Genomic DNA, 70539 nt, shown 5'->3' on the forward strand with positions numbered 1-70539 from the left:
TCCTGGAGGAAAAAAGTTAATTAATTTTGCGGAAGCAAGACTCCGGAGCTGCATGCAGCATATATATGACAGATGAGAACATTCCTTGACGGTCCTCCTACGTTAGCAAGTGGCGGCTTCACGGGGCGGCAAGCCGGAGGGTCCCCAGACAGTGGGATGCCCTCTCCGTGCCGGGCTGCAGCGCGGCTGCCCGCAGTCAGCGTAGGCACCACGTCCGTCGCCTTTGCCTGGTGCGCTCCCCTCCGCGCTGTAGGTCGAGCGTAGGTGGGGGTAGCATTTAGGGTGCCTGCCCCTGCCCTTCATCCCACCTCCTGCGGCACCCCAGTCCCGTGCGGGGATCCCCCTCCTGCAGGATCGTGCCCCCAGGGCTCTGCAGCGCTGACAGGGAAGGGGGGGGCGAGGTCCGCGGAGGGGCGAGGAGCGGGCGCAGGGGTTGCAGCACAACCCGGGTCCTTCATGGCATCCCGATGGGTCTGCCCGGGTCACCGCCATGGGCAAGAGTGTCCTCAGCCGCAGTGACGTACTCAAAAAATGCTAACCGTCTGGTTACGCCCAGAAACGTACTGTATTTGAAGTCTGGAAAACCTAGAACTTCAGCGTTTTCACAGTAGCATTCAAAATCAAAATACTCTATAGTATGCTTTTAACAGACGTTAAAAAAGTGAATGCTACTATTGCAAATGAGGTGTGAGATTTTTTTTCCTGAATTGCAGAAATCATAAACCTTTGTACTGATTAATTAAAAAAAAATACGTTGCTGATTATACCTTCACAAGTGCTAAGGGATCGGCACAATTGCTAAAAGCGTGTCTTTCTCAGCTTCCTATTGATGGTACTTCGATGATATTCCCTTCCCTGCCATTACTGAAGTGTAGGAGCACCTCGTAATCTATTTATATTCCCAACATGCTTGTGAAAGAGAAGATGACTATTAACACCATTTTAATATCGATGATTTATGCTTGAATAATCAGACGGCTCTTAATTACTCAGCAAACCACCTGGCCACTGGATTTTTTCCACTATGTTTATTACCATGTTCTCATGTACCTCAGAAATCACTCTCGGTTGCACAGTTTCTGTTCTCAAACTCTCTTTTTTTTTTTTTTTTTTTTTTTGCTTTATCGAGTGTGATGCCATATCAAGTCAACGTTACTCTCTCACAATGTGCTCTTTAAGACGTGTGGATGTTTATATGGTCAGGGGATGCTAGAAAGTGCGGTAGTAGACATGATCAGTGTAAACAAAAGTATTTAGAAAGTATGCGAGATTGTTTTCGATGGATAAGACTCTGATACAGTGTAGTCTTGATTACCTTTTAAAAGGTCTTCTTTGTTCAGTGTTGTCATTTTTATTAATAACCTGTTGTTTTGACTAGTTTAAAGATGGTTCTAAGAAAAGTGTTTTGGCGGGATTAGGTATGCTGTATGGACAATAAACTCACCTTGACCTAAATTTGCCTGTCTTGGTTTTATTCATTCAGTGTGAAGACAGTGCAAAAGGGGACGTGATTCTGTGATTCTTGGTAGATGGTGTTAGCAGGCATATAAAATGTGAACTATTGAATGTTGCAGTCACAGAGCAAGTTTTCCTCAGAAATGTAGCCCTTTGCCTGCCGGGCAGGCAAATTCTGGCATGTTTCTTCTTTGAAAAGGTCCCGTGAGATTTAAGGAGAGCAAAGCCCTAAAAACGGTAAGTTGCTGGATTAAGACATTTTGTGGAAATTAAATCGAGCTGGTGGAAGAGTCCTCGTAAGTACACGGAGTGCACTCTTCTGCAACTAATTCAAATATTATTTAAACCTCCACTCAATTACTTGTTGCATTTAAAGGCTACTGCAAAAATTCTGTTTTTTTTCTTTCTATAAGCTTTGGGCAAACTGTGAGTAAAAGGAGAGGGCTTTGTGGTGAAGCCAGAGGGAAGGGATGAGCCTCCATGCTCAGCCTGCACCCAGGAGGCGGGATGGGATGCTCGTCCTCTTCCACATCTCCTGCTCGTGGATGCTTGCTGTGGATTGACCAACTTCCCCTGTGACGTGCTTGGCCTGACCTCGGCGTCGCTGCTCCTCCACTGCCATCCAGGAGCAGTCTTCTCCTACCGAATTTCAGGCCTTTGTGCATCCCTGGGGCGAGCAAAGAGGCACCGAAGAGTGAAGAGGTGTTGGGGCAGACACACTGGGGAAAACGTAACGCTGAGATAAAGTGACTAATACACACAAAAACAGAGAAGAGAAATAAAAGGGAAGAAAACACCCAAACCACAAGATGTAATTTCAGGGAGAAGGAAAAACACTCAAAAGGAAAACTACATGTTGTTAAAATGGAGAAGCATGCGAGCAAACATAAACAGATATGAACAAATAGAAAAAAATCAAGGATGGGATAGGAAATACGAACTAAATCATGAGGCTGTGAGTCAGGAGATACAGACCTTTCTAGTCATAATCACACAAAGTTGGGAGCTGTGGCTTTAGGCAAAGTCTCTCAAAACCTGTGAGCTTCGTATTTCACAGGTTATCTGCACACCGAAGGTAGAGACTTCAAAGCATCACGAGTCCTCGCGTTCATCTGGCCACTGTTTAACGTTATGAGCAGCAATCTGTAGCACTCCATAGGCGTAACTTGGAGCCTATGAAGAACTGGAACTTGTGAGGGTTGTTCTTACACCTTCCATTTGTAGTTTAAAGCTCAAAGGGGTGCTCTCCGGCCTAATTTCATGTTTCAGGGGATTAATTCCTTTCCCACTACAGTGTCACCAATAGTCCTCCTGGAACTGCAGGGATGTGCTCTGCAGTTTTGTGTTATAAGAGGTTTTAATAAATCTAGATTTAGCAGAAAAGAGATTTTCTGTTGTCACTTAAATAAATGTATGTTTTCAGAATTGGTGGATATAGGGCGCAGAAGCTAAAATTGAAATTAATTGGACAACAGCCTGTTCCCTTCCTTTCAAGAAAGCTGGCTGAATGCTGAGAAGCCACATACAATAGGGTTAAGTTCCATTATTATGTAGCCTGTGAAACCGTTTTCTATTGTCGTCTTCTTACCATCTGCAAACAATTTCTGCCCATCATGATCCTATACTTTACATAAGGACAGCCTGAGGATTTTAAGGAGGGACAACATAGCAAAATCATGCTTTAAAACAACTGCATGCTGGACTGACTTTTGTGTTTAAGGAAAGCAAAGAGAAGAAAGCTTTAGCATTGAGATTTCAGAAGAGAAAAACACCACACAATTGCTCTGTGTTTCCAGTCTCGGTATATGAGTTAGATGAAGTTTTATTTTATATTTCCCCAAATATTTCTTTAGGGACTAGAAATGCAGTTTATCTTTCTAAGCAGGGAATTTTCCTTCTTGTTTCAAAGAAGGCATCCTTAATGCTTGCTTCAGGAGTCCTTTCAAACACTTCTATTGCAATTGCTATATTTTCTAATTTGTGCATGAACTATGCAGCCACTCTTCATTCTGTGCTGCTCTAAAAAAGCAAAATTCCCTACAAATCTCGTGCAACCAGCACAAACAGAATGAAATTATATCCCTGCTGAAGACAGTGGGAGCTCTGCTGTTGACTTTCAATAGGTTTAATAATTTTCCCACCGACTCCAGTTCATTCTTGCCTCATACTGTAAATTATGATGAGTCACATCAATAAATGTGAAGCTGATGTAAAGGCAGGTAGAACTTCTGCTAAGTCTGGCCAAGTAATTTTCTTTTATTTTTCAGCAGAAAAAGTCAGGACTTAGCTGCCAAGAGGTATGAGAGGTGTGGAGTCCATCTTTCTCAATATGGTGGTCTTCCTTGAGCATCACATCGGTGCTTCGTCCTATTAAAATCAGCACACGGGACACCCTAGGTCACTGAAGCCCACTGCCTGCAGTCACAGCCCATCAATCATCCATACTCTGCCTGGAAGGATGCACAGGAGGAAGCATAAATGACAAGCATTTTCAAACATACTGTAACCCAAACGTCCCATGGATACAGAGCGGGAGAGATGAAGGGCACCTCACATGCACTATCAAGCACATGGACTGCATAACGGCAACGTAGATAATAAGATAGAAAAGGTGTATTTTAATCTTGCATTTCACAGGGAAGAAACAGGCCAGGAAAGAGTATGGCTTTGCTTGTGCGGACGACTCTATTACTGACTTTCGCGCCCTTCTGCAGTCACTTGCAGGCATAAATACAGAGTAGCTGCATTCGGTTTTTAAAGAATTGTATTAGAGCCTTCTCCACACTGTTTGCAAATCCAAGTCAGCCAGCTGGCACAAAAGGGAAACAGGCTATGCTCTACTTCTTTGCCCCTCACAGCACACTGAATCATTTCTCCCAATTAAGGGAAAGTTTATTTTAAAAAGACTTTGGGGATCCCTTTAGATCTTTGGAGAAAGCTGGCTGTACCGCATTTACTTTGTACCTCCTTGAAATATTAAAGAAGACCCACGCTCTTTCGTTTTTCTTAAGATAATATATTTAAAAGGGTTCTCAAAGGTGATGTGCATTTCAAGCTGTGTGCAGCCGCAGGGGCGCAGGTACCACAACATTTTTACACCGAAGAGTGCATGGCAGCTGATGTTACTGCTGACGCTGCCAGGGGACAACAGTGAAAACTGTGGAGGTCTCAGTACAGACAGTTGTCAGGGAGAACATCAGGCCAGCGCTCAGCATGGGCTTCAGGTGTGATGCATGGTGGGGAAGGGCATCCCTTGGTAGCGGATACATTAAATCAAGACCTGTTAGGCTTACAAATTAAGGTGAGTAAAGCTGAGGTATTTACACTTAGGTATACGCCTGGCATGAGGGACTCCTCTGAGCTCTGCTGCAACCTGCTAGACAGAGATAAAGGAGCTGATGCAAAGCACAGTGAGTAAAGGGAAATAATAAGGGGAAAATGTCTGTCTCCTTAAATGTCTGTCCTTCTGTGGAAATGATGCGGTGATAGCTCTGTCTTGCTATTGAGTTTTCTCTAAAAATAAACTGGGATGTTATTTGAGCTCTTCCAAAATGTAACACGCAGAAACTACAAGAAGAATTAGGACAGAGCGGTGAAGGAGAGAGAGAAAGGTCAGCAGACTGGGCGCCTTTGGGGCTGCGGCTCCTCAGATTACTTGGTAATGCTTCTTAGAGCAAAAAAAACCTGGTTCATCTGGCAGGACACTAGCAAGCATCCCTGAAGAGCAATAGATTGACCTTTCTGATGACGAGGGTTTTCAGAACTTTAACAAAACTGTGAGGGGGACATAACCAGCTGGGGGATGAGGAGTGAATTCAGGATTTACCCAGCACATCCGAAAAAAATTTCTCTCAATTTTTTCCAGCTTCCTCAAGTTTAACCTCTTTCCTTCTCCAGGAAGTTTTTTATTTCAATTTCTTTGGACTTGCTTCTTACACAGAACAAAGTATTGATCTTCCCTGAGTGCCCTGATAGTATTGTTTAGTTTCCCAAGTGTGGGTATTAAGGCTTGGCCTAACATTACAGAAATTTGCAACAGAAATGCATAAAATTTGGGTGCGATTCTCCTTGATGGTTAGCAGCACCAGAGCAAAAGATTAACTATATAAACTAAGCGAAATGCAAAGCTTGTTGAATGGGAACCGACTAAAATTGGACGGTGGAACCGGAGGGTGCAGGCTGCGGGAGGACCGCTAGATGACGGTAACGTAACTCCGACAGCTGCAGCTATTCCTGGAGCTCCTCCAGGAGCTGCCTGGGGTTTCCTAACCTTCTGGAAAGTAAAATGTTATACGGAACCCTCTCACTTCTCCAACCTGAATGCCTTCATCAAGCCGAAAGCCTGCAGCTGCCACTTGAACTTCTGCACTTGGGGGTTTGGGCAAATTGGTCTGGAGTGCTGTTGTTGCAGGAGCACAGAAGGTTTTTACGTTCAGCTGGACAGTCGCAAGAGGCTGGCTCTGCTTCCTGTTTGCAGTCAGTATATCACACTGAAAATCGTCTTAAAAAATAATTAAACACTTTCCTAAAGTTACTTTTCCGTGAAAGCAACTGATGTAGTTGCTGCAAAGGTATCACACAGCTGTGTTCTCCAGCCTGTCCAGTTCAAGAAGCAGACGCAGCACAATCTCTGTGCTTGGATTTGATCAAGCTATGAATTTCTTCTTGCCAGCATGTCCTTTAGAGGCCTATTACACAGAGAGAAGAGTGGGGGAGGAAAAAATTGAATAAATTCCTCCTAGGTTTCTGCTGGGCTGGTGTACTTGTAAGAGCAGGACGCAAGATGAGATCCTGGATGACAAGCGGGCTGCAGGGAACGTAGCCTGGCTGATGACTGCAGTTTTGTGTTCCTAATTGCCAACTGTTGTTTCATAGGGAGTAGATAACTCTCCGTGGATTGATGATATTGTCTGATGTTAGTGATATGCGATCCATACGATGATGAATTTACCAGATTCGAGTTTAAAACTTTTAGTAGAATAAAATTTTCTCATTCAAAAATGTTTAATTTCCAGCTCCACAAAAGCTTTTCCTTCCTAAGATGACTTCTGCAAAATACTATTCTTCATGAGGTATAGTGCTCGTGTTAGCAGTTGTGCTTTATAAACACACTATTTCAATGGGTCAGTTAAAAAAAAATAGGCTCATGATCACAGACTGACATGATGCGCTACAGCAGATCAGAGAAATTACTGAGGAGGAAGAAACAGAAAATAAGAATTTTAATGCTCAGGAAGAAACATGCACATGCTATAAAGATGAAGGAGACAGGAGCAAAGATAAGAGGACTAAACAATGGAAAAGGGAAACATGATCCAGTCACCAAATCAGGAGGCTCTAAGTCAGAAGCTGCCAGCCTTTCGAGCTGTTTTCTCGCAAACCCGAACTGTGTGACTTCAGACCAAGTCTCTAAAACTTTGCCTGAAGGGCTATCACTTTTGCAAAGGGACCTGTATCAAACCATGCACTTATAAGAGTATAGACACCAACAGTGTTGGCCCAAATTTGTTTTCACGCAGCTGGGGTCTTATCATCATAGCAAAACACAGTTGTTTTTAATGGTGATACAATAGAAATAGGTCAGAGCTGAGTCATTTGGCACTGGCTCATTTAGAGGCTAGACATGTCACTAGTCTCACCCTTTGAAAATGTCAGTTCTGAAATCTGTGGAGGAGAGGCACTGCAGAAATACAGGCTTGTGCCACACTGCCAAAGGATGATAAAGAGAGAATGAAACAGACCCACCATTGTGTTAAATATTTAATTTATCATCTGTTTTAAATGGCTGTAAAATGAAGGAATTATGGTTTAGTCTTCATTTAGAATTTGTTTGGTGTTAAAGCACAAAGCAGTTTCAAAGTTAGGTCAGATCTCTGGGCAACCCAGAAGAATTTCTCTGATTTTTAGATAGCATTTATTCCATCTGGTTGTGAAATCCTAAAGGAAACACACTCAGCTATCTGACCAACTAGTATTTTGGTTAATCAGATTGTCTGTAATCCATAAAACTTCAGCCTTCTGAGGGGAAAAGGATGATTTGCAGTCACTTCTTCTGTTACTTTGTCCATTTTACCAGCAGTAATTTCATAATACTATTATTTAATACTAGCAATTGGGTCATTGCTCTCATTGTCTATTAGAAATCACCATTGGCAAAATGATTAAAATATTAACTATAAATGCTATTTTCTCAGTTCTTGTGTGCTATCATAGTTCCTTGGATATTTTTGTTCAATCTTAAGTGGTTTTCCCATTTCTTTCCTTGCTTTTCGCAACGATAAAATACGTATTACCGGTTATTGTATTCTACATCAATAACACAGTGATGATTTGACTAAATTTTTATTGTAAATTTCCTAAAATATCAACCATTTTGAACCCTTAGTATTTCTGGCCAGCAGAACCTTTCCTGGGGTGAACATTGTATTTCTATGATGTTGAGGAAAATATCTTCTATGCCATATCCTTGCAGTTTGTTGAGACGTATGTGTACTTTTTCATGAATCTTCAAAAATAGGAAGTGGGGACAGAGCAGTGAAATAAATTTCTACCTTTCTAAGACTTTTTTTTTTCTTTGCTTTTTCACTCTCACTAGGGAGAGTCTGAATGTCAAACCCTAGCAACTGAAGGAAGAATCCCCTTACTCACTGAGCAAGTTATGCATCAGCAACAAGAGTGTGAACTACAAAATGCAGATGCGTCTTCTATCTCCCTGCAAATGCTTTCAGCTGGCCCAGAAAGAATACTGCCAGGAAAAAGAGGTGAGCTAATTTATTGTAGCTAGCTCAGGCGTCAGCTTCACTCCTGAGTTTGAAAACATCACTGTGATCTAGAGAACGTATGGGTTTTTTTCATCGGGGGTAGGTGGTAGGTTTGCTTTTCTCTCTCCCTGCAACTCCCCTAATTCCTCTCTCCATTATTTCCCATGTGGCTGTGGAGCAAAAGCAGCCTCTGTCCAACAAATCGATCTGCAACAGCCTTAGTACAAAGCTCACCCCATCCCAGGACAATGGATCCCAAAATTGCGTTCCACCAATCTCCCATCTGGATCCCAAGAGGTGAAATGATGCGGGTGAACAGGATCTGAAGAAGATGACCATCTGTCCCATTTTTCAGAAAACGTAGGGAGGCTCTGGACTTGTGCCGCACGCGGCTTCGCTGGCCGAGGCTGCCGGCCTTGTGGGTGCCCGCACCACGCACTGCTTCGCCTCGCAAGCTGCTGCTCTGAAACCCTTGCTTCGGAACGGCTCCCATCTCGGCCAGTGGCTACTCGGGGACATGATTTGGCTTCCAAGGTTTTTAATCGGCTTGTAATTAGTGTAATTTATCCAACTATTGATATTACTCTGAGCAAAGTCCTGTTGTCTGTTAGTGTTCTTCCTGAATTTAGTTGACGTAACAAGACCGAACGTCTTCTGCAATGTGGTAAACTTACTCCAGTTTGCAGACCCAGAATCACGAGGAATTATGTGAAAACTAGAGTTTTAAGGTGAAAGCCATCTGATTATGAAGTAAGAACGTGTGCCTTGAGGCCTTAAAAAATGCTTCAGACTGCACGTTCTCTCCCCTTTATTATATATATTTTTTTTTTTAAAAAAAAAAGGAATATTCCGAACGTGCGGGTTTTTAGGGCCGGAACTCCCGCGAGCCCACCCGCGCGAGCGGCAGCTCCGCGAGCAGGCGGCGCGGGGACCCGTTCGTGCGCGCCGGGCCGGGCCGGGGGGGCGGGGCCGTGACGTCACCGCCGGGCGCGCGGGGCGGCCGGGCGCCGCAGTGCGGGCAGGAGGCGGCGGCGGCGGCGGGGTGAGGCGAGGTGAGGCCGGGCCTGTGCGCACCTGTGCGGCCGCGCCATGGTTCGCTTCGGGCTGACCGTCGTCCGGCAGTGAGTACCGCGGCACCCCCCACCTCCCTCCTTCCGTCCCTCCCTCCCGCCGGTGCCGGGCCTTGCCCTTCCCCTCTCTACCCCGCTGCCCCCTCCCCCCTTCCCCGCCGGTGCCGGGACGGGCTGTGACGTCAGCAGAGTTCCGCCCCGCCCCTCCCCGCGGTTCCCTCAGGGTTAATGTCTCCTGTCAGCCAGGCGCGTCGGGCCGTGCGCGGGCCCGGAGGTGTCAGTGCCGGTCAGGGGCGTGTTTGACCCGGAGGGGTTGTCTGGTTGTGTGACTGGGTGCGTGGGCCTGGCTTAACGAGTTAAGTCGTACCGCTATGGCTTGGTATTGGCTGAATGGCAGGGCTATGCACAACGTTAGCAGGTGGTATTTGTGAACTCTTAGGTGACTCTGAGGTCATAAGACCTTTCTCCTGCCAAGACCTCTCTGGAGGGGTGAAGAGCTTGTTTAGGAATGGCAGTCTAACGTTTCTGCTGTGAAATGTTAAAGAATTGGCATTTGTGACTTAGTTAAAATTGGTAAGGTGAGCTTTTCTTTCAAGCCACAGTGGATATTCGCAAGATTTGTGGTTAACTAGACTAAGTAGCTCCAGCTTCCAGCAATTGACAGTAGTTAACTGTTTAATTTTTATGAAAGCTAAACTTTTTTTCTCCTTTAGCATAATACAATTTAATACTTGATCAGTGCAACTGGAACAATGACTTTTCCCCCCCGCCCCGGTCTTCATCCTGTTAAGAGTTACTCTTGACTTCCCTTAAAGACCGAGATCTGCTGACATGGTGCTCTAGTTGCAGCCTTGCTTTTACATCATCTAGAAAACACATGAACCTGAAACAATTTGTTGAACTGGATATCTGCAGGTGGTACTCTTGCAGACACTTCAGAGAGATCCCAGCTCATTCACCAGCAGATGGATGGGAGTTCATCCATTAGACTGTGCTCACGTATGCTGCACTGTCTTAGCGCTACTTGGAAAATGGCACGTTCTGCTCTTTCCCCACCTTCAACTGAATGCCAGCAGGATGGGCTCCATCCAGCCCTGCTGCATTTTCCTCAGGAGCCTGGAAGTAGCTGTCAGGATGTGGGGGGAGCCTGAAGAATTAAATTGCTGCCCCCTGTGCAGGAAAGACTTTAAAGTGTACTGAAATAGCCTGCTTTATCTTAAAAGTAGTGGCCTTCTGTGATCAGTTACCTATTTGGGGCTCCTCTTGAGGACTTCCACCTGGCAGTGTTGATAGCTCTCTGTGTAAAAACCAAGCAGCACACTTGGCTTTAGTACTGCAAAAACTTAAGCCCATGACGTTTCAGTCAGGTGAGGAGCCTCAACAAAGTCAGCATTCTTAACTTTATTCATGTCAAGTTTAGTGGTTAGATTTTTCCCTCCTGAATATATGTCCACATGGTTTTAGTCACTCTTCTCTTGAAACGCTGCCAGTTATGGTTTTTGAGGTAGAATGTTCTAATTCCTAAAGAAGGTGATGTTCATTCTCCTAGTTTTTCTGCAGTTCTGGGTTCTTGTGCTCTGTCTCTTCAAGGTGTGTAGCCTGCTCTGCTGCTTTCTTTGATAATCTCTTGAATTGTCTTCCCTTCAAAGTGCAGAGGTCCACTTGGCTAGCACATGCTTTTCATAAGGGGGCTCCAGAGTCTTCCTCGAATTTCCCTCTCTCCAGCATGGAGATGTAATTGTAACAGATAAATTCTGATGCATTTATGATAAATTTAAGAAATTACTTCCCTTCCTTTCATTCCAGGTAAGTTTGCCTTAGTAAATATTGATAGCATGATTGGGGTTGACTATTTGAAAATGTTGGGTTTGGTTATTTTTTTAATTATAAAGTCTTCAGATATATCTTTTTGAAAAGAGGCTGTGCTGTACTATATCTCATTTTTCATATTCAGACTGTGCTGTCTCCTGTTGGTATCTGATGTAATGATATTTTTGAACATTCAGTAAAATTGAGAGTTAATTTTTTTCATTTATAATCTCTTTCAGTGGAGAAACAAGATACAACAAAGACAAGATCCTGCAAGGTTAGTATCAGTTGTTCTACTAGCTTGTTAGAGATGGAAAATTATTCTTCCCTGTGCAATGAGAGATTGTGTAACCAACTGCTGAAATGTTAAGTGTTATTACAGAATAATATTGCAAACCTTAAGAGACTTTATTTGTAAGCCAGGATGTTAGCTTGATAACTGTGGAGAGCTGTAAAGATTCTAAGTCAGTATCCACAGGATATCAACAAATAGTGATTATTTCCAGTGTCAACAGGAATATTAGAATGGTTCCTTTTTTTTAAACAGGGAAAGAAAAGTTACCAGTAATCAAATAAAGCGATAGCAGCACCTGTTATTAAGGATGCCAGAGTGTCCCATAGCACTGTGTTAAATCTCAATAGTATCAAGCCTGGGAAAGGGCTTCTAGGACTCAGATGAGAAGTGAGAGCTGCAGCTCTGGTGAAGAACCAGCTGGGTGCGCGTTGGTATGATGGACTTAGTGAGGAGCTGCAGAAGGATGGATAAAGGTCATGTTGTAAAGGAGGCTATTGCCTGAAGAGTGTAATCTTTCACTTACAAAAAGAGCCTATGGTAGAGCAAGGAGGAATGAAAAATAAAGATTGTTTAAATGCTTGAATTATTCAATCCCAGCTTTTTCTAGGAAGGCAGTCTTTAGATGAAGGCTTCTCCTTAGTGACTGCTGACTTGTACACCCACCTGAAAATGCTGAGCTGCTTGGATGTCTGTTGTAGGAAAACCAAGTCTCACCACTACAAGGAACCTAGTGGGGTTGTACTCTGAATAAATAAATTTTATACAATGCTACGTGCTGTCAGGAAGGATCGTGCTTCTAGATTTTCCTGCCTCTGTTTTGACATTGCACTTTACAGTTCTTGCAACATGGCTTTGTACTCATAATACAGTGAATAAACAATACTCCCCCACTTTATGTTCTTGGAAGTACCAGTGATGTCTTTTAAATTCCTAGCCTTCTGTGGCAGATGACACGTAGTACGTTCTTCTTTGCCCTCCTGGCCACTGTGTAGAAAGTGAACATTGCCAACTCTTACAGAAGCATGTGCACCTTGTCTTTTGAAAGGCATAAGACCTATACCAGCATGGTGGGGTACAAGCTGTTACATGGCTGAACTACAGATGAGGTGCTCAGAACTCAAGTTCTGGACTTCTGATGTCCCGTCTTTTGCTATTGGAAACATATAAATGATTGTGTACTTGCTTGGTGAAAATTGGTTTTGTCATTGTTGTGGATCTGATGAGAATCACACACTCCCTGCTTTTACTTTTGTAGAAAGTCAAATAGGTGATACACGTGAGGACATCGCAGTTTGTTACAGGATTGTCCCCCTGCCACAGTTCTTAATTCTCCTACAGGCTTTCTGAGCTGTGACAGGAGCACACCTATTTCATTCAAGTTGGAATACCAAAGTGCTGGTTCTCTTAATGCTGTCTTTGGAGCTCTGTGGCCAGTTAGTTTCACAGACTACTCTGGCTGAAAACAATTTTTGGAAGGATTACTGCTTTTCAGCTAGGTTTGTTCCATCAACTATGCAGCTGCATGAGCATTAGTGTCAATGTGCAAGGTGGAGTAGGGGAGAGGAAGAGACCACAACAGATTGTGTTGACATCAGCTGTAAAATTCTTGTGAAACTGCGTCTTTGGCAAAGAGCATGTGCTGCTTTCCGCCTTACACAGAATCCCTTCTTGTTGCCTCATTTCTTCAAGGCATTGTCAACGTTAGGGAATGGGGAGGAGAAGGCATTTCATATTTGTCAGGACTTGACTCTCTCGATGTGCATGTTTTTTCCATATATGTATTTTAGTATCAACAACAGTATCTCAGTGCTATTGTCTTTTTTTCTTATTTGCAATCAACAAATCTGTTTACAGAGTTTCAGTTGTGAGATTCCTCTTGCAGGAAGCCTACCAGTGACCATCTAAAAAGGACAAGTGACTTGAAATGACTACTCAAATTTTAAAAATGTAGGCCTCTGTTTTATGTTTAAATTTGTCATATGTATACATTAGTATCATCAATAATGATCCTTCTGTCTTCCTAGCCTGCACTCCCTTTTCTCATACAATTTGTTTTACTGAGTTTAGGGAAGACAGAGGAACTGTGACTTTTACTAAGGGTTGGCTTTACTGAAGGAGAAGCATTTTATTGTGACTGAGCAGATTCTTTATTGCTGCCATGCTTGCTGAGCTGCTGAATGATCTAAAATTTGCATGTCTTGATGGATTTTTATTTTGTAGGTCAAGGAGTGGATGAGCCACTTTCTGCAACTGGTTTCAGACAAGCAGATGCTGCTGGTTTATTTCTCAGTAGTGTGAAGTTTACTCATGTCTTTTCAAGTGACCTCCTTCGAGCAAAGCAGGCAAGTGTTTCTTGAGGCAACTGAATGTGAATGTTAGCTTCAGAATTTGACTTTTATTTGGTGTTGATGATGCGAAAATAATACAGTGACAGAGATCCAAAAGCTAATTTGATGGACTTAGAACTGAAGTTTGAGTTGTGTAGAGTTCAAGAAGACCTCTGCAAGTAAGGACATTTCAGTGAAAACAGCTCAGTTAGGAAGCAATGAAGGCCAGCTTGCTTTGCAGGATGTCATGCAGTCTTGTTCTTACGGATTTGCCATTATTTTATATGCACGTAAGATCCTGCTAACGCGGTAATCAGGACTTAGAGGTAACACAGACTGAAGTCAGTTTTTCTTTGAAGAACCAAAACAAATTGGCTGTGATATTGTTGTACTGTCTTATGCACTGTGGCTATATGCTGTGCTTTTTCTGTATTGGTCTTATACAGACCAATATAGGCAAGATCAAGGTTTGCTGTAAAGTCAGTACAAGGATCATTAAATGTATAGAAAGGTGATTTTAGCAGGAATGTAATAGCATGCCTCTCGCCCTGATGCACTACTTTAATAGGTTAATTAAATTGGAAAAAAATGTTAATTACTGAGGGGGATTACATGTGGGTTTGTGTGAAAGACTACAAAATGCTTAAAAAATACGGGAAACAGAACTTTTAAAGGTAGAGGCATAGATCAGCTCTTCTAAGAAGGTCACGTCTCCTGTGGAAGCCCTATCCTTAATTCTTTCTTCTCTTATTGATGCTGTGATTTCAGGACACATGTAGATTTCATGTGATTGAAACTACTAGGTGATTCTTGATAGCCCTGGGTGTTGCTTGCTTTTTGCTTTGTTGTGCTACTACAAAAATCTGTGAAGCCTTGCTGTAAACAAGATCAACAAAATCTAGCATAAATCCCCTTTTTATCTTAAAACATAAATCATTAGTATTGCTCATGAGTTTTGCAGCACAGTCGCATACACTGTTGCAGCAGCACCACTTAGGCAGAAAACAAACTAGGGCGGGAGGAGTGCAATAATGAGATATTTTAAAAATACATAATAACTGCGTGACAGGTCACTTCCTTTAAGTGTGTGAATGGAAGTGATTATATTTGAAAACATTAACAGTGCTTTATAACATTCATAAGACTGTCTGTGCTATGTGTCTGCCTTAGGGAAATTGTTTTTGAATGCTCAGCCACTTCAGAGTCAGGTTGGTGATTTTTTTTTCCTGGTATTAGAGACAGCTTTTTCCATGAGAAGCATTTGCATTCGTAATGTAGAAGACAGATCTGAATTTGTCCTTTGCATAAAGGAAATGCGTTTTGCCCTTTGTTTGACAAGCTATCCAGACTTTGCAGAAGCTTTTCCAACGATGTGTAAAGCTGCAGTTTCCATTTGCTTGGAACTCCCTTTTTTGGCAGCCGCAAATCTATGAAGAAATGTCTCTTACTACGCTGTCACTTCATCGCTCAAGTATGAGGGGAATGCACAAATTCCCTTGCAAAAGAGGAAAAAAAATTTTTTTTTTTTTTTTAAAGAAACTGTTAGTGGTAAAGTTTAGTTTCCCTTGCACTGACTCCTCTATCAGTTGTAGTCAGGGTATGTACTGGTTACTGGAACCAAGAGCGGTATGTGGTCCTCTGGCTACTGCCTGTGGCTGACAGCTGAACAATCAAGCCTGAACAGGATAGGAGAAAACAGGGATGTGTGCAAAGAGAGTTGTACTAGCTGGACAGGAATTTTGAGAGCGAAGAGAGATGCAAAGTCAGCATGTACAGGAAATGAAGAAAGAGGCTTTGCAGGAAAGCCTGTTTGAGAGAATAAGGCTAGGAGGGAGGGTCAAAGACTAGCTCCAGAAATTAGCAGTGTAGAAGAGAGCAGGCAGACCTGCAGTGTGAAAATAAAAAGAGACTAGTTGGGCAGACTGGGAGAACAGAGCATAACTCTGTAAGACTTCTCAGCTTAACAGACCGTAACACCAAAGTCTGCAGGGAAATATGGGGCCTACTGTGAGATGCTCATGCTGTTGGGACAAGAACTCTGCAGTAGTGAAGGTAGGTTCAGGACTGAGACAGGCTGAGCCCTGAGAAGAATGAGAAAAAAAAATCTTTGAGTCTTTTCCATATATAAAGCGGTAATGTTTCTGAAGCATGGTGGTATTCTAGTAACGGATGGTATAGAAAAGGTGTGAGGAAGTTAATCTCTTCTTCAGAGCAGATTTTGGTTTCAGCACAGTAAATGAACCTTCACTTTTATTTACAGGACAGAGTATGAATTAGTGCTCTGTAAGTGAATGGTGTCTATTCTGTGTACTGAATGAGTATCAATCCTGGAGAAATTTCAGGATATAATCATACAATTGACTATGCTATTCATATATACAAGGAAATTGATTCAACCCTTTCTGAAATTTGACATTACTCTGTGACAGAGATTTAAAGTTGCAACATAAAGCACCTCCTAAGCAATACATTAAATAGGTCGTAAAATCTTGTTAGTACAACAAGGCTACTTATTATTTGCCATAATCTAAGGAGCCTTTTCAAAATGAGTTCTTTGAATGTCAGTTCAATTGGATGTGGACATTTGCACAAGACTTCAGCTACTATTACCAGTCAAAACTGTATATGAATCCAGTACAGCCTTACACTTTGGTGCATATGAGCACAGGAGCAGGTTAGCTGTCCTTTAGTTCCCATCATTGGCTGTGGCAGCCAGACAGCTGTGTAATGTCCATCACACTAGAGCCTGTATTAGGCAACACTTTTCCCACAGTGGTATCGGAATTTCCTCTTGATCAGTTGTCTTGCCCTCCCTGCACCCCCAAAATCACATGCTTCCTTGGAAGGAAAAAAGATACGTAGCACAAACCTCAAGATATCCAGACTACTGTTATAAGCAAACTAAGCCATTTGGATTTTCACTGTCTCTTGGCCATGCTATCAAAAGGCAAGTGAATACAATAAGCTAGATTTTTTTTTTTTCCAAGTGTATCATCCAGTGCATTTCTCCCTCATAACATTGAGGCTGACGCTTTAGTATTTTGCCAGAGAATGCCCTCCTGCCTCTTAACTGCTTCAAGAGATTTGATTTCTGAGGTGTGTTAAGTAGCCACTTGCCAGAAAGTAATTTCATTTGTTCGATGCTATGTTTTTTGCAGTCGGTTTAACTGATCAGTTTTTAGGAACGTATTACACACATACTACATGTAAAGAATGTGTTGGCATGATTGCTTTGTGAGTAGCAGTATACTCAAGAGAAGATGAGGCTTTTATCCTGGTAAATCCTGCTGCTGCTTTGCATCTTGCTGCCCACCTTTCATGGGTGCTAAGTGTCTTTAACTGTTCTGGACTTGGAATTGTGAAAGAACTTTCAGAAGATTGCAGCTTTTCTGTCTTTTGCGGCCTGACACAGGCCATATATTCAATTCTGACTGAGACTACTAGCTGTCCTTGTTTGTTTGGGTACTACTAATGTGGTTCACATTGGCTGTGGTGTTGTAAGATGGTCTAGCTATTGCATGAGAAAACAGCACGTTGATGCGACTGTGTATTCACTTTTTAGACTGCTGCCACAATTCTAGGAAAAAATAAGTTTTGCAAAGATTTGGAAATCAAGTATGATGCAAGACTTCGAGAGAGAGTAAGTGCCAAAAGAGTTTGTTTTAATATTGAACAATTTAAAAAATGTAACTGCTGAGGGATACCTTGGCATATTAAATGGTAGACTTAACAGTGGAGAGCACTATTTGATGTGTTTTTAATCACTAAAAACTGAACTCTTCACATAAGGTGCTATAAATTGCTTGTAGCATTGTGAAGCAAGGCCAAAATTTAGTGATTAGTGCTGTAACTGTGATGCTGTAATGATTTAAGTAAGGTAAGATTTACATGTAGTAGGAATTATCTTACATGTAAAAAAAAGTTTAGCTCTGTTTTCTAACCCTGTATGTAAATTGCTGAAGATACTTCCCCGGCCTACCTCCTCTAGCCTGGTGATGCAACACAATGTTGTGCTTTTTAGCTGTGCATACCTTTTCATTTGCACAAAGACTTCTGGAAAGCTTTCTGCTGTCCATAGAATAATCTGCTTTCTTGATTAGTGCCTCTGCCTGATAACAGGCATAATTGTACCCCCTGTCTGTTTTTAAGTATGTCTTGATCAGAATAAACTCAGATGGTGGCTGTTTCTACTAATACGAATCATGCTTCACATGCTACGCTCAGAGCGTCAGCTGAATTTTAAATAAGGAAATGCTACAAAACCAAAAGTGGGATGGCATATTGCCAGCAGGCAAATAAGTGTTTAAGGAGCAGAACATGATAGTAGCATTTCCTATTTGGATCTTCTTTTTTTGTCAGAAATTCCAGTTCTTCCACTGAAATCAGCAAGTTAAGTGCCTCCCAATCTTCTTTAGTTGCTTTATCACCAGGTATTTTCCAAAATATTACAGGTCATGATACAGAATTTTAGAAAGAGTAATCTTAAGTCTCTGTTACATTTTATTTCCCCTTTCGTAGTGTTTGTATGGATGTATAGAAATGGCAATACAGTGTCTGCAGGCCACAGGTTGTAAGTCACTGCTCTGGATAACTGGAATTAAGTTTGAATTGCATGAAAAGAAGCAAAGTCCTTTAAAAGAACATATGTCGTTGACCCTATTAAGAAAGTTTCATTTTCCCATGCCTCACTTTCATGAGAGAAGTCTGGAAAAATCTTTAAGATTAGGATTTAATTTTCAGCAGCTTCAGAGCATTTATTTCTTCACGTCTCTAGTGTTCTTAAATTGCCAGTATTTTGCTTTAGAGAAGGGGATTGAGAGGCTGAAGTAAATGTGTTTCAGTACATTTAAACGCAGAAGACTGATGAATTAGTTGTTACGGCAGCTAATTGCATATCCGCAGCAAGTGGATAGTGACATAGTAGTAAAAAAAGCCTCAGTAATGAGCACGTGACTGTATCCGAGTCATCGACATCTGGATTTCTGGAATGTGTGTAACCGAGTGACAGTATAGCATCAGCTGTTACTTTCTCAAAATACTCATGATCACTGCAGCATTTTCACTCTCTTCAGATGTTCCAAGGAAAGACCAAAGCTTTCCACTTGAATACATTTTTCATCTGTTAGTGAAGTATTAATCTTCAGAGGGAGAAGTATTAATCTGTTTTACCATTGTTAGAGGTGTGCCTTGGAAAGATCTTCAAGGTCAAAACTGGTAATGCGCATCCAAGTTTATCTGTCTTGTAAAATACGTTACAGATGATAAATATTATGTTTTATACTGTGGCTAGCTGGTATATATGGGTTCTTACTCCTGTTTCTCATATGGGCCTTGTATTTGGAGGTCTTGGGAATAAGTGTGTCATTGAAGACAGTTAATTACATGTCCTCTGAGTCCATTAGCATATGTTTTTAAGATCTTTTTTGCCTTTCTTGTTTTCTGAAAACACTGTCCACAGCAGTAACGTATGTCCTGAAAAAATGGGGGAAGGCCGTATTGTTTATTTTCAATGGGTAGAGTACTTGTGGTTTTTCATCGTTTTTTTTTTTTCTTTTTCAAAAATTTTCATTTTGAAATGGACTCCTCTGTTGCGGAGATTTCAGAGATCTGTAGAGAAAATATTTGTTTCTTGTGAAAAATAATTCCCCATAGTCTTTCTGCAAATAAAAGGTAAATGGAGTTTACCCTCGCGTGAACAGCTACATACAGAGGTGTTTGCAATGTAACCTCAGTTGCGAAGACACTTGAATTTTGTATGCTAAGAATGAGTGTCAAGAATATAGGAAAAAGTCTCAAGGCAAAGATCAGGCTAAAGGTAGTTTTTTGAATGTTAGTACTTCAAATGAGATGTTGCTCTTAATGTATTTCTCTACCCAGCATATTTATATATACACTTTAACTTAAATAGCAGATATAAAGATACCTCCTCTGCCAATATTGGGATAAAATGTAAAAGGTAGTTACACCTGCATGTTACAGCAAAGCTGTTAAGAGATGTTCACGTTGGAAGCGATACTGGAGACTTGATAATAACTTGCTAAACCCACTCCTTGTTACTTGCCTCTTACAGAAGTATGGTGTTGCAGAAGGAAGGCCTTTGACCGACCTCAAGGCTATGGCAAAGGCTGCTGGGGAGCAGTGTCCTTCATTCACGCCTTCTGGAGGAGAAACACTGGATGAAGTATGGTATTTATTTATTTGTGTCCTACCTTTTAGGCCATTTTATCAGTGCAGATGCAGCTATTTTGTACTTAGGAAGATTTTACTGAGAGCTTAGCCCAACCAAAGGTAGTTATTTTCTAAGCTAAAAACACTACTTGGCCTGATTGCAGTGGCTGCCAAGTAAGGAATGTCTTTAGAACTAAAATACTGATTCTGGGATTGACTCCTCAGGAAGCTCTCATTTGCAGGAGGATGGTGGCAATTACTGTCATCCTTGGTTTTGGAGGCCGGAGGGGTTTATACAGCATTCAGTAACTTACCATTGATTTCTGAGACTTGCCTGTGATATATGTTTGTCTTTTAACTGAGGTAGTTATATCTCAGATTTCTGAAAACCGAAATCTCTTGAGTTCTTCACAATGTACTCTTCTGACCTTCCTCTTTAGGTAAGAGAACGTGCAAGGGATTTTTTTGAATTTCTGTGTCAGCTAGCTGTTGAATTGGAACGGAAAGAACAAGACATGCATGGTGCAGCAAGCAGAAGCTCAGGAACACCTGAAGAACAGTTAGTTTTCCCTTGGACGAACCACTGCAGTGAAGCAGAACTGAGCTCTGATAACAGTGGAGCTTCTAAAATATTAGATGCCAATATATTAGTGGTGAGTCATGGAGCCTACATGAGGAACTGGATTGGTTATTTTGTTTCAGATCTCAACTGTACTTTACCAACAAATTTAACAAAGTCTCAGTTGTCTTCTGTCAGTCCCAATACAGGAGTTAGTCACTTCATTATAAAACTTGAAAATGGAAATTTGTTAAAACCTGAAATCACATGTGTTTGTCTTAATCAAGACTCTCACTTAGTGGATGTGGGAGCTGAATGTGTAGCCTCAAAAGTGTTTTAAGAGTCTTGGTAGGGGTAAGTGGGTTTAGATAACTGTTATACTAAGCTTGGGAAATGTATCTGTACTAATTACTGAGACTGACTGGAGTTATTGACACTAAACTGCAAAACTGAAGATGTGCAACTGCTTACCATCTTAAAATAACATGATTTGCATGGTCCTAGTGCCCAATATAAGTTGGCACTAGAGAAATAACACGAATGTTCTTTATGAACAGATACATAATAATTCCAGTCACTTGCATATCTGCTCCTAGAGCGCATATTTTTAAAAAATTGTTTTCATTAGCCCATAATTATTTTAGTTATCTCCAGGTAAAAGAGTCGGGGAGGGGAGAGGAATGGTACCTCAAAGATGAGCTATACTGTATTCTTGTTTTATTACAAAATGCTATATTGTAATATTAAACATATATGTTGTTTTAAAATAAATTTTTGAATGCAATAGTTTAACCTAAAAAGGAGCCTTGCCTAGTGGAAAAGATTTGGTACAGAGTCAGGGGACACGTTCCTGGCTCTGATACTAAATAGCTGTGAGACTCTGGGCAAATCTCTTTTCCATTTATAGAATGGGGATGATGATACACCTACCTCGCAGGAGTGTTTTGTAAGGAATTGTGAGTGTTGTTGAGACCTCTGTTGAAGAGCACTGTACACAAACATAAGGTATTTGTTTTTAACTGTAAGCAGGATGAGGAACCTGATGTGCACATAGTTGAAATAACAGTCTCTCTTCTGATAAGTAACCTTATCAATAGGGTGAGTTGTACCTGACTAGAATCCTTTTGTCAATTGCAGTCATACACTTGATGGGTGAATATTTTTGCCTACAATTAGGCAAGTTTGATTGCTTGATGAGTGCTTATAGTTGCGGTTAGTACGGCATTCTTTCCCCACTGGGGTGTTTGTAGTGTTACTGTGTAAGCTTATTTGATTTATGTTATTTATAATATCCACATACTTTTTCTTCATTTGCATATCTTAAGCCTGTTTAAAAAAAACCAACCAAACAAACAAACCAAACAAAAACCAGAAACAAATTAAAGGCTCCTGAATAGAACTCCATTTCGTCTGTATTTTTTTTTGAGGTAAAAAACCTTTACTATTACTCTATGAAGCTTTTCTCAGATTGTGTAGCTTCCTTTTTTTTCTGAAAAACCCAAGGCTGTTCTTTTACTGTGAAAAAGAGCCTTTTTAGGGCTGATGGATCAGTGCTATCCTGACTCTTTAACATCACTGATGTTAAAATGTTAAGGACCTACTTAAATTGCTTGCAACAGTACAAAATTAACTGGTAGTCTAAGTTTTAATTTTTTTGTAATTTTTAAAAATATCCTATCCTGTGTACTTAAACTACTTGGCTTCTTTGCCCTGAAGCAGAGACTTGAATTTTGAGGAGAAAAAAGAGGTTGCTATTGTTTCCTTGAACAGGTGGGTACCTGTTCTTCACTGTGGCCCTACTGAAAAACAGGCACAAAATTATTTAAGCTGATTCTGGTAACTGTACTTTGCTGCTTCTATTACTGGACTGTGATTCAGTAGGAAGGTTCTCATGATTCCTCCGTGAACACAGAACGGGGCTCTGCTTCTGTTCTTTTTGCTGTTCATCCAATACTAATACTGCTAAAATGTAGATGATGGTGAAGTGGGAGGTGTTCGGCCCTGTGGTGATCAGAGGTAGGCTTCTAAGGTTGTTGTATTGGGTCTGGCTGAGATGGAGTTAATTCTCCCCACAGCAGCCCTCATAGTGCTGTGCTGTGTATTGGCAGCTAGCAAGGTGTATTGGTGTGCTGTGTATTGGTAGCTAGCACCAGTGTTTTGGCTACTGCTGAGCGGTGCCAGCACACATCAAGGCTGTCTCTCCAACATTTCTCCCCCCGTCCCTCAGCAGCAGGCTGGGGGTGGGCAAGATCTTGGGAGGGGACACAGCCAGGACAGCTGACCCAAACTGACCAAAGGGATATTCCATACCATATGACATCTGCTCAGCAATAAGAAACTGAAAGATAGGGGGAGGAACAGGGCGGGGGCATTCATTTTTTTTTTTTTTTTTTTACAACATTTGTCTTCTGGAGCAAGGAGTACGTGTACTGAAGCCCTGCTTCCCAGGAAGTGGCCGGACATCATCTGCTGATGGGAAGTAGAGAATAATCATTTGCTTTTTGCTTTGCTTCCACGTGCGGCCTTTTGCTTTAGCTACGTTAAACTGCCTTTATCTTGACCCACGAGTTTGGGGTTGTTTTTTCCATCTTATTTTCTCCCCTCCCTGCCTTGCTGAGGCGGGGAGTGATAGAGCAGCTTGGTGGACAGCTGGCATCCAGCCGAGGTTAAACCACCATAGTGGTGTTCTCCAGAACCTGGAAATGAACTGAAGGCTTTTTACTTGCAGCGGGGCTTGTTTATCTGGCAAATACCCATGAAACCATCTGCTGCTGCATCTGAAAACTAGTCCATAGAGAGGAAAGCAGCTTACCTGATGTGTAAAGATGGATACTGGTAACTGATGTCAGCCAAGAGTGGACTTTCAATGTCTAACGCGTTATATAACGTGAAGGGCTGGATGCCCTTAAGTTGGGTTGGCACATTTAAATTGGAGTTTCATGCTGAACTTCTGCATTGGTAGGCTAAACTTGGTACTGACTGATCAGCTGGCTTCCTTGCATTTCTTTACAGGTACAGAGGAAAGCTGCTTCATTGTGGCTCCTCTTTCCCCGTACGAGGCAGTTCATAAATGTACAGATACTCATAAATACTCTGGGCAAAATCTTATGACTAGGGGTTTTCCAGCAAACATGAAATCTTCATAATATAGAATCCTGGGAAGCTTAAGATTCCTCAATAACATAAAAACAAGCTTTGGTCAAAATGACTCTATTTCAAGTTTAATTTTATATAAGCAGCCTTTGTTCAAAACAAAGATATTCTTAAGCGAAGTGTTTCAGTGTTATTCAGAAGTAAAAATTTCTGAATTCAAATAGTGACAATAAAATATTTAGAAAATTAGTTTGGTTTTTTTTTTTTGAGAAAGCCAACCAACTGGAAAAATCCTTGGCTAGTAAACCATTATTGACATTATGAATGATTACCACCCAAACAGTAAGTTTGTGTTTGTGAAATTAAAAAGAGTCTGTTCCAAACTGAAAGTACAGAGATGACAGTGGTAGCTTGAGGAACTGCTCAAGACTTGTGTTTAAAAGTGTCCATAGATCTTTTGCACAAATAAAATAATTCATTCTTAACATACTAGAGGAAATAAGTTGTGTACGTAGGAAGGAAAAACGGAAATGTCGGCTTTTGCACAGACTCCTTGAGCTTCCTCTGAAATACATCTTCCTAGAGGGCTCCTGAATACTAAATTGATGATCACAGCCAAAGAAGGTGGAAAAGTTTTAATTCTGACTACTAACAAAGTTAATGGCAGAGGGTGGGAGGGGAGTTCATTCTTTATTTGCCTGCCCCCAGTAGTGCCTGTTTATTTATTAGGGAGGCTAGTTGCATAGCAGGAGACTGTCCTGTTCTGTTGGTGCTTTAAATAGCTTGAACTTTTCTGTAATTGCCATGTCCTGAATTTGGTCGGTCATTCCATTAATAATACTTCTTGGAGCCAGAATAACCAAGTTGAAAATGTGCATCCTTCATCAGCTAGAAAATGAGTGGAGACCTAATGTTTTCCTCCCTAAGTCAGCAACTTTTGTCAAATGTTTCGAAACACACTAGCGATTTCTGTGCTTCCCTTAGTTTAAAAGGCTTCTTTTTCTTTCTTGCCTATGCTCAAGCAGGTTAATAAACATTTTGTTCTTGCTGATGAGGTAAATATCTTATGGGAACATCTACTTATTTATTAAATGCTTTGCCACTTCTTGGGTAATACTCTTCCCATGGGGATTTTTTACTCTTCCTCTAGAATATGCTTTACCTTCTTTAATGTGTTTGTAGGTGGCTAAAATTTAGACCCATCCTAAGGAACCTGTCTTTATGATTGTTTTTTTTAAGTTATTGTTAATAATTTTTTTCATCTTGTGTTAACCCTTACATAGGGCAAGCAGATGGTACAATAGCATCTACCTGTGAAAAATATCAAAGGGTGAAACCATTCAAGTCTTCTGAATGGCTCCTGTGTTAATGAAGTAACGTTTTCCAATGAAAAACTGGAGAGCCAGAATCTCCTAATTAAGATTTTGTAAAACACACTAAATTGGTGCAAACACATCTGCCAGTGGCTGGGGAAGTATAAGCAGTCAGGCATGTTCTGCAGTTGCCCTATTGTATCTGCACTTGACATTGTTGAAGACAGGATACTGGCCTAGGTGATCTTACATCCTGTCCTTTTTCTTTCAGCTTTATTATATCAGATGTAAGCTTCTCTGTGCATTGAAAAGTAAATCAGTAACTTTGGAAGCTTCTGGAGTTAATTGTAAGCCTTTTTTTCTTTAGATCTGTATATACTACTGGTCTTTTTAAGTCATTGAATTGACACCGAAATGAAATCTTTCTTCTTGCTCTTTTAATAAAGTGACTCTTGCACATTTGTACAGCAATTGCGTACAGTTTATTGGGATCATGGGAAAGGAGAGTTGCAGTTATAGATGGTTCTGTTAGGCATAGTAGCAGAACATAAATATTTGAGGGATTACTCAGTAGTGGGCAATGAATGTTTTGTCCCGGTGAAATGCCAGTCTCTAATTAGCAGCAGGAGACCAGGCCTTAACTACAGGGTGGATTTTCATCAGTAGCTGCCAAGAGAGGCTGTGAAAGCAGATCGAGCTGTTAAACGCATTACCGGGATGATAAGAACTTAAAGTGATGAGAGAAACGTCCATTCCTTTTGAATATCTTTGTAGGAAAACAGTGCTGAAATAAATGATAGAAACACGTCAGCTTGCCCACATAATGGCCTGTAGTCAGATCTGAGAGAACCAATGTGTACTTTTAAAATCTTTTACACTGGTGAGTGTTAAAACAAAAGCTGTCTTGGCAGGCTTTTTCAGCTGAGCAATAGGAGAAGAAAAGTTGACTGTGGCGATCACCAAGATCAAGAGGAAATTCAGTCCTCTCCTCTCTAACCTAATGTTATTATTTTGCTGAAGATTTCAGCGGTGTTCAGCTCCCAAAAAAGTGATGCTTCAAAAGGTAGGGAACTTGTGACCTCCTTTGATAAAGTCATCGTTCATGTTTAAGCAGTGCTTTACCAGGCTGGGCTTGACTTGGAAAAGGTGACAGGAGAGATAAAAAGGAGTTCAAAGTTCCCTGCATGGTAGTACACTTGTTCCTCAGTTTTGGGTCCACCAACATCATCTCCTAGCAGGTCTGCTAAACGTCTCGCAGTCATCAGGCATGCACTTTGGCAGAGTGTGCTGGTAGTATCACAGTTTCCTTCCTCTAAAGTATCAGCCCTTTGTCAAGATATTTGCTGTATTCCCACAGTTCTCTGTTGGGTTTATGTTTTCCAGACATAGCCCTGTCTTTGCAATAGGAGGAATTGTTTGGGTTTTTTTCCTTTCCCCCCCCACCCCCCCAAGTACAGAATTTAGTTCAGATGCGTTCTCTATCCAAGCTTTTGGTATTTCATAAGACTGCGTTAGATCCACAGCCCACATGCCTAGACTTAAAATATGTCATTTTTTCCCCAGATGTGTCCTTCTTATGAGGGCTTTGGCCACAAGCCTGAGGTTTTTGGATATATAGTAATCCCAGGCAAATGGCAGCTGCATGAGCACAAATCAACCGCACAGCATGGGAGCTGTTTCCCTGACATCCACGGCTATGGCAAACCCGCTGTGCCGGTGATGTGTTTGTGCATGCTAAATCCAAGGCTGCTCAGGCAGGTCTTCTGCACCGAGGTAGCTCTAGTGTCACCAGCAAACATCTCTGGGACTTCTCAGCATGCAGGGAGCCCTGCGTGAGTCTACGAATGTCCTACCTGAAAACCAGAAGGCACCTGAGAGCACCATCAGAGAACAATAGCAGAGGTCCTGAGAACGTGGGCGCAGGAAGGTACCAGGATAAGAACACAAATGGTGAATAGGCAATTACTGGTGACTAAAGGAATGCACTTGAGGTCCAGGCAGCACCCCTTTTGGGGCATCATTGGATGTGACACCCAGTTGGTTGACCAAGCCATAGCTAAATTGAAGAGGGGTGATGTGCTGGACTTGACTGTGATAAGTCATTAATATACTTTGGAAGAGCTAGCTATTGACAAGTGAATTTACTTATGTTAAAAGTTGAGGTAAAAAAGGTTTTATTTCAGACAGGCAAGAATGACGAAATTAGTTTAATAAGGTCAGCTATATTTAAGAATGACAAAATTAGTTTAATAAGGTCAGCTATACTTAAGAGTCTTAAATACACTTAATATGGAAGAAAAGGGGGAAGGCTTTGCTTGTTTAAATCAGACATGTAAAAATTATGTAGAAGTTACATCCCAAACAGGCAAAAATTACAGGGAGGGTCTCTAGGCCCACCCAATTAGATCAATAATCATCTCAGAACGGGTTACTGATCCTGGTAAGAGAGCCTATAAGGAGTAGAAAGTTATATCATATGGGTCATTGTATCTTAGATATGAAATGATGAGAATTTGCAAAATAAATTAAAACAAGTAGTAAAACCATCTTGAGATAAGTGTATATCAAAATAGAGAACAAGGAAACAAGTATCAGAAATTTTGCAGTGTGTGGATGGAAGAGAGTTTAGATAGTCTTAAATTACATCCCCAAAATGAATTATTTCATTTACAGCAGTATTGAACACAAGGGTAAAAGAGGATAGATAATGGGAATGAGGATAGGGAAAATACCACATTTAAAGCCAAGAATTAAAGAATTTAACATGCTTCTGTCAGGGGAAATGACTAATCTTTATCCCAGAATTCTGAAAGCACATCTAAAATTACACATCCGTAAGCAAGTATTTTAAATGGATCTGTCAAGTTGGGTGTGGAACCGTATGACTGGAGAATAGGAAATAAAATATTTTTTATTGGAGAAAAGAGGACAAAGTAATCTTGCAGAACTGTTAGTTTGACCTTAATAACATTCAGGGCTTTAGAACAAATTCTGAAGGAGAAATGTAATTACAGGCAAGAGAGGTAAATGAAACCTGGAATATAATTAAATGAGTTTTTACTATAAGTAGTTCACACTAGACTAAACTGATAGTTCTTTGATGAAATAACTGATGTCTAGGCAAGGGAAAAATAATGGAATATGATCTAAGTGAATTTTAATTGAACACTTGACACAATGCCACAATGGAAACCATCACCTCAACTGGAAAAGCTATATGTTACTAGGAAAAAAAAAAAAAAAAAGATGAAGTAGGTATGCAAGCAATTTATGGGCATATGAGTAAGTAGTAATGTCCAAGGTCAAGCACTGAGCTGGAATAAAGTTAATATTTAAGTTCCTCATGAGGCAATTTTTGTTTTTGAATGACTGAATAAAAATACAGGAATGTGGAAATGTTAGTGAGGAAGCATCTTTAATAACTATGTGGATCAGAACATCATGCAGAGGAAGAAATTATGAATTTGAGGAGTGAAATTAAAGACATGGCATGAAACCACCTACTACGGACTGCAAGCTCAGGCACTCTGATACCAATGACAAGAATGGCCTCTACAAGCTGGAAGATTATTGTTGAAAGCCACAAAGGAGGAGAATACCCTGGGGTAATATTAACCTCTGACTTACTATGGGCAGTTGGTGTTGCATTTAGAAAGACAAGCCTGATCCTGAAAGGTCTCTGGTCAGTGTGAGAAGTGATTAATGCCATTGTACAAGCACTGATGAGATCTCACCTGCAATGCTATGTGTAATTCTTGCCACTTTTGAGGAGGAGCTCTACCTTGAAAATGGAAGACAATGACCTGAGTTAAATAAATTGAAAACCTTGAGTTATTCAGATAAAAAGCAACAGCATTTTGTTTGGAAAAAAACCAGAATAGAATAGAACAGAACAGAATAGACTATTTCAGTTGGGAGGGACCTGCAACGATCATCTAGTCCAACTGCCTGACCACTTCGGGCTGACCAACAGCGTGTTATGAAGGGCATTGTCCAAATGCCTCTGAAACACTGACAGGCCTGGGGCATTGAGCACCTCTCTAGGAAGCCTGTTCCAGTGTCTGACCATGGTTTTGGTAAAGAAATGTTTCCTAATGTCAAGTGTGAACCTCCTCTGACACAGCTTTGAGCCATTCCTACGTGTCCTTGCACTGGACCCCAGGGAGAAGAGCTCAGCACCTCCCTCTCTGCTTCCCCTCCTCAGGAAGCTGTAGAGAGCAATGAGGTCGCCCCTCAGCCTCCTTCTCTCCAAACTAGACAAACCCAGAGTCCTCAGCCGCTCCTCAGAGGACATTCCTTCCAGCCCTTCCACCAGCTCTGTTGCCCTCCTCTGGATGCATTCAAGGACCTGAACTTCCTTCTGAAATGGTGGGGCCCAGAACTGCACACAGTGCTCAAGGTGAGGCCAGACCAACACTGAATACAGCGGGATAATCCCCTCTTCTGACCGTCTGGTTACGCTCTGTTTGAAAAAGCTTTCCTCTTACCAGTGTAAGTGTAAGTGCCTCCCAGTACTGCCTGAGACCTGTGACCAGCACTCTACTCTTCATTCATGCTTCTTTTGCAAGCGCACGTGATAAATAAAAATAAAACTTCATTCATCCCTATGAAAACTATGAGTGTTTGGGTGGAAAAGGTGCAGAAATGTTTTTTGTCTTTCAACTTCAGCATAAATCCTCCACATAAGCCCCTTCCTCTTCCAACCATGGATGTTCTCTGAACGTCTGTGATTTTCTAAAAAGCACCAAATCAGATAAGAAATATAAAACCAGGGTTTATCCCTGTTACATCAAGCTAAGGGATGAAGACAAGTGTAGGGGAAGAGAGGATGGTGGGTGATGAAAAGAGGATCGGAACAACCTGCACGGCAGGCAGGAGAGCAGACCGGGTGGGTGTTTGCGTGAGCCTGTGTTATGCTCGGCAGGTGTGGCTCGCGCTGGAAAGTACTTGGTGCTTCCCTTTATGCTTGAAGCGCTACCAGCCTTTGTGCTTGTGCTGACAAGTCCACCAATGGCCGGGCCTGTGCCGCAGGAAAGCTCAGGGGCTGGCCGGTGTTTCGCAAAAGCCTTTTTGTTCTGGGCTTTGGGCACTTACTCGTGCCTGGTACTGTTATCAAACAGGACTACAGGATTATTGCTGAATAGCAGTTTTACAATTACGCAGTTCGCAATGAGATAACATCTAGCAATAGAAAGAATAGCTGGGGGCTCTCGAAATGGCCAGGTCGGTCCCCTCTGCCCCTTGTCCTTGCATCTTCAGCAGCTCTGGAAGGAGAGAGCATGGGCCAAAGGCAATGTAAGGATCTCCGGAGGGGGAAGGTTACATCAAGGCATCAAGCTACTGTATTTCCAAAACCCCACCCAGGTAAAAGAAGCAGGCCACTTTATTTTTTCCTTCAAAGAGAATTCTTTAATGCAAAACCAAAAGTGAGATTCTGCCTGCTTTATTCTGATATATCCATCTATGGGAAGCTAAGCCTGTACTGTAGATGTTAGTTTTGTAACCCAATGTCCACAACATGGATTTTTGTGCATTTCAATTTGGCTGTAAGTGGGTCCATATTAATCCCAAACACTGTGTGAAACAGCTCAAAATACCACATTTCACTCTTTTTTTTACCTCCTAAATTACTTTTCTCTCTAGTGCATCAATTTCATTCTTTCTCTGTATCCAATAGCTTAGAAAAATTTGGCACCACATCATGCATCAGCATCTATACCCTGTGATTTTCTTCTAGATACTAGTTATTTGTCCTAAAAGGAGTCAAAACACAAAAGAACTGTATGGACCTCAGCATGATGCTCATCTCCTGCACTGTTCTCAGCTGTGGCAATCTCAAATTGGAACAGATATTCCCATCCACCAGCTCCTTATACCACGGTCCCTGAGGAGTGCACCCTGCTCGAGCCCCTGCAGCCTGCCAGGCCCGGTGCGACATACTCCCCTCCTCTGCCATCCCTGCTATTTCTCCCCTCTCTGCTTTCCAGTCATCCTTGTATACTTTCTTCTTTCCTCCTTCTCTGCAAACTTTTTTGTGCTCCAAAGGCAAATACAACTTGAAATTCTCATGCTGCAGCAAGCTGCTGAGCTCTGTGTAATACCATGTAATCATATGGTCCCCCGCCATTTCTTAGCCTCTCCACTTTCTTTTTCTTCTCCTCTTCCTCCTTGCCTTTTAGCATCACATCAGCCCCGTGAAGAAGCAAGCAGGAACTTAGCTCCTGGCTGGCACCAGGGCATGTTCTCTGTACACATCTGTGTGACACAGGGGAGAGTCAGAAGAAACATTATTTAGATTTAAGCCGCACTGGGTTAAGTTTCCTTTCATCCTTACATAAGTAAATAGATAGTCCATTAAATTTACAGTGGTATAGGAGGAGATAAAGCTGTAGCTGAACTTGTGTGGGAGCTGCTGTTCTGTGTGGGCTTGTGAGTAAGTAATAATGAACAGTGAGAAAAATGAATTAGATGATAATCGTGCCATGTCGTCTTCCTCTGTCACATCAAGGCTGAATTCTGTTGGAATCTGGAAATAACTGGGAGGGGGAGCAAAAGTTTGGGAACCAGTAGATGTCATGAGCTGCATCCTAGACCAGCAGGAGGCTAAGCCTGAAGTGGGCCAGGTTGACCTTCTCTGTGTCTGGTTTTAGAAAGCAAGAATGGGTGGAGCTGCACAAGGAAGGAAGGAACCATAAGGAGATAGCTGGTGTGAAGGAGGTCTTGGAGAGATGAAACCTTTGGAGGTGGGTGCCTCTGTACCGACATGCCCTATGCTGGGCAGACCCATGCTGCTAAGAGGGCTGCCACTCCTGCACCCCAAAGACGGGGCAGAGGGGGCTCCTCCACTGCCATTGTCACCGCTCTGGCTCTTGGTCTCATTTTTTCTCTCTTTAAAATATATGAAGACAAATACACCCATGCAGAGACATTGCAGTAATGCCACTACAATTCTAGCACTTGTATCGAGACAAAACACAGATGGGTGATATCTACCTGGCACTTTGTTCTCAGCTGTGAGAAATGCATTCTTTGCAGTTGTTTTGCTCCCCTCACTTTGCAGGCACATGTTACCCAGAAAAAAGGACAATGCACCTGATTCTGCTGACTCTTTAATTTGCTTTTACCTGAAAAATGAAAATTGAAAATTTTTTACCAAAAAAAAAAGTGTTTTGGAGGTGTACATATACAGACTGGTTTACATGCAGTCCAGCTTTCTGATGGTCCTTTTTAGCAATGTGGGCTTGAAGAGTTTGATGATAAAGCATTCTATATTTAGTAACTAAATTTAAAAAAGCCCAGTTAAATCTTTTGAGATGTCCTTTGAGGCATTCACAACATTCACACTGTTGCTCAAGTACTATTCTTTAATGTCACCATTTACAAACACTTCTAGTACAGGAGTCACTTCACTTTTAACTTACATTTCCCAGAATCTGTTTGGCCTAGAGATGGGGATTAAGTGCGGTTTTTAGGAGGTGTCATCTTTTAGGAGACCAGGAACAGGAAATCTGGATTTCATTGATTGTCCTTTACCATTGTCATCCATGCTGTTGCCTTCAGTGCTGTGCTAAGGTACCTTGCAGATGCTCGGTGTTTTATGTGGGTTACTCCATGGAGAAAACAGTCTCAGAAATAATTTCTATTCACACCTCGTGATCCATAAAATGGCAGTCTTTGGGTTGTTCCTCTCACTCAGGATTTATTCCTTGCTTTAAGATCCAGTTGCAGTTCACAACAGAGCAAGCTGCCCGGACAAGGATAGGCAACAACTGAACATACCTTAGTGTTTGCCCTGCTTTTGAAAGAGAGAGCGGGGGCAGTGATGGTTTCAGGGGCTATGGTTGCTCTGCAGCATGCTTTCTTCTTTCCCTATGCACTGCTTACTGTGAATGAGTTTGAACAGCCCCAAGGCAGTACTGAGATTTCAAGTGTGTGGGAGACTAGATGATACCAGCTGATTTTTTACAATACTTCGGCATCTATTAAGTTTCTCATATGCTTCAATCCTGTTGCACATTCCTGCTGTGCTTCTTCCCCCTTTGAGGTCCATAGACCTAATCTTTAGCAATGGGAGGAGAAAGGGATCTTGGAGAGGAGAGTTCCCCACCTACCTGACCACCCTCCCACTGAAGCCCTTGTCCTCTTGCCCACAAAGTGCGACACTGCTGTGGTACCTCCTGGTAATAGGATGCTTCCCTTGGTATTGGCACCATAGCAGATGCAAATGGTGCTGCTGACTATGATAAGAGCTCCGTAGAGTATCTGTGGTGAGGGGAAGTGCTGCAAGGAGACAATCTGTCAGACCCAAGGGCACTTGCCATTCTGCAGCTCTCAGGGGACCATTGCAGGAAAGAACTGTGAGGATGATATCTGCGATTTAATCAGTCTGTGACCCTGCGCATGGCCCTAGGATTGGAGATAGAATATTTTGCATGAGCAGCAATAAGTGAGCAGTATTGGTAATTTACCAAATATCTTTTACCCTAATACCTTGGAGCCAGGGTCACAAATATTTCCTAGCGGGACTGAACTGCTAGACCAGTGGTTTTCCGTTGCTTTTAGGTTGCAGAAGAAGTTTCCCAGTAGAGGTCACAGTCTCTTCATGGTCAGTTTAGTCCTACTAAGGCTTTGTTGTTCTCATCATCTTTCGCAGAACTTTCACAGTTGTGGTGCATGAAACACCCAGAAAGCTGCAATCTATGAGGCTGAAAACCACAGGGGATAGTGGAACACACAGATTTTTCAGATACAGCCAGTACCATTTATTTACTCAAGTCCTTCGGGAATGGGGGCTTGAACAGACAGCGCAAAATCCACCATTTGGAGAGAAGGAAAAGTTTATTGGTACTTTTATAAAAGGGAACAGTCTCTATAATACATTGTTATAAATATTTATAAATATTCTGTGGGACTTAGACCCACTCAAATAAATAAATAAATATTGCAATATAAATAAGTAATGCTTTCTTACTAGCTGGTGATGGCCAGCATCTCCTTTGAAGAATTAATTCTTATGACATTTCCATACAGTTCTCTATAGTTACAAATATGGGTTTTTGATGCAAAATCCGTTGTGCATTCACTCTTAGTTTGGGGACTAAATCCCCTGGCTATTGGTGGAGTGAGCAACCCTTCTTACCTTGCTCTTGTGTATGAATATGGAGGTTGGTATAGACATTTAACCAAATTGTTGTAGGTCCGTTGACTCGGAGTCCTAGAGAGCTCTGTGGAGCTTACAACAATTTATGCAAAAAGAAAGCTTTGCTCATGTAATTGCAGTCCAGAGTTCTCAAGGAGCAAAAGCCAAGAAGAATGGTATAGGAGTCAAGTAAAATTATTAAACTAGAACACATATATAAAATCACACCTCTCCACTGTATAGACAGCAGGGTAAGAAGTCTTGCTGTATTTTGAAGACGCAAGAAAATACACAACTATCTGCCCACCCTGTGATCCTCCTAAATCCGTTAGAATCACTCTTTTTCTTTTGAAATTAATCAAAACCATGATGATTTTAGAGGACGAAAATCAATTAATTATGAAACAGAAGTCTTGGTCTAATCCTAATCATTTGGCTTGTCCTGTGCTCGTAAGAACTTATATGAATTAGGAATCACGCCATGTAGGAAAGCAACTCTAACAGCAGAATCAGGACCTATAACTTTTTTAACATAACAACTTGGATTTTGTAGATAAGTGATATCCCACATATATATATATATATAGGAAAAAAGAAGACTATTTTAAATGCTGCCAGTGGGACAGGCCCTGCGCTAAATCCAGAACAATTTTAATGAAAGCAAGGAACACAGGGGGCCTAATTTTGATTTTGTTACACTCCAGTGGCTTCAGTGAATTACTTTATGAGACAGAAAGAACAGGACCAGAATCTAGCCTAAAGTCTTTTGCATTAGTGCTATGAGCACACTTGGGAAAATGTACCATTTTCAGACTGTTGTCAGGCTGTTAAATATACTAAATAAACAAAACAGAAGAATCTGCATCTTGACATGCAGAAAATGCACACACACCAAAATAAAAAAAAACTCTTCTCAACTATCTACCACACTTTTTCTGCAGCTCATTGTTACCTTGCTATTGATTTCTGCGGAGTACATCAAGAATAACTTTTTGAAAATTACACAGATTTAAGATTACAGGAAGATTGAATCAAAATGAAAAGAAATAGGGGAGAAAAATAGCTGAGTATGTACACAATTCTCAGAATCCTTGTGGAAATGAATATAGCTCCATTAAACACATCAAGCTACACTGAATTGTACCAGCTAACAATTTGACACCTAAATTACAATGAAAAGCTCTGCTCTGCAGATATTGCGTCTTAGCTAAAGATTTGTAAACTTCAGGTGTATATATGGAGGTTAGATTCTGATAAGTAAACTTACCCATAACATATACCAATCTAAGGAAAAGATTTTGTCAACATTAGAGATCTCCTGATTAATATTAAAGTAATTTCAATCTTACAAGTATAAAGCATCTGATACCTGTTCAGAACTAAATAGAAACATGGATTCTAAACTTAGGTTCTCCTTTTCTAAACACAAACCTCATTTTCACTCATTTGATGAGAGTCTCCATGAGCTATTAATAGTTTGATACCTATAAGGCATAATTTTTTTGATTCCCCCCCCCCCCGCCCCGTATAGTTCAGCAGTGTGCAAAACAAACCATCCTGTTTAACACACCATTGATTATTAGTAATCCTGATACTTCTCTCTGAGTTGGAAATATGCAAAACTAATGAATGTCTCTACATTATAATTCCATATTGTGATGCTAGGATTTAGTGAATATAGAAATGTGATAGAGAAGGACTTTAAAGAATCATAGAATTAGAATCATAGAATCATCTGAGAATCATAAAATCATCTGAGAGAACAGTGAGACTCTCCTCTTTTTTTTTTTTTTTCCCCAAACCCCACCTTGGATTCAATAAGCCTCAGAAATTACTCTTTCTACGCAAGACCATTTGATCTTGTCCTGTTCTCCTGTCAGCTACTCCAGTTTTCCATGTGTGCTGCTCCTATGAGAGCAAAGCAGTCACTTTTTTACTCCTATGGGCGTGAAAAGAAACTGAAGCTCCAACTTAACAGCTAAAAACATATATAGTAAATTTTATATAATAATATAACACAGCATCGGTGAGTTTGCCTACTGTGCTTGCACAGGCAGGGATGGTGCTAGTAAGAGGATTCCCTGCCTCTGTTGGAATCTCAGATGCTCCAGGTCTCTTCCCGGTTACATCAGTAACATAACATTGGTTTCTCATTTCATTCAGGGGAATTCTTTTTTTCACTGATGCATACTTAAGGTGATTCAGACACTAAAAGGTTTTGTTTGCATTATTCTTTTAAAAAATGTATCTTCTTTCCGGCAAAACAGATCCCCAGCTAGAAAATGTCTAACTTGTTTTTTCAATAAACTGTCATCTATAAGGACAAAATTTGAAATTAAGGATTTTTTTCCCAAAGTCTTTCAGGTTTCTAATAGCCATTTTGACATTCAGGCTGAGTGTGCTAAACAGTTCCTTTTGCCTATTGTATTCACCCATGTCTTCAATTTGCAAGTGGCGGGGCCCCAGTTATCTTGTAATATAAAAGCGAGGACTCGCATACCTCCTGGCATCCATCATGGCGTGTGGGTCATCTGGGTTAACCACGTCATTCTGGTTGATTCTCACGGGTTCTCTGGGCACGTGGGAAAAGTCTGCTTGCTGCTGCAACTGAGATCCAAACACGGAGATCTTTCTCTGCGGGACCAGGATCTGGTGAGGATCCATTGGATCGATATCTGCACTTCTAGTATTTCTGTGGGGCTCAGGTGTGTTGAATCGAAACAAAGGGATTTCATTTCTCCTGGACAAAAACTGGGAGTATGGTGGTGGATTCATGCCAGGGAAGAAAGCTTGTTTAACTCTGCCTAAGCTAACCAGGAAGTTGTGTTTGGGAGATTGGTACACATCATATCCATTTTCCAGCGTCCTGTGGTTGAACACGCAGTCCTCTTGACTGAAGTAGTGCTTAGGGAAAAAAAATACAACACCTGTGAGCAGAGGGATTTGGTGAATGACAAGTGCTGATTAAAGACGGAAAGAAGGATGAGATCTTGCGGCAGGTGTTCTTCTGATCTGCCAGCCCTGTAACTCAGACAAGTCAGGCTTAAATGTAGATCTGAGATGCATGCCCATGTTTTCAGCAAAGGTATTATAACGATAAAATTGTTTTCTTTCAGAGGGCTGCATTGTTTGAGCTACTCTCAACCCATGGCTCTGTGCTACAGCAGGAATTCAGACTGGTCCATCACTGGATCTCATTCCGCCCTTGTTTACCCAAGCAGGAGCTCAGATGATTTTTGTCAGCTCTACAACTCAATACAATCAAAGAAGAGAGGAAAAATTTAACCTAAGCGGCAGGTCCTCAGCTGACTCACATCTACATCCTCCTGCTGTAGCTCTACAGATTTGTCCCAGCTGAGAAAACAGGCACCACGGAAGCAGACTGTGCCTGCCTTTCAGTCTCAAGTCTTAGTAAAGCTTACTCACAGAACCAAAAATGTCTCCTTTCGTGTCCATGCATAGGTAGCGTCCACTCTTCACACCTGTGATTATCACTGAGCCAGCACCCTCAGACTTGATCATTAGGGCACCTGTTTAGAAAAACAAAGATGTCAAATCCAGGACCCTGTTCAACGCTGCACCGTTGCCTTACAGATGCTCTGGCTGGAAGGGTCCTCTAGGGGTCTGAACCAACCTCCCATGTGAACTGGGACTATTGCCCACCCTAGATCAGGTTAGTTGTGGCTTTGTCTGAGCCTTGGAAAGCTCCTGGGGTGGACATGCCACCACCTCTCTGGGTGCCCTGTTCCAGTGCTGCACAAACCTCCCACAGACTTTTTTTTTCCCTAACATCCCCTCTGAAGTCCCAAACCACAGTCTGGGGCCATTGTCCTCAGTTCTGTCATCGGCCACTACCAAGGGAAGTTTGTCTAGATTATCTTTAATCTCCTTTTTGCTAAACAAGCCCAGCTCCCTCAACCTTTCCCAAGATTGTACTTAAGACCCTTGACCATCCTGAAAACCCTCTGGCAGACCAGCTCCAGTTCCTCCACATCCACCTTGAACTGAGGGTGCTACAATGCTCCAAGAGCAGTTTCACCGATGCCAAGTGAAGTGGGAATAATAACATTCCTTGATCTGCTGACCACAGTAGGTGGTTTGTCTTCCCCTCAAAGTGGGTGACTTCTGTTTGAGCAGGTGCCTGCTGTAACCCCGGGTGCCCGTGGGGCTGCAGGGCGTTATTGCAGCCCTGGTGCAGAACTTTGCACTTCTCATTTGTCTGGCATCTCAGTGGTACTGTGGTGACCTGGCAGAGATTCAGTCACCCTTCTTTTCATGACCCCTTTCGTTGTCTGATTTCCACCCTTGCTGCTCAACCCTTTCAAATGTTGGTGTATTTGGTTCATGGCAGATATGAGAAAAAAAAACATGATGTTTTGCTGTCTGTTGTTCTCTAAAACATCACACTGGTTCTTGACCAACATACCTAAAATGAGTTTTATAAAAACCTTTAAATATGCAGGAAGAATAACAAGAAGTCAGTGCAAGCATTCCTGCAAGTGTTTCATTAGCAATTAAAAAAAAAATAGCAGAAGATGATTAAATTATAACTTTAAAGAACATTCTTTGCTCCTGATATACTTACGTAAAAACATCATTACATATGCTTACATTTTTAATCGAGTGTATGATGAAGACTCTATGCAGAAATAATAATAAACATTACTTTATGATGCCTAGCTACTTGTGATTTGAGTGCTGCTTAAAAGAAAAGTACTTTTGAAATGCTATGAAAGAACCCTAAGTCTTAAAAAAAAAACCCTCAATTTTTCTACTAACTAGGGTGTTTGGGCCAGATATTCAGCAAAGAAAGAATACTTTAGTTTTCCACAAAAATAAACTATGATGAGACAATTTGAGAACCTTTTAGTTACTGTAGGGAATAGCTACTTCTCATGAACCCCAAAGGCTTAGCACTTCTTTTATGACAGTCTGGCCTGTCATAATTTTCCCCTTTTTAATTGACCTTTCTATACCCATGTTCTATGCACATTAGAGTTAGTTTTAGTAGTTATCATCTCTCTAATATACCCTAAAACAGAGGTTTTTCCATCACTGCTGTGGTGAGTTCCCTCAGGGCAGTTCCTTTGGTAATACTGTCACTGCAATGGGAAGTAGCTGTTTGAGGGAGGTCATCACCAACCTCTGATAGGAACTTTCATAAGAAGCTGTGGGTAAAAACATGAAGCGAAGGATAATTCAGGCAGTTTTTGCTTGCAGAGTATTACAGCAACCATAGGACTTTATTTCTCTTTAGGCGAGAAGTGAAATTCCCCATCCACTAGATTTCTTTGGAGCGATTTTGTTTATTTGTTAAGCAAAAGAAGGATTATAATTATGTATATTTTCCATCCCATAGGTATATTCCCGTCTGCCTGCCTAAAGAGAGGAGGGGATTTTCTATAGGTAGTGAGAAAGCAAAAGTCTTGTTCTCCCTCCCCTGCTCCCATGAAGCCCGAGGTTCCACAGTAAGCTACTTACTGTAAATGGTTTGGTGAGGAACACCATCAACGTAGCCATCAGCATTGATTTGGAGATGGAAGCTGTTCCTCTCCGTATCTGTGTAGAGGTGCATCAGGCGATCCCCATTCCCCCAGCTGGGACTCAGCAGCGGAGAGGAGTTGGGAAAGGCGAGGGTCGCCTTCAGGCTACCGAGCAGCAGCAGCAGCAGCAGCAGGTACGCCAGGCAGCTGTAGGGGCTGCTGGGTGGCATGGCTCGCCGTGCCCAGCCGGTGGTCGGTATCGGCAGCGCGACGCGGCTCTGCGCTTCTCGCTTTCCCTCGGTCGCCTGTGTCTGGAGTGTGAACCCTCAGATAGGTTCCCTTCTTTTCTGCAGAGGTTTATAAAGGGCAGCGAAGTGACATCACACAGGAAAAACTTCTCCACATCCTTGATTTTTGTCAAAGCAACATTTTAAGTGTCCTGAAACCTCAAGGGAAGGATCTCTGGCTAAGGTGCGGGGGGGAAAAAATGTAAGGTTTCTAAAGACAGCTCACGAAAGCTAATCATATGTTCAAATGTTATCTACAACCCTGTGACATCTGAAAGCTTCCCACGCCCCTACTGTTAGATCCAGGAAGAGCAGTCCACTGCACTTTACTTTTACTGAAGGGAATGACCTTTCAGACCTGAATTATCTTTTTTTTCTCAGATATGTTTATTCAGATCACCACCTCCCCTCTCAGTTTCCAAAATACATTCTGATTAAGTGGAAACATCAAATACTGCTAAAGTATTTTGCAAATGTATCAAAGGCTGATATTTAGGTTGTCCTGGGCCCTATTCTCCCTTTATTATGGTGTAAGTTTAGCAGTGAGCCTGGTGGGCTGATATTTGTGTCGCTCCATTTAAGCAAAGGAAACTTGATACGAGCACAACCCACTTCATACAAGCTGTCCCCGTTTCATTTTGAGTCGCCTAAATAATTTAAAGCTGGCTAAACAGCGGAAAATTACCTGTAAAACGCTTAGAAACCGCACGCTTGTTCCCTGCTTTGCACATCTGGCTGGCAGGCTTTTACAGTCGTGTGGGTTAGCATGGCCAGTAATCTCAGATCTGAATCAAACCTGAAATCACTCATATTGGCACACTTTTTGTTACTTCAGGTACAGCAAGCAAGCTTGGAAGAACTACAAAGGAACATGACCAAGCTGAAAAGTAATAAATGGACAGTGATGTTAAAAAAATGTTCCAAGACACAATACCTGCTTTTCAGTTGTCCTGCCAATGTTCTGCGGCTTTACAAACAATTTTTCTGGTTCCATGTATTGTATGAAAATGCTGTCCTAACGGGACACTGTGTATATGGGTAAAACAATTATGATAGGAATAACAGGTTATAAAACCAGACTATGCTAAGGTTTCTTTCAAAAATTAATACAAAACTGAAAAGAGTACCAAAAATAATATTTTTTTTTTTTAAAGAAACCTGAGGATTCTAATTGTAGCAGTCTTAGGTTCAGTTACAGACTCTAGTTGGACATGGTATGCAGAATTCTTAGTTTCATTAACAAGCCGTGGAGCAGTGCCATCAGCACCAAACATATTATAGCTTGATACAACTGTAACCAACTGCAAAAGTTGATCTGATTTTTTTTTTTTTGCTGTTTAAAATTAGCAAAACTCTGCCAAATTCTTCTGTCACACCTGTGTAAATTTAGAGACTTGCGTCAGTGTATATACACCTGTGTAAATGACAGTATTTTTTAGCCAAAGTGTATAAGGGTCATATCTTAAACTGAGTAGACTGACAAAGCTGTCTTCACTGAGAGACAATGTAGGCTACAGATGTTTTACTGCTTATAACATCTGAAATGCTTTACTTTCATTTAAAAGATAGCTTGGAAGGAAAGGAGGGTTATTATTTTTCTTCTCTTTTTTTAAAGTAATGTATTTATTTATTCTTGAAATTATCCACCAATATTTTTCACTCTGGTATTAAACCAAATGTTTGGGGTTTCTTTGTAGTTGTTTGTTTGTTTCCTTGTTTTGTTTTTCTTTTGCTCCCTTTCATTAGACTACCATGGATATATATACCTCAGAAACAGCTGCAAAAGTTTCTGTGAGAGGCACTTACACGATAGTGCGTCCTCTTGGAATTTTTTCTGATTCTTTTGTGAATGAAGTTTTTCTGGTTTGATATTTCATATTCATCATGAAATTCTTCTCTGCTTGCCATTATGTACTGATCTGATCTCTCGCCGGTGTCTTAACTGTAGAGAAATGGTTCTCAGATGTTTGAAAAAATTATTCAAACCCCATTTTAGCACATGCCAGTTGTGAGCAGCTGTTTCATTTTTTTATATGTCAAAGAAGCAAAGACTACTTTCACATGCTTAAATTGTTTGGCATTTTCAAAAGTTTCCCATAGGGTCAGCAAAACTCCAGACTTTGCTGAGTTCTGTTTAAGCTGCTGGGCTAAAGTGAATTTAATTAAGTCTCTGCTTGTGAGGATGATAATGCAGATTTTGTCTTTTCATAGACTTTTTTTGTCTGTTTGTTTTAAACCTATAAATTCCCACTGCACGTGTTTCTTTTAACAGTCCACTTTTTTTTTTGTTTGTTTTTTTATTTTTATTTCAGGCTGATCCATTTATTCCTTCTGTTGCTATGCGGCTTACCTTCTCCTACCCATTCAGCTGTTGATGAAGTAACCAGGTGTATGAAAGCTTGCTTACTTTTTCAGCTGTGTCTGTTAGTCTGGTAGAACTGATGACAATCTCTCTTCCCTTGTATTGTCACGCTGCTGCATCAGTAGTAACAATATTTCTGCAACTTTTACCACATATGTCGATACTGCTTTTTTAGATCTCTGTATTGTTCTGACATGTTTGACCAACCGAGACAGCTTTTCTCAGTTCTCAGTGAAGAATTAGCTGCAGAGTCTTACAGGTTTTGCTTGGTTTAGAGGGAAGAAAAAAATGGAACTGAGTTTGAAGACCAAAAACATTTCAGCAAACTCAGAACTGCTCTTCTTCTTTAACTGCTACCTTAGTCCGAATGAATAATTCAGCTATTGGTAAGTTTTGTTCAAACATGGAAATAGGTTCATTTCTCCTCTGGAGGAGCCTACGCTTTTAATCAGACAGGAGGGAAGGCGGATGCCGTGAGCACATGTGGAGCTGGAGGGATGCTGCTGGGAAAGGACAGGGCTGACCTATGCCTTAGGACCGCGTGCGGACGTTTCCACGGTCAGGACGGCCACATTGCCCCGTTTGCCCCTTCCCGCTGCGGGGATGCTGCACAGCCAGCGTCAGGTGGCGCAAGGCTTCCCTGGGAAGCGTCCTGCAACGGCAGCTGGGAGACCACCCCACGGTACCACCTGTGGAACCACGGAGGTAAACTGAAGAAATTCTCACTTCAGAGCACGGTTGAAAGGAAACGATGGATAAGACAGGCCCCAGCTTGCAGGCTGAAATTTATTTGAGAAAACCATAGATGCTCTGCCCCTTGCTGGGTTTCATTCCTCTCCCTCTCTCTGCCACGCCTTCATCCCAGGTCTGCTCCTGCTGCCTCCTTGCTTCAGAGGCAGCATCGGTCTGGCTAAGCCGGTTAGTCTGGGTGGTCAACTGGGCCAGGTGCCTCGACTGCGATGCCTGCGACGCCTGCGTACGGGGTGTGTTAGGCGCGCTAGCCCAGGACACGCAGCAAACTGGTCACAAACCACTGAATATCTGTAAATGAACGTAATAACTTTCTGTGAGGAATGAAGCAAATGTTCAGTAGAAAGTTTTGTAATGTATTTAAATATGATAATTTAACTGTAAATTATACCCAAAACTGTACACAGATGGAACTGAGTTAGGGTCATGGGAGCAGCCTGGGATCTGGCTTTCCCCCATTTTGACTGCTTTGAGTTTCAGCTTTAGGTCATTTTCTGATCAAGAGTTACCATTTCAAACCTCTAAACCCCTGATCTCAGCAACTGTATCTCATCCCTTGTCCAGCTGCTAGCAAAGTAATTCCTTTCTTCTAATTGCTTATCACTTCAGTCAATGGCAGAGAACTTACGAGGGAAAGGCAAGTGTTTTACAACAAATTTAAGTTACTACAAGTGACTTGACCTCAGTTACCTTTTGTAGACTCCTTGAAAGTGCTTTATGCACCATTGAATATTTGCAGGTCATCAAAAAATTTGCAGGTCATTAAAAAAAATGAGTTTCCTACTCAATATAATGTGGTTGCCTTCCAGGATTCTCCTACCTGTAAAAATGCACGTTCCCTCAGAGTTCTGGACTACCTTTCATCATGTAGGAGCACCTGTAGCAGTGTTGCTTAATAAAGCATATTGACTTATATTTAAACAGGTGTGTGGCTTGTCGTTTTGCAGAACTCGGTGCTATCTGGTTTTCTGGGATGGCCCCAGGAAGCCTCTTGCTCTCTGCTGTTTCAAAGATCACAAGGGAGCTTGGGCTGACAGATTTGAAAATACCACTGCTTTTAACAATTTTCTTTGCATTGCGTCTCTTCAAAGAGGTCAGAGAAATCAGGGGCCCTTCCATCTCCCTCCTCTTCCTTAAAATCACTGTAATAACTGGCTCTGGGACAATCACATCTTCAGCGTTGGAAATACAAGGGTGGAGTGCCTCTCCAGAAGTTATTCTAGGAATAATGACGCACTAAGTCAACGGTATGTAGAGTGGATGCTCTGTGTGTGTGTGTGCATGAGCCTTTGCCACAGACTTTACCCGGTGTTGTTAAACACATCCTGAGTGACCTTATTTGGATGTCCCATTCTTGTCACACTGCCCACGACTAAAGAAAACATCCTGGCTAGGTTCACCTACGTGAAACAAATGAGGTAAGCACAGCCCACTGGGTCTGGGACCACAGCATGTACTAGCAGTTTCTGTGATGTGCTTGCCAAATATATTGTTTTGGGTCTTCTATTTTTCCGCCCCTCACCCTTTCTCTACATAGTAGACATTTTGGAAATCCATGTCCAGTTTCGGAAGTGCTAAGTCACCTGCACAGGCAGCTCAGATGGTGATATTGCTTGAGTAGCTTCCTTGGTGCCTTTCTCTACAGGATGCAGGATGCATGGTCTTCCTGAGAAGTGAACGTCTTTTCTTCTTAGCACGTTTCTTTCCAGTCAGAAGACTGGCATAAACTTTCAGCTCTGATTCACAAGTCCAAAACGGGGCGGGGGGGGGGGCGACACGACATGGCGGGGGGGGGACACGACACGGTGAGGGGAGGGGACATGACACACGGATGACAACTGTTTACCAGTGGCTTTAGAGATTATGGGCTTTCAAATTTTAATACAACAAAGGCAGACAGAAAGAGAGAACCCCAACATTTCATGGTATTCTGAGGAGGAGGTAGATAAGAAATCAAACTTCCCTGCCTGTATATGTCCCAGCTGGGCATTTGTGATGGTCTTTGTGTTGTTTTGCTCTAACTGAAATGAAGGGCCTCATTCCTCCTCCAGCTGAGATCCTTGGCAGAGCTCCCAGTCAAAGCAGAACCAGTCCCTAAAAGGTTGTGTTTTCTGAACAGAGTGTTTCTGTCATTTTAAAGGGTCTGAATTTTCTTAGGTATTGTGGAACAGAGAATGGTTACAATCTGTGATGAGAGCTGCTGATACCCTCCGTTTCCAAAGACATGCTTCTAGTTTATCAAAATGGAGTCTACCAAGTGGTGGCACCCGTTCTTCTGGGGATGGGAAGCCCCTTTCACATGTGGGGACCTGCTTCTCCTGCAGCTCAGGTCAGCACCTGGACACCACCAACCCCATAGATCATCTAATGTGCTTGGTGGTATGCAGATTAGAGGACATCTTTGCCCTAGGGTGAGATGAATGAGAAAAGTCAGTGGGGATCTGAGGGTAGGTCCCAGCAATAGAGTAACTGGGGGGCAAGTGATCAAGGTGGGAGGTATAGGTGTGAGGGGGTACACCAAGAAATTGAAGGAAGAGGGTGGGAAGACAGGCGTCTTTTCGTGTTTGGTTGTGGTAGCTGCTGCTCTTTGTATATGGGTAAACTCTGAGGTAATCTGCTTGAGCAATGCATGTGGTTGAACCAAATGCCCTCAGTGTCTTGTGGCATCAAGTTCTCCTGATAATCTGTGGCTTAAAATACGTATATATATTTAAAAACACTTGGTGTGCAACCTGTAATTTCATCTAAGGTACCATAGCAGTGAAAGAGTTTCAAGTTAACTCCTCTCCTACATACATACTTGTATCAACTCTCAGGTGTTTTTTCTCCTCAAAACTAGACAGCCCATCTCAATCTGAGCTCTCACATGGAGATCTCTGCATGCCTTCTCTGAGCATCCTTTGATTGTTGCTCTTTGATTGTAGGTGAAGAATCAATAAGATGTTATAACTTAAAGATAATATCTTCCCTTTCATCTTCAGGGGAAGTGAGCAAAAAGATAAAAAGCAGCCTCTGAAAGACTCCTCTTTGTTACACTCTGGTTTAAAGGCTGGCACTCAGCTGTTGGTGAAGCATGTTGCCCACAGCGGCTCTGTTGTCTTTCACTTCTGTCCAGTTCTTCTTAGTACTGGAAACAAAGTCAGTATAAATAGAAATGTGCCCTTGGGGAAGTCTTCTTTTCCTGTGTTGTTTTTCAAACTTGAAACAGAAGCATTTGGGTACTGAGGGTTGAAGGGAACTTAAATTTCTTGATGCTCTTACCATGTTTGATGTTTGATTATAGCCACTTACTGCATCCAAATCTTTGTAGCCAAATGCTGCTGAAATCGTGTTGTTATTGAACTGGTCAAGGAATTTTTTTTTTTCTCCTGCACATCAACACGCATGACGTAGAGAACTCAGCTTTATAGGTAGTTCTTTAGATGTGTGAACTCCTTGTCTCTTGTAAAAACCTGTAGGGGTTGGTGGCACTTAGTTTGGAGTCTGATGTTGTAAAATGTAGTTTGCTAGCATGGCAAGCTGCTTGCAGTCTTTGAAGGACATTTGGTTTCTCAGCTGCAATGTGAGTTTACTCTTGAGAAATGCATGCCCTTACACAGGGGGTAGGAGGGATGGAGATGACAGCTTTACAGGCATAAGCAAAAGTTTTAAAAGGCACTTTTTTTTTAAATGATAGTTTTCTTATTTTATGTTTCCAAATCTGTTTTGGGGAGGAAAAATTCAGTACGCTATCCACAACCCTTAAATTTTCAACTGTACAGCAATGATATTTGATCTAGACAATTGCAGATAATGTCTAGGCAGTCTTATCTCACCAGTTTACCTCCACAGTTTTGCACCTGAGCTTTAGAGATTATGCAAGTCCTGAGATTTTTTTTTTCTGAAGAAGAGATTACATTTTAAAAATGGACCTTTTTAGCATCAGTTTGGTTTCAGATGTAAAGAAACAAAGAACAAGCTTGCAAGATTTAAAAGGTACTCTCATATTACAAAAGATTCTGATAAACAGATTTGAAATGCAACTATAAAGCATTTCTGAGTAGTGTTTGCAGACCAAACAGAATGACATTAGGTTAATGAATGTCACTGAAAAAAAGGAGACCTTAAAACTAATATATCAGGAGCAGAACACGCAACATACTTTTCACCTTGGTCAAAAAAAAAAAAAAAAGAAGAAGAAAATGAACGAATTGGTTCCCGACTATTTCCATGGACAGTGCTTTGTTTCAAATCAGTCTGCTCTAGCAGCCCTCTGTAATGTATAATTTCTGTACAAAAGCTGTACATTAAAATCCATTAAGACAGAGTGTAAGTATCAGCAATTTAGGGTAAAATATGCTATGGTCACAAGTTGAAACAAAGGAAATTTTGGTTGTAGAGAAGTTAGAAGTTATTCCCCTGACATGTAGCACTTGAGCAGATGCCCAGAGAGACTGTAGCCCACAGCCTTGGAGATACTCAGAACCTGAGTGGGCAAAGGTCCTGAGTGAGCTGGTCTAGCTTGGGAGTTGGTGCTGCTGTTATCTCAGCTTGGACTAGAAACCTCCAGGGGCCCCTTCCCAACTAAATCTTTCTCTGATTCTATGACATTGGGCATGGTAATGTATGCCACTGCATTTATTTATCCAATAAACTGATAGGGTAATTTCCCCTTGTTAGATAGAAGACAAGAATAGATAATAAATTTTGTTCTAACCTAATTTTAAACTCATTCCAGTCTCTTGGGTTCACATGTTTCGCTTAATTCTGTCTCCTGGAAGAAGAGATAGAAAGGCTTAGCTTAAAGAAATGAAGAATGGAAAAGAGGGAGGGGGGATGCAATGAAACTGTCAAAAGACAAAATATGTAGACAACCTCATCGTCTGTCAAGGGCCCTCTTGCTGTGGGACGGTAATGACATAGCACGTGACTGATATGGTTAGAATTGCTTCAGAACAACTCCATGTGTTGCTCTTTAGTTGAGACTTGTTTTTTAGTGGGATCTCTTTGAAACTAAAACTTTATTCAAGAAACATTTGCTCTATAAGTTTTAAGAGTAATTTTTTAATCTGAAAACCTAAGCAGTAAATGAAGAAGCCCATGATTGAACCAAGCATTGATCTTGTATCCAGTACTTCTAATGCAAGGAAACCAGAAAGTTTTCCCAAGCTACTGCAAGACTAATAAATGATTCTGAACTCCTTTAAAGCTACATGGAGATCAAAGTTGGTAAAAGGCAGGGCAAGATGAGTAACAATGACTTCATTTTTTCACCTAAATCTGTGTTAGCTCAGCTTTGCTCAGAAGCTGGGGTCTGTTTGTTGAGGTATTTCTGTGATGGGGGCACCTGGATCACATGGACAAGGGCTGATTAGATTTGATGGAAATCTGGCAAAGATACATCTTGCACTCTGCCCCTGATTCAGGTTTTCCATCACAGAACAGCTTTTCAGGTAGATTTGCAGCTACAGTATTTCTTTGTGTATTGCAGACACAATAGTTCTTCACGTTGCCTTCTTAGCCTGTCATGCTGGTGGCAAGGAGGAACTTGAGTGACATATAGTGCCCAGGATGCACAGGTTCATCAGCTGCTGGGACACTGATCCTCCACCTGGGCCCTACTGATCTTTGGCCATTTTCACAGCTAGCACAAGCTGGTGTCATGCCAGGGCTGATTGGGAAACACATTCTGTTTCAAAGACGACAAGCAGGCTGGTTTTATCATCTTTATTGAAGTTTTGGGCTCTCATCAAACTGCTCAGTTTTCCAAAGACAAAGACTTGCTGGCTGACATCTTTTTTTAAACTTAGAAATGCAACCTAACCCTTCTTTTTTTTTTTTTTTTTTTTTTAAATAATCTTTATATTATCCTTTCCACAGCCCTAATGGACCTTCTTACCTGCCAGAAGGAGGCTAGCCCACCTGCCTGGCCTGAGCATGACTATGTCTCTTTGACACTGATGTCACTTCAAGACCTATGGTACATTCATCTCTTAATCTCCATTGCTAGGGAAAGAATGGAAATGAATTCAACTTAACACCTTCGTGACAGCTGATGATCAGCTCAACATAAACTGAAATTGTACAGAATGCAAATATACAGAAGAAATTTCATACAGAAAAGATTTCAGAGTCACCTAAGTGGCTTGTAGACCTACATGTTGATTGTTATAGAGGTATAGAAAATAAATCCTATTTGATATTATCCTTGTCTTCTTCTACAACACAGTGTCTACAGATTTGCTCAAGGTTTACAGATTGTGGCACCCATATATGCCCCATATATGTCCCCTTCTCTTTCCCACATTTTCAATTGCTCTAGTCATCGCCTTTGAAAAATGTTGTTTTCTGGTGAGCTGGCATGGAAGGGATGCAGCTTATCTGTCTAGATTCTGAGATCTGCCCTGTGCTACAGTTTGCCTGTCACTGGCATACCCAGTTCTGCTGACCTACCTACCCGGGTAGTGTGTCTTGTCTAAAAAAGTGTGGTGTGCCTGATTCTACGTCCTTAGGAATACTGAGGATCCAGATATACAGCCTCAACAAGGAAATCAGTTCATGCATCCATCTCCTATTGTATCACACTGCAAAGTGGCTAAAAGTAGTCTGACTGACTGTTTTATTTTGGGAAAATTCTTTGTTTTATGTAAAGTTTCCTATTTCCCAACATTGTTGTTAGCCTCGCACTGGGATTTAGTGCTTTTGCATAGTTTAATATAACTACATGGTTATATTAAAGTGCAGAAGCACTTAACATATTTTCAATAAGGGACTGTGGATCAAACCAGGCGAGACCATGAGTCAAATAAGTTGCTTGTGCTACTTGCTGTTCCCATCAGCTCAGCCTGAGATCTGAACCCCTGGCTGCATGGAAACATCGCCAAGAGTCAAGGTAGGGTAAGAAACTGTCATATGTCCACTACTTTGCAGTAACTGCTTGTGTTTTGACCCTGTGTAAGCTAGCTTGTCCCTCACTGGGTAACTGTGGTAGTTAAAGTGCTATTGAAAAAGATGATTATCTCGCTGAATGACACCTATGCTGGTTATCATAACTACTTCCCTTATGTTTTAGCAGCAGATCTATTGCCTCTTCAATAAACCAGAAGATCTGTGTTGGATTTGTGAGCCCTGGCCCCAGGTCACAGACAGAGTAACCCCAGGAAAAAAAAAAAAAAGGCTCCGATCACCTGGAATGACTCAGGATGGATCAGTTCTCATAATAAATATTTAAGAAAAAAATAGATGCTCTTCTCCAGACAGCCCTGAAACAAATACAATTGCAAACAACTCCATTGGTTTATACATTATCGCTAATGATTTCTCATTTGACGCAAGTTGGTATGGTCATATTGTCCTTGGAGGAGCTATTCTAGTGCTGCGAGCTCTGGTCCATGAAATCAAAAGCACACAACAAAATTGTGAATTGTAAACAGTTAATTTAGGGGACAGAGATTTAGTCCTGATCAAGGCATTTTGGTCCACACCCTGTAACAAAAAATAACCAACAATTTTATGCATGCATGCAATCCAGGATTGAATAATATGCTCACATCTCATAATATAAGGACACAGCTTGTTCAGCTCATCTGCACTTATTGGCCCCTTGGATTTCGGCCAAACAATTTTCAGCAGACTGCAGCTTCCAAAACAAACATGCTTTTGGGTTGAGCTGGATGCAGAGCTTGGCTGGAAAGAAAAAAGAAATCTCCGCTTGTGGCTGCATATTTGGTTGTTTGTTTTTAGGATTTTTTTCCAGTGACAGCTATTTCATCAGCCAGGATTGGTCACTGCAGTTAACTGTAATTTCAGTTTGCATTATATATATTAAACCTAGAGATTCCCACAATGTTTGTCTTAGCCTCAGTCTCCCCCTCAGTTACCCAACAGCTGGAAGAGATTCTTACTTCCTTCTTCACTCTTGCATTCTGACAAGGAAACCAAATGTTCTCTTGGCTTCTGCTGAGTCATTTGTGATTCCAAACATGAGGCACAAGAGCTTGCAGTTGGGTCATTTTTCCAAGGAACAAAGTCACCTGTAGTTAAATACCCGGGACCTAATTCTGTCTTCCACTGCTTAAATGGATGCAGAGAAGGTAGCTTCAGTAAATGCCACAAGTAAAGATAAAAAAACTAGAGTATGCAACAGAGATTTGGGGCTGTTTATTTCCTTTTATGAGCATGTCTTAAGTTCAATGGCCAATACTGACCAGCGCTCTGAAGTCACTGAGACACCTTTAGATCATGGCCTGCCAACATCTGTCAAAGATACTGACTATCCTCTGCTTTCCTTAGCAACAGTGGGAATGCAATTGAGCATCGCTAAGCTCTGTAGGGACTGGATTGTTTCACAACAGTTTAATTTGTTTGCAAATCACTTTATGAAATCCAGACAACAACCTCACCCCATTGTCATGCTCTTACACAAAACCGTCTTAAATGAATGTCTGCAGTTCCCTTGAGAGGCTGGAGGGGGAATCCCCGGTTTATAGACTCTCTGCCTTTGCCACTCCTTGCCCTCTGAGACTCCTTAGTGTAAGAAAGACTATCAATGCAACCATTAAAAAAACAATGGCATATTGGGTTGCGTTAGCAAAAGCATAGCCAACAGATCGAAGAAAGTGTTTATTTCGCTTTTGTGAGGTTACATCTGACACTGTGTCTGGTTTTGAGCTCCACGTTGCGAGAGAGATGTTTACAAGCTGGAGTAAGTCCTGCAAAAGGCCCGTAAGAGGTGTGCGGACTGCAGCACATAACATACAAGGAGAGGCTGTTGGAGCAGGGTTTGTTCAGCCTGGAGAAGATGAGGGGGCAAATCTGGCTGCAGTTTCACTACATGAAAGGCAACATGCAGAAGATGGAAGTGATATTACTAGGATGTGAAAAACACATTGCTGAGGTATTTGTCCACTCTCCATTTATCAGAGGTGTCCCAATCCAGTACATATGGCTAACTTAGTTTTCTACAATGTTGGTTTTGCAGCATTCTCTGCATACAAGACAGTGCAGAGACACGGTGCATTGTTCATGGTCACATACGAAGCCTGTGGCAGAGCTGAGAACTGAGCCTGTGACCCCCAAAAGCTAGTCCACCATCCTGTGAACTGTTCCCTGCTGCCTCTCCAATTGCAGACCCCCAGTGTGAACCTTTTCCCAGAGGTGTCTTTCTCCTCCAGTTCCAGAATCAGAAAGATTGTACAGAATTGTGAAAATTCATGCTAACCTCTCCCTAATATTGCCAATTTCCAGACAAACACGTTATTTGTCTATGGAGAGATGGTGATGTCTCTCAATCCAGCAGGTCCCAGTTGAGGCTGGTCAGGGACACTAGGGCCAGTTAAGGCCAAGCTTAACGGCTTGGCGTTGTGGGGATGCCATGGCCACTATCCAGATAATGCCTGCTCTGCAGCACATTCGTTTTGCAGTTGTATGATTCTTTTCATAGACATAGGAATTTAAAGAAAAAATCTGTCTGGTGCCTTCATTCGTGTTTTCATCAGGCGTTGATTTTATCTTGCCTGTCTTCCCTTTTCCCCTTTCCTTTTCTTCCCTCTGCATTCTTCAGTCCCATCTCCCTAGATGTTTTCTTCTGGGATGTTTCCAAACAGAAACGCTCATTGAGTGTACCCTGCTTCGTTACGGCTGACTGCCTGTGCTATCAAGAAGCTGATGTCCTCACGTGTCTCTGTCCCAATCCAGGCTGGTTTAGACAAGGCTGGGCCCTGGGGGCACCCTTGGTGGGGGTTGGTGGCCTGGCCTTCTACAAGACTGAGTTTAGCTGACATACAAACTGGGCTCAGCTCTCACCTGTGTTTTGGTTTCTCGTTGTTCCTAAAGGACAGGTTTTCCAGAGATGCTGGGACCCTGTGATGTCCACGCTGCGGTCTCCTCTGTGCAACACCAAGTTTCAATATGGAGAAAAGGACCAGGAGACAATGAAGTGCCCATGAGAATTCAACGTTGTATCTCAAACCCTTCTCCCACCCCTAGGATCAATGCTGGGATCCTGCTCAGAAGCTCACAGAAACTGGACTGGAGATTTAGATTAAATACACCGGGCAAACCTGAATCTGCTCACTACCTTCCTTATAGCAGCATAAACATCAGGTGAGAGAGAACAAGCTGGCTCTTTGGTCTCAGGCTGTGTCAGCCTGTTACTTCCCAGCAGATTCACTTTTAAAAGAAAGAAAAACATATTAACACTAAAATGTCTCACATATCTATCATTTCAACTAAAGATAATTTTTTTCTTTTTCCTACACCACAGAAAATAAGGACCTATTAAATAAAAAATTTTGTTTTCTGCCATAAACTTTCTTGATCTAAAAGACATGGGTGAAAATTTCTGAAAAACAAAATGTTTTGTTATCAGTTTTCCAATGTACCCACTGGCATGTTCTAAGGAAAGTAAACAACTTATCTGAAAGTTTTTTGGGGTTGGGGGTTTTTTTTGGTGTCTTTTGTTTTGTTGGGGTTTTTTTACTGAATTGAAAGCCTTTTTTTTTTTTTTTTCCTTTGAGGAAAGATCTGGCCACATTTTTGCATGAAACTCTAGTACAGTAGCTGCTACTTTTCTAGAAAAAACTGCTAGCTCAGTACCTGATGGAGAAGTGGCTACAGTATTTGTATGAAGCTTTATATTTTGCTGGTGAGGTAAATCTCTGTTCAGTAAATTTCTTACCAATATGCTTGTTACTAAGTGTGAGTGGCCTCTCCTGTGGTTTTTTTTTCCCCTTCTGCTCTCTTTCCCCCCCCCCCCCCCCCCCCCCCGAGATCTGGTTTCTGCAGGTGGCACACTGCCCCCTGGCAGCCAGAGCACCAGCATCCTACCCGGGGCTCCTGGTCCTGCTGAGAGCATCTCTGGTACTCACTGAAGTGGGGACTGTCATTTGTGATCACTTACAGTCCCACAGCACTATTTGTAATAATACGATCCACGAGGTAACAGGGGGAAAAGGGTTTCTTAACATGCTTTAAAATTGCTGTCTTCAGTATAATTTAGAAAAGGCTGCTGCTTCCTGCTTTTCCACTCGAGGTGTTCCGTGCTGCTAAACAGTATTTGCTTCCATAGGTGTCATGAGGAACGGCAGGGGGGATTCAATGAGCCTCACCATTTTACATCTTTTAAGACTTTCCGTGTGGCACTGCCTTTGATGTGTAGGCTCAGGCTTTGTGCTTGCAAAAGCCCTGGCAAATCTTCAGGTTGGAAAAGCTGGAGTAAAAACAAAGGAATTTTCATGATCAATTTACCTGCCTAGTGTTATGAAAAGTTGCTCATCGAGAAGATACCTGAATCGCAAATACTGTGTTCTGTGGCTCCCCAGTTAAAATTGTGACTTTCCTGTATAAGGGCGCAATAGACACGAACACACCAAGGGACCTGAAGCCTGAATCCAATCACAGCCATGAGGTGGTGGCCTCCTTTTCCCCTTGTGCCCAGGTCCATGGTATGGAACCCATGCTTGGTCTCTGGCATCTAGCTGCTAAATAACAAAATAGCCACCAGAGGGCAATAATAATAACAGTAAAAAGGTGCAGTAATCAGCCTCAGGAGGTCAGACCCTTTCTACTCGTCTCTAGCAGGCGTTAGGTGGCATTCAGATTTCGGACTAGCACTGCTGCTGCTCTTTTCCTGGCAAGTGGTCTGGGGTTGCACTGAAGTCACGCAATTCTTGTACCTGTGTCCTTCCCTCAAATTCTGTGTACCCACAACTGAGGTAGCCTTGCATCCCTGAGCTGCCAGAAAGCCTGGGGGGTGGCCGGGGGTGGGAGAGGGAGTTTGCCTTCAGGGTCTGAATCCTTCAGATGAATTCTGCAGTCATTTAAGTTGGTAGGGGTGAGTTCCAGGAGGAAAGCCATTTTCTGCTCGGTGCACGGGCCAGATGTGATTTGTGTCAAGGCCTGACAGGAAGATGCTGTCAGCTCTTAGACTGCCTTCCAGCAAAGTGTGAGCTGCACTGGTGGCCCCTTTGAGACATATATCTGTGATTGATCCCTTTTGAGTTGCTATCCAGAGTTTTATCCAGAGCTTAATAAACCATGAGGCTATCACAGGGCTGCAGATATAGGGGATCCTTCCTGATGCAACCTCCCCTAGCTTTGAATTTGGTCCTGCATTGAGCGAGAGGTTGAACTGGAACACTCCAGCAGTCCCTTCCAATCTAATTATCTCTGATTCCATGGCCAGGATGTTCCCAGGGCAACATCTATTTAGCTGTTAGCTTTTTTCAAATAGAAAATGTTCCCTGCTCTATTATACATATTTACATTTATTTATTTGTTTATTTATTTATTTAAATCTTGCTACCATTGCTGATCAGTTTTTGCTGGCCTCAGGAAGGTGTAGTGCTGTCTGCTTTCACCTGTGCTGCTCACACTGTAACCTCCAGACAGCTGAGGACTGACATGTCTATCAGGAGCCATTGACAACCCACACAGCTCATCGAGCTAATGGAAACAGCACCTGCTGCCTCATATAGATAGTGGGTCATCAGAGAAGCCAGAGCCTGGGTAAGTGGACAGATTGTGGGTCTCTGCCAGTGGCTGCAGGCCAGGGGACACAGGAGGCAACATGACCTGTGGGAGGGAGGGGAGAAGGCACATGCTGGGATACTCCTGCTCCGTGCTGGGTACGGGGTGAGAATTTTCAGAGAAGCAGTTATATTTTCAGTGACAGGTCAAAGAAAAAGATGTGGAAGAAAGAGGAGGAACAGGATTAGTGCAGGGAGCTAGAAGAGGTTCCTTTTTAAGCCATTTGATTTTTTTGTTTTATTTTGTTTAAATTGTGTTTTCCCTTGTCTACTAAAGGTTCTCCTTCCCTGACAAGCATCCCACAGCTTTCCAGACTTGGGAACAGAGCCTAAGGTGAGCAGCGGGGAGTTGCTGAGGAGGGGAACCCAAGTTGAACTGGTGAGGAAAGGATAAGGTTACTGTGTCACAGCCATACCTGTAGGAACAAGTACACCATTAAGACTCAAATGACCTGAGACGAAGCAGAAAACGATGTAAACCAAGCAGCATTCAGCCAAAATTTTTCCTGGTCTTCATAGAGGTGTGGGGCTTAGCCACCGTCTCCTGTCCCTCAAATTCCCTGAAGATCTTTCATCTCCTAGGCTGAGAGCACACAGTGGGAAGGGAGCCTGGGAACCGTCCGTGCCTCCCAGGGCACCTGGGCACTTGCCTAGGTATGTCTGGCCAGCATCACCCTTCCAAGGGCAACCTGCAATACTGGGAGAAGAAACTAGCCTGTGTCTGAAGGGGTGTCTTGTGAGCTGGCTGCCTGTAGCCTTTTTGTAGCCTCTGCAGATGACTCCTTGCCAGATCATTTATGTTTCTGTTTTGCTGGGGCTAGGCTGGTTTACATCAGCTGCTGGTTTGTCCTGTTGTTTCCAGTCACTGCGTGTGGGCTGCGTATCTTGTCCCGTTCCCACTTCCGCCTACGGTGGCTGGCCTTCAGAGCTGTAAACAAGACTTCTATAGCAGAGAGAAACATTGCTTAACCCGCCAGTGAAATGTACCCCTCTCTCAGGTGAAACGTGGCACATATGCAGGGCAACGATACGCAAGAATTTATGATGACCGGTAGGCAAAGGGAGTTATTATGGGGGAGCGTAGGCAGCCAAAACACAAATGCAGAGAATGGCATTGAGCCAGCGTGGTGGTGCTGACGCTCTTACGCTCCTGAGAAGCGCTACCAGCAATCAGAGCCTTGAAGGCTTGTCCACTCGGCAATATCATGCTGGTATGGATTAAACAGCACACTGGAACCAAAAAGCAAGGGGCGTATTCCCAGCTATTGGTTTCTAATACTTTAGTTTGGGTTCCCAGGCTGGGAGAGGTCTGCAATCACATAGCAGAAGGACTGATTAAGTGGCAGCTTGGAAGTGGGGGCACAGAATGCACATCTTACCAAATCACTGAAACGTAGCAGGGTTTCCAAAGTGCTCAACTTCGAGGCATAGTGAGGCAAAAAACCTTCAGGGATGGTTCCAGGAAGCTGCTCTCCCAAGTTAGTGCCAAGCAAGAAGAAAAAGCCATTTAAAAAAAAGCCTTACTTATTTAATGAAGTAAGGGATATGCATGGGCAGTCACACACTGAAGAGTATTACCAACAGGAGAGCAGCACTAGAGCCTCCCCAGGTAAAAAGCATTGGAATTTAGACAGGTGACTATGACAGCTCATCTTTAATCGGGTTACAGTTTCATTTTCCTTCTCTTCTGTGAAACTCCCAGCCTCTCCACAACAAGCATGACGTTCTTATGACTTCCCAGGCAAGAAGTCTTAAGAACACAAAAGTCTACCACAATTTTAAGTGTACCAATATGTCTTCTGGTTCTGGAGGTCAAAAAACCCTGAGTGTGTGTGTGTTTTTAATACAGAGGCTCTGAAGCAAGGAAAACCCGAATGTTAAGAGGGATTTGGAGTCAAAACACTACCAAAAATGTATAAAAGTTTATTTTATGAATATGTTAGACTATTGTGCGCAGCACATACATATAAAAATAGAAGCAATTTCACAAACAATTGATTGGACAGTTTTGTGTTTCTTGCAAATTTACAGTCTCAATCGTGAGTCCATATTGAGTCAGAATATGAGGTATATTTTAGTGAAAAAAAAAAGTGAGAACTTTGGCACCATTTTACTGTGCAAAATAAAATCTTGGAATTGAAATAGTTAGTGAGGTATACAAAAATACTCTGCTTTTCCACTGTGTGTGTGTCTGCATTTCTGCATGTTTGGGGAAAATTCAATTATTTAAGAGCATGATTTAATTCTAGTCAAGACTGTTTTCTAACAGAGGTGGATTAGGTCTTAAATTATTATGGGATTTGCCTATGGAAGAAGAAACCTTGAAAATAGGTTCAACTCCACAGGAGAATCTCATGTGCAAAATATGGGCAAGATAGGCTGGCGTGAGGCACTCACAGCAATGCTATCAGAGCTCGTAGCCCATTTCATGACTCCACGTTAACGCACACTGAGATGGGATATACTCTGAAAGGGACCACCACAAGAACTGTCAATAAGTTCCTAATTTGGCCCTGATTTGGGAAGCTACTTTACTTTCATGAGTTTTCTTTGCGTAGTCACATATCCATGGAACTATTCTTTCGAAGAAAGTTTTGCTTGCAAGTTTGCCAGACTATGCCCATATTCTCTCCATAGTCTCCATATCGTGTACCTTCAGTTTACAAATGGTTTGGGTTTGGTTTTTTTTTTTTCCTCTGTGCCAGCTCAACAAATTTATCCTGAGGTGTGTCAAATGAGTGACAGTCTTCCTAAATCCTTCTTCTCCCATGCAGATGATAATGGCTTGAGGAGGAGGAGGTGGAATTTAGGTAATCAAGCATGGGCAGAACAGGATCAGGCCATTTCCCAGGCAAGTGGTGTAACTTCTTGGACACTGTCACAGTGCATTCTGCTACTGTGAGCTGCCCCTAGACTGCTTGCACATCTGCAGCAATGTGTCAATGTGTGCCTCGACTCCTCTCTTGAACGTAGCCATGCATTCGCTTAAGAAGTACGTCTGTCGAAGTATCATATCCAACTAGTCTAACACTCCACAAGGCATCAGTACTGCGCTATTTGTGCTGGAGGGGTTTCCTGCCACAGGCATCACTCCTGACAATGGCATCCTTCATCGTCGCTTCTGACAATGATGTGATTCACTCTCATATTCGTCAGGATTCCTGACACTGGGAGACCTTTTTTTTATTTCACTGTTGACTTCTCTGATTGGCATTGATATGTAATAAGGAAAAAGCAGTAGTGTAAAGAGTAACTCAGCAGAGTGACTAGTGGGGCTTTCCAAATGCCCACCAAAACTGCATCTGCAAGGGTCTGCAGTTTTTAAGAACAAGCTCAGCCCAGCAGGCTGCATCCAAACAGTCATCTTGTGACCTGGTCTACAGTTTGTTCTCACTGTTGACCAGTGTGTGCAAAATGGAGTCAGTGAGTCTGATTCTCACCTTTTATGCCAGCTATCCCATTATTTATCAGTACTGGCAACAATAAATTACTCTAGACTGCATTGATTTAAGAGTGAACAGACTTCATCCTATCCTAAGGACTTTGGTTTAAGCTGTAATCAGAAATGAACTTGTGTGTCAGCATTCAAACTATTATTTCTTCTATGTCTGTGTACTCTTCCATATTTCTTCAAACTTCATTTCAAAGACAATTAGGAATATAACACAGGGATACAGGTTGCCGGCTAATGTATTTCAGCACAGCAGTACTCTTCCTGTCTGTACCTCTAGGGACTCTAGGTGGATATAACTGTCTGATATTCTCCAAACTTTTCTCTTACCCACTCTCCCCACTCAAAACAACCTGCTTTTTCTCTTTAAATGCACATTTTTCCAAAGCAAACTGCTGCACACATTGTGGATGAACAAAGTGTGCCAACTTGGCTTCTCTCTACATACTGCAAAACCAGAAAATGAAGAGTAACTCCTTTCCTTTGCCATATCCAAAGCATCCCGTTCATGTACTGTAAGCAGTATTCCATTCTTTTTTCTCTTCATTTACACTGTGGTCACCACTTACATTTGAGCAAAATAAATTCAAGTATAAGTCACACAAAAGTAGCTGGAAAACTGTATCGTGTTCACAAAACAATTGTCTTGACAATTTTTCAGAAAGCATGGCTGTAGATACATCCTTGTAGGTGTGCTCTTTGGGCCAAATCTTCTGCAGCTATAAACTGACAGTCTTACCAGGCTGGTTTACTCCAACTGAGGATCTGGCCCTCACAGTGTTTTTCATGCATGTCAAAAGGCTTAAATTCATCATGAATAGACACCCCCTGCAAATAGAATGGCATGTCAAGGCTGGACATAGCCATATTTTGTCTGGACGTGGGAGATTATCTTGCACTCAGATGTTCACTTCTGCAGCAGCATGGTCCATCTATGCTGAAAATGCTCATGCTCGGACATTGCATTGAATCTAGTTTCAAATTTAAGAGCATGCCATCAATGCAGGAATCCCAAGGCTTCTGGTAACTGACATTTATAGTGACTATTGACTTAGGGCCTCTTAAAATACTCTTTCAAAGGCACAGAGAATGTAGCTTCATTGGTGATCTGAAAAAAGGTTGTGAAAATAGTAAGGCAAGGTTATGCGCTATTTGTATGGCTTCTAGGAGAGCTTTGGAGAGTATTTCATAAAGCTTGCTGTGTTGTCTTTGAAACCGATGCTTTGCAAGTGACAGAAATTGGAATTATGGCACAAATTCCTCTGCCTCAGCAGAGGAAGGCATGCTTGTATAAACTTCTTCCTCAGTGAGGTATGATAGAGAAGAACCAAATATGCTTAAAGCAGTAAATAGAAGATAATTCAAAACAGAGAAATTTTCTAAAATAAACCTTTGCTGGAAGACTTTATGAATTTCATACATTTTATAAAATGCATCCTGCAGACTGGTTCTAGTTCTTAGAGATTAACAAGGTTAAGCCTAAATGAAATACAGTGCCTTTAAATATTTCTGTTCTTTCACGTCTGTACATGTAATTACATAGACACACTCACATATCCCATGTCTATATATATACATGTGTATCTATATTAAAGATGTACACATCTATATTTGAGGTGGGTCTACACTAAACTCACAACATGCCAAAGGGTTGGCATTTAAAATCCTCAGCTCCAAATATATTTTGCATTTGGGAGCCATCTCTGATTTATCCCATGGCCCCTTCTATGGGACATTGATTGTAGGTCTTCATTTTGCCAACGGGTCCATGTGAGGAGGCCCTTGAGAATCCCTTCAGAGACAGAGAGGCTCTGGGGGTAGACAGTTTGCTTGTGTGGAAATGGTTGTGGAGTTGGCACCCTAGCGATGAAAACAGATTGAGGACTTTACGAGACGGGACACAGTGTGTAGAAGGGGAGGTGCGGGCAGATATTCAGATGGAGTGAACTGCTTGAAGCTCTGGTGAAGCAAAGTCATCCGATGATTTGGCCCATGATATGTAAACAGCTCACTATGAAAGGTTATTATCTGAGGTAATTAATATTAATTAGTAAATAACCTATGATTGATTAGATGATTATCCACAGCCATTCTATGTCTTCCAAATACACTCCAGCTTGCATTTTTCTCTGTTCAGCACCAAAGGAGGCACACAGCCATGTAAAATTTGTTCAGAGTAGAAGAGAAGCAGCATAGTATTACATATGCTGTGTGATGAATCTAGTACAAATATTTTTATCCAAATATACACATACATATATAGATTTTTTTTTTTCAGTGAACAGTATAAATACTTTACCTGGGAGATTATTCCCCTGTGCAAAATGAAACAGTTTCTCCTGGGATGTAATCTTCTGCTTTGCTCATGTTCATATTCTCGGTAAAAAGTGGGTCACTGTCATAGCAGGAGAAACCTTGTTTCCTCTCTTCACTCTCCCATGTTTGCTGAGTGCTATGTAAGCACCACGGTAAGCATTTGATTCGTATGCATTGTAGTTATTGGGCAGCAAGATTTCTTTAAATTTGCACTCATCTTGGAAAACAGCCTAAAAAATAGGAAGGGGTGGGGGGAAGAACAAAGCAGGTACAATAAATATTTCGCAAAGACCCAAGTCCTTTTTCTTACTAGTGGTTTTACAGAAGAACTTGTTGCAGTCTGGAACAGGTGGTGCCGGGGTGACTGCATCCAACAATAAATCTCCCTCTTCAGTGCTAATTTGGTGTCAGATGAACTCAGATGCCACCTGTCCAGATAATGGACTGTGTACTTCCTGTGACAGATCGAGTTAATTCATCATAAATCACGGATTTCTTCATTTTATTTGCAAGCAATCATTTCTGTCAGCATCGTGCCCTTTAGCCCGAATGATGTAGCTTTATTTCACAACTCTCCTCTGCAAGAGGTCCTGTAATTTATAAAAGAATGGTATGCTGGCTCACCAAACCATCAGTTCTCTTACAAAGAGCAATGTCCAGGGAGAACTATTTGCTTGAATAAGGCATTTGAATTTTGAATAAGACCTCAGATCAGCAGTAAATCTCTTTTTTTTAAATCGTTAGTGATATTTTATTTAACTGATAGTGAGATGTACAGCAGGAAAACAGTTTTATATTTCTTTTTGTCACATCGCATAAGTCCAATGAGAGGGAGTTATGAAGGAGAGGAGGTGCAAGGAAAAGCAGGACACAAACACAGACCACGGAGAAAGTTAAAAGAGATAGCAGAATAATTCCCTGACATCAAATGTCTGGCACATGAGACACCATCAGTGCTGTTCTATTCGGACATCTTTGTAATAACACCATTCAAAGTTTGTGAGAGTTTAACCTAGGACATTGCATTGTGCAAAGGAAAAGGCACATTTCTTACAGCTTTTACAAATGTCTTTGAAAATAAGAAAGACTGGATTGAACTGGGGGAAAAAAAAATAATCAAAGGGAGCTCTGAAGCCAGAACCTGCATTTCTTTAGAAAGACCTAGTCAAGCAAAGCAGTTGGGCTTGTGGCACTTTTTAGGTGATTGATATCAGACATGAACCTTAAAATGTCCTATTCGTTACCTGCGTGAGAAGGAGTCTGTCAGGTTAGTAATGGCTATGGGTCCTTCACAATATTTGGTATTTTATTAAGCAACTGAAATGATTTGTTGAAATTAGAGCTGTTTCAAAGGAAATGACTTCGTTGTTTCTTGACAAAAAAAGATGAACGCAATCAGTGCCATTCATTGCTTTGAGATGGGCTGCTTTTGCCTATTGCCCAGAGCCAGCCTCTTTCAAACGGGCTTCCTAACAAGCGCCTTTTCTGCTGTCAAGCCTGGAGATGCCTTGCTCAGGCCTCAGACATTAAATCGCATTTAGACAGTGTAGCTAGCACTTTCTAGATGAGGATGATGGTGATGGTGTTTCAGTATGACTTGCATACCACTGTTAATAACTATTATTGTTTTCTCACCCTTTGGGACTGATCTCACAAAAGCAGTCCTTAAAATAACTCCAGGGACATATGTTGACTTTGTAGGGTAGACTTCCTATTTATTCTTCGTGGTGGGGTTGTTTTTGGTAGGGTGAGGCATGTGGTCATGATTTTACTAACAGCAGCTAGCATAGATAGCTCTAATTGTACCTCTCCTGCACACACCTGTACGCACACACATACATGTGCAATCACATACACACACTCATGGACACACACACACACACACACTTTACCTCCGAGGGGTTTTGCAGAACGCACCCTTTTGTTCTACATACCATGCAATGCAAAATGGAAACAGCAGGGTTCGGTCTTACCAGAATGTGTTTGCAGTGCTGAGCCCTTAGAAGAAGCCATCTAATTAATCCGTAGTATTTGCAGAATACATTCATTTTCCCTCTACAGTATTATTGGAAAGCTTTAAAATAACAGACCTCTAACAGCCATGCTGCTTATTGCACTAAATAACACTGATGACAAGGGGCTGGGCAAGCTCCCTGTAATTGGAAGGCTATTTTCTCTGCTTGTAATCAGAGATTTCCAGGAGGAAAAAAAAAAAAAAAACCACCCAAAAGCAAAACACAAAACTTTTGCAGCCTTTGTTTAAGCCTTGAAAAACTATTTGCACTTGTACTCACCGTTCCATATAGCTTCCCCTTGTTGTTCATTGCAATGAAGAGAGCACTTTTCACACCAAACAGGCTAACAACACCTCTCTCTACAGTGGATATTTCAAAGAGACCTAAAAAATAAGGTCAATTGAAGTATTATCACAGAATTTATAGCTAATCAAAGACAATTCAGATACAATTGAATTATTTTAAAGTCCTAATGAACTTGTCATATTTTCTTTATTAGAATTATCTCTCCAGTCCAGCATAATAAAAGCACACAGAGAAGATCTTGTTTTTTCCTACATGCCATAGGATTTTAAAATAATTATTCTGGAATTGCAGTCACATGCTGTACAATCCTTTGCTCTAGCAAACTCTTTTGATCTATCAAACTCTGTTGGGCTTTCTAATATGTAAATTAGTTTTATATAATATGCTGTAATTACAAAGTGGTTTTTACTGAGCTTTAGAGAAGTGTGGCTTGCATTTTGAAGTCCCTCATGATACCTTAGTGGCAAAAGATTTTAGCAACTGCCCTCTACAGGAAATTCAAATCCGTAGGGCTAATGCTTTTCTTTTAATCCCACAGTTACAGAACAGCAGCCATAAGAACAAGCAAACCAGGATCAGCAAGCCTCTTCGATGACCGAGTGTCAGCTGGGATTCAAAAACCATGCTTTGGCACTCTGAGCTCAGCAACAACCTCCCGAACTCAAAAGGCAAATGAGAAGGTGAGGAGTGAGCAAATGCAGCAGTGAGACAGTTTTCAACCTGGTTTGTCTTTTCTCATCCGTGCAGTAAAGCAGAATAAAAATAAATTGTATCTAAATTTGTTTAAGCATTTGTGACATGTTTCAGCCTGGAAGGTTCTAATGTTTATTGACCGCAGAGACTCTTAAAAGGCAACAGATGTAGCACAGATTAATAATATCAAGTAATAACATTTGCATTCTATGAAGGGTAATTACTAGAGTTCACAGCAATTAAGTGACATCTATTTCATTTCTGGATGCAACTCACTGTATTGGTTTTCATTGTGAACTCCGCTTATCCTTCCGTCTGGGAGGATTTGAAGGTGAAACCCGATGCCCACGTTGCAGTAAAGCCTCCGCTGCCTCTTGATTCCTAGCAAATAGTCACTCTCCCAGTTCACATCTGACTTCTCCCCTGACATCCCAGCAATGGACCTGGACAACAGAGATTGCCATCCTCTTTCCAGCAATGTGCCATTACTTCTGCTTACAACTGGATGTGTTGAAGCAATCCCAGCTAAAAAACCCAGGAGAATGAAAGCAGGCAACGTCCGGTGAATGCTGGCTTCGCAGGACATAGTGATGAGAAGTCTTTGTGCAGTGGCCATCCGGTTCACCTCCTGGGCACGTGGTCAGAATTAATGGCCCTAAAAATACCGCCCTTCTTGTTTTTCTCCCTTCAGCATGGTGGCAGAGGCTTATTTTTGGAAAGCAAACAGAGATTGCTGACATGAAACTAAAGCCCGATAGCAGTTGGGTTGGAAGCAGAGACAGGCCGGCAGGACTCAAACTGGTGGGGACCATGTTTTGTAGATCCTGCTCTCCCAAGGGCAGCCTCAGTTATATTTGATTGACCCATCTTTATAGCGCAGAGGCTGTCCCTCCCCACATCATCACTCTGACATCAACGGCTTGCCAAAGGTAAGCCTGCCACAGCTGTAACACTAACCTGCCGTCCTCCCAGGCTGGCCGAGGTCTGATGAATGCTGTCACCCAAGACCGGAGGCAGGAGTGGGGTTTCATTGGCTGTTGAAAGCAAAGGAGTCAAATTGGTCGGGCACTCGGAGGACTCACAGGCGGCTTCCTTATTTAGAGAAGAAGGTGTAAAAACAGTTATGGACCTCATCAGCCAGCAATGAAAACTTTGCGGTCACTTCCTTGGTGGCACGATCACCGGGTGTACGTCAGGGCAGCTCAGTATTTGGGGAGAATTGGCTTGAAGCAGCCATTTCTCTTTTTGTACCTACCCAACAAATCCAAGGTACCTCTTACTTACAGCGGCCCGGGCGCTAATGGCTTGTCTGTACCTCCAAAAGGAGTGCTGCTGGCGGGTTAACACAGAGGTGAGCCATGCTGAAGGGAGAGGAAGCCCCGGGGCTTGTTGCTACTGTTTTTGTGCAAGCCCATTTCTGCTGCTTGCAGCAGCAGCAGCAATTCTGCTGAGCAGGGCGCGCAGGCTGCAGCACTGATCTTGCAGTTACACATAGCTGGGGACGTTGATACGTTCTTAAGTGTCGTGTTTTCCACTGAGGTGATCACATTTATTCGGGGAGGGTGTGTGCCTCCCACTGTGATCCGTGGGATCCGTGCTGGTTTAGGGTTCTGGTCTTTTGAATACTCTTGCAGGGGTATTTGTATTTGCAAGACAAAGGCTTAGGTAATGCGTTAAAGAACAGGGAAAAGGGAAACGGCCACACCTCCCTACTGTGTCACTGTCTCTTTTCCTCAAGCCCAAATGCTCTCTCTCTTTTTTTTTTTTTTTTTTAAATAGTGTATGAGCACCTTACTTTTCCTCTCCTTCCATTTGCTCAGACTGTCTTACTTGTTTCCCCTCATTTTGCACTGATGCTGTTTCAGCTTCTTTGGAGCCAGACAGATTAGACTTTTATCTTAATTAGTTTCACAGGAATTATTAACACATTAGTGGGAGGAAAATGGCTGAGATTTATGCAAGTATCTTTTTATCTTTGCCAATATGTCTGGCAGCCTTTCACAGCACAGAACTTGCGTCGTCTATGTCATTTGAGATGTCTGCAAATTAATAAGGAGAGTACCTGGAAGCGTAATTGAACTGAGCACACCAGGCATGACGTACAGTTTCACATTAACAGGGGTGTAACATGAGGCCTCAGATACTGCAGCCACTCAAGCAAGAGCACCGTGAGCGAAGGGGAGATGATGGCAGCCCGGAGGCAGGTGAGCAGTGAGATTCAGTGACGTATGGAACACTGATTATTCTCGAGAGAGGCTCAGCTATAAAAAGATTGGGAATCACTGGACTAGACCCTGGTTTGTGCCAGGTGACATTTCAAAGGTTCTCTGCCTTTGCTGAAGCAGCACTTGGGTTATCTTCTGCCTTTTGCTTGCAAAGAAAATCTTCAGACCCTTTTCTCTGCTGCCTTCTACTTAATATCATGATTTTTCAGCTACGCAAAGTGCATATATATATTTTTAGCAAGGAATAATACTAGTATTTTACAGCCCATCAGGATAACTGCAGTGTCTTTATGAGAGGCCATCATTGGGGGGGGAACAAAGCAGAGTGACTGTTATAGGGATGGAGAAATGATTTCCTAGGTTGTCTTTTGCTACAGTCTGAAGACTTGCCCATTCCCAATGCATGTGACTCCTAGAAACATTGCCTAATCTCAGAGGCATCACTATCTGTAGAATGTTCTTAATAGTATGTAATATTTTCTTTCCAATTGATTTATTTTGCCCCTAGAGAATGTTTCAAGTGTAATTTTTCAGTGTGCTCATGATCAGTGTCCTAGGAGAGAAATCAGAATACAGCCGCTAATCAGAAGGCAAAACAGCATTTGGTGGTTTCATGGGTTGAGGGAGGAGGGTGCAGAATTGGCTTTCCATCACTGGCTTTTGATCATCTTTTCATCTTTGTGTCTTGTTTGTCAGGTTTCTCGTAGCAAAGCCAATGCATGGGCTAAAAGAGCTTCTCTAGCTTGTGCTGGCACATCTGCCACTGCAGATTCCCAACAAGCTATTCTGATGGCCCAAGTCAAAGGAGCACTTTATGGAACGCACTCTATCACATCCTGGTACCCTCTCTCCTAGAATGAATACTAGATGATAGTACAAAATAAATGAGAGAAATTCTGCCAAGTCTATGGGACACAATGCTTTGGCTTTTAGTCAGCCCAGCTGGAAAGTGACTGCTGAGAGCTGTGGTGGCCAGGGTAGCTAGAGAGAGGGGACAGCCTCCCACCTGCAGTTTCTTGCTGAGCAAGTAGAGCTGACAGCATACTGTATGGAAAGGGTGGCCATCTTGCTTGGTTGCTTGCAAAAATTAGGAATTTTGCTTGATCTGGAAAACAAATAGCTAAAAATTGTGATTTCACTGGGGCATCTGGCCCTCATAAGACAGAGAGTCTTGATGTCTGGCCTAAGACAAAATAACGTGCAGCTGAGAGATGAAGTGTATACTGTAGCCTTGTACTGCTCTGCAAGTCTGCATCAGAGTTTAAATGAGTCTTGAACCATCCTGATCTGTGGCCAGCTCTGAAGATAAACTGCCGTGTGAGTTCTGGAGCTTCTGATTCAATTAACCGAGCCTTGTCTCCTCCAAAAGATGTCTCATTCTGGTTAAACTTGTCCTCTTGGCCCATGAAGTAAATGTCTCTGAAAACATACTGTAACCTTTTGATTTTCAGATGGAATGTTTTCCTGGCTTCATGTGCCTCGTGAAATTTGGAAGGCATCAAGAGAGACACCAATAGCATTTGCATTAAAATTAATCCTGTGAACTCCAAAATGGTAAAAATTTACTTCAGCAATCAACCTCTGCTGACTCAAAATCTTAAGACCCAGGATGACAGTGCTTACCACCTAATTAGAGTAACAAGTTTTCATTGTCAGTATTTTAGTACAATATTAAAATAACCCCCCTTTGGAACACAGCAGTACGGATCCACTTTCAGATAGTCTAGGAAAAAACATGCAGCTGAGCAGTAATGTGATATGGATGCAGAGCACGTCTTTCAAAAATGCATGATGACTTAGGTTCCTAAGTTCCATTTTCAAACCGATTAAAACACTCTCCCTATTTTAAGACCTGGAAAGAGCAGTCCCTCATTCAAATGTGGGAGGACAGACTAAAATTGTTCATCTTGCCTGTGTGAAGGCCCAGGCTGGTGGTGGAACAGAGGAGAAGGGAGATTTCCAGGGGACAAATCTGACTGTTGTGGCAGGGCAAGTATCGCAGGCTCTGGATAACTTACATAAAAATCTGTTAGTCCAAACACGACCATGGAGCCCCATGAGACCATCTTTAGGCTAACGAGGTTCGTTGGCCAGCACGTAGAGATTTGTCACACAAATAGTAGGACTGCTATGAATGAAATATGAATCACAACATGAAAGCAGTGGGAAAAGATAATAGAGCAAAGGTTGCAGGGGTGGGCTGTACTGATATCCCAGGACCTGAATGACAGCCATAAAACTGGTAAACACCAAGGAGTGTGTTGTTGGCATCAAGACTAGATTGGGTAGGGCCACAGCACAGATGATTAATCAGCAGAAGATCTGAGCTCTGGTACCAGAAGGATGACAAAAAGGGTTATAGCACACTGCATTTGTTATTTTTCTTTCTGCTATCCAACAGAGAGGCAGATTTGTAGCCATAGAAATACACAAAATGAATAAACAAAACAACGGACAGCAACCTTGCCTAAGACTCTTGGAGGCTGAAGCAAGCAAGTTTCTGAAGCAAAAGAGTCACTTCATTACAACTGCTGACTCCTAAAGCATATAAAAGACCTGTTCAAACCCAGTTTGTCATCACCAGTCAAAAGGAACACGGGATACATAGTGAAGACTTAACAGGGGGCCTCCCTCATCCTCCATGTCTACACAGGCCACTTGGGCACATGCATCTTGGTGCATGGGCATACACGGGTAAGTTAAACAGCTTCAAAAGTAATTTGAAATAATTATCTTCCATTCTTCCACAAGGGCTGAGTTTTCACATGCTGATTTTCTACAGGCAGGCACAAATGACAGAATATATTCCTGCTTTTTTTTTTTTTTTTTTTTTTGAGGGAAGAGGGGGAAAAAAAGCTAGCTTGCTTGGAAAAACTCTTTGTTTACTGCTTGTTCATGCTAAATTCATATTCTGAAAAGGGTATGTCAAGTACAGATGTATCAAACATACCCATCTTTTTCTCCTGAGGAGTTACCACAGAAGCTAGTTCATAGGGACACAGAGTAACTTTGCTGTGTTTGCACACACACAGGGTTACGGGTAAATCTCACTCTTAATGACATGACCACAAATTCCTTCTTGCAGCAGAGCTGTTCTCAATGTACCATGAGGTAACAGAGCAGAACTTGCACCTTTACCATTTTCTGCACAACATCTCTCCTAGGCTTATGCCTGTTTAAAGCTTGGCATAGAAATCCAGAGGCAGGAAGCCCTCTGGGAAAGGAAATTGTGTTTCAACTTCTCTTCTATTCTAGGGTTTTGGAAAAGAAGGTAGCCCACATAGCCTGCAGAAGCAGCTGGCATTGAGTCAGAAAGGGAACAGCCAAAGATGCTGGTGATTGCACTGACTGCCCAGTGGAGCTCTTGCCAGTGCAGGTTGAAAGAGACTTGGAGATTTGGAGCTCTCTGTAAGTGCAGAAAAATCCTTCTGTGGTGCAGAGCTGTCAGTGAGAGACATATTTTACTGCTGCTGGCTTTCTGGTCCTTCTCCATTTGTGGCACAATAAAATGCCTCCAAGAACAGTAGCCATGTCTGCCTCCAAATATCTTCTAGAGATTGAAATGACTGTCATAAGACAGAGTGGTGACTCCATGGCAAACCTGTGGGTCCCCAAGCTGGTGTTCTGCACACAAGCCCACACTGCCTCTCTCATCACCTCCTCAGCTGTTCCTACTCTGCAAGGACAGGCAGTCCAAGGACAAAATGCTGAGCTTAAAAAAAGAGAAGTGTCAGCCGCCAGCCCCCACAGAGATCTGTTCAATGTTATTTATCAGAAGAGTGGAATGATGTGGAACATTTTTTATTTAATTTTAGTTGTTATGTGTATGTTTTTCTCATTACAGCAGGAACAGGGACACTACAGGAACAGGGATGCTAAATGCCTCGTTTAGGTAGCATTATTAATAGGAAAGCAAAAACAACTTGTTTTTGTTGTTGGTGGTGATGAGGTTTTGCCCAAGAGGCCAACTGGCCAGATCTCTGGGTGATTCCTGGCTGTGGAAGCCATTCAGATGATATGCTGTAAGCCAGTATAGAAGGTTAAAGGCAATTTCTGCCATTTGCTAGGTAACTGTGTCTTCCTCATGTTGTGTACCTTTAGCTCAGTTGAGGACTTTGCCTCGCATGTCAGTTCTTCATCTGATGGTCTGGATGCC

At 42.0% G+C, this 70539-nt stretch overlaps 4 protein-coding genes across 10 annotated transcripts in view; 2 read left to right on the plus strand and 2 right to left on the minus strand.

The window, feature by feature from the left end:
• CCND2 (cyclin D2) overlaps positions 1-1455 on the plus strand; it is a 39073-nt gene extending 37618 nt beyond the window's left edge. For all 3 annotated transcript variants that reach the window (XR_008574163.1, XM_054803792.1, XM_054803804.1), the window contains one exon: positions 1-1455. This exon is cut by the window's left edge. The gene's annotated coding sequence lies outside the window, so the exon portion shown is untranslated.
• A 7722-nt stretch (positions 1456-9177) lies between these two features.
• TIGAR (TP53 induced glycolysis regulatory phosphatase) lies at positions 9178-48980 on the plus strand. 5 transcript variants are annotated; one of them, XM_054801421.1, is made up of 7 exons: positions 9178-9337; positions 11335-11372; positions 13611-13732; positions 17280-17357; positions 19788-19898; positions 20326-20538; positions 37106-37778. In XM_054801421.1, exons 1-7 carry the CDS (start codon positions 9306-9308, stop codon positions 37220-37222), a joined length of 711 nt encoding a protein of 236 aa, XP_054657396.1. In that variant the 5' UTR covers positions 9178-9305; the 3' UTR covers positions 37223-37778. The 5 variants fall into 5 exon arrangements, with proteins under 5 accessions (XP_054657396.1, XP_054657388.1, XP_054657416.1 ...); XM_054801441.1 differs by lacking the exon at positions 37106-37778 and adding an exon at positions 48731-48980 and having other exon boundaries at positions 9180-9337; XM_054801432.1 differs by lacking the exon at positions 37106-37778 and adding an exon at positions 22859-25313 and having other exon boundaries at positions 9180-9337.
• Positions 35590-39927, minus strand: FGF23 (fibroblast growth factor 23). Its single transcript, XM_054801454.1, has 3 exons — positions 39471-39927; positions 37416-37519; positions 35590-36893 (listed from the first exon to the last, which is right to left on the minus strand). Exons 1-3 carry the CDS (start codon positions 39700-39702, stop codon positions 36456-36458), a joined length of 774 nt encoding a protein of 257 aa, XP_054657429.1. The 5' UTR covers positions 39703-39927; the 3' UTR covers positions 35590-36455.
• Positions 48981-57411: 8431 nt separating the features above from the next.
• On the minus strand, positions 57412-65320 carry FGF6 (fibroblast growth factor 6). Its single transcript, XM_054840553.1, has 3 exons — positions 64435-65320; positions 63439-63542; positions 57412-61374 (listed from the first exon to the last, which is right to left on the minus strand). Exons 1-3 carry the CDS (start codon positions 64772-64774, stop codon positions 61198-61200), a joined length of 621 nt encoding a protein of 206 aa, XP_054696528.1. The 5' UTR covers positions 64775-65320; the 3' UTR covers positions 57412-61197.
• Between the last annotated feature and the right edge of the window lie 5219 nt (positions 65321-70539).

The sequence above is a fragment of the Grus americana genome, chromosome 1, assembly GCF_028858705.1.
Source record: "Grus americana isolate bGruAme1 chromosome 1, bGruAme1.mat, whole genome shotgun sequence".
Taxonomy (NCBI): Eukaryota; Metazoa; Chordata; class Aves; order Gruiformes; family Gruidae; genus Grus; species Grus americana.

What these genes read in the sequence shown, in the direction of transcription:
- TIGAR (XM_054801404.1), top strand. Translation starts at nt 9,306, where the DNA reads ATGGTTCGCTTCGGGCTGACCGTCGTCCGGCA. An exon ending in GGGCTGACCGTCGTCCGGCA is followed by an intron (nt 9,338 to 11,334) that starts GTGAGTACCGCG and finishes AATCTCTTTCAG; the next exon opens with TGGAGAAACAAGATACAACA. An exon ending in CAAAGACAAGATCCTGCAAG is followed by an intron (nt 11,373 to 13,610) that starts GTTAGTATCAGT and finishes TTTATTTTGTAG; the next exon opens with GTCAAGGAGTGGATGAGCCA.
- FGF6 (XM_054840553.1), bottom strand. Translation starts at nt 64,774, where the DNA reads ATGGCCACTGCACAAAGACTTCTCATCACTATGTCCTGCGAAGCCAGC. An exon ending in TCACAATGAAAACCAATACA is followed by an intron (nt 63,543 to 64,434) that starts GTGAGTTGCATC and finishes CTTATTTTTTAG; the next exon opens with GTCTCTTTGAAATATCCACT. An exon ending in AGGGGAAGCTATATGGAACG is followed by an intron (nt 61,375 to 63,438) that starts GTGAGTACAAGT and finishes CCTATTTTTTAG; the next exon opens with GCTGTTTTCCAAGATGAGTG.
- FGF23 (XM_054801454.1), bottom strand. Translation starts at nt 39,702, where the DNA reads ATGCCACCCAGCAGCCCCTACAGCTGCCTGGCGTACCTGCTGCTGCTG. An exon ending in TCCTCACCAAACCATTTACA is followed by an intron (nt 37,520 to 39,470) that starts GTAAGTAGCTTA and finishes TTTTCTAAACAG; the next exon opens with GTGCCCTAATGATCAAGTCT. An exon ending in AAGGAGACATTTTTGGTTCT is followed by an intron (nt 36,894 to 37,415) that starts GTGAGTAAGCTT and finishes TTTTTCCCTAAG; the next exon opens with CACTACTTCAGTCAAGAGGA.